Raw genomic sequence first — 60948 nt, 5'->3', positions numbered from 1 at the left:
TAACTCTGACAGCCACTACTGAAGACAATAGAGAAACTTTGCACCATCAAAGGATTTGGCCAATGTTTTGCTTGTTTGTTTGCTTTTCAACTAACAATAAACAAGTGGTACATAAGTAAAATACCTTATATTTTCTGGTTTGCAATTTCTATTGTATTACTTGAGATATCTGTGGATGTTCTTCTGATTTATCATCCTGCCTCTCAGAAGAATGATATCCCCTTTCCTCACAGAGTCGAATCTGCACTGTTTTCTGCATATAATCCTCCTGCAAACACTCTTACAGCCATCTGCATTGGCCAGTAGATGTCATTGTGTTTCCACCACAAGAGCACATCAAACATATTCATCTGGCTGCAAATGCATGTCCAGTCCTGCAAACAATGCTGTTGACTATTTAGGACTTTTTCTACCCTGCAGCAAAATATTTGTTAAAGATGCTTAGCCAGAAAAGAGTGAAAATTAAGTTCCAAACATTTGATGGCTGTGACTAACCAGCCAGAATACCCTTGGCCTCAGCTAATATAGTGCCAATGGTGTTATACAAACACAGCTTACTCAACAGGACACAAATCATTGTTAATAAACTATTACAAAAGATGCCAACAGAAGAGGACAGAAATAATGTCTCATGGATTAGCCAGCTTCTTTAAGTAACCAACTTACTTTGCTGTGAGGTAATCTGCTCTTCAATACTCAGAGACACAGGATTGAGGATTTATACTTCAGAACTTTTTAGACCTTCAAAGTGTAAAGAAAAGTGGCTGTAGCCTGTTATTTTCCAGCTATTTTATCCTGGACTATGTTAACAGCTTCCTAATTTGCATGATATAATAATATTTGTGATTTAATTAGAAAATTCCATTTGAGGTCAAAATATGGTAGCGATAGAGAAGCAAACACTTGGCAGTAATCCCAGAGGTAGGATTTTCCAGAAAGTCTGACATATTTTTTATCAGCAAAAACTCAAGAGACCTCGTTTTAGGTTTTATTTTTAACCATCGTTTCATAAACTTAATGAATGTAAATGGGCTTTGATACCTAAAAAGCTACATTCTCAATGACAGTTCATTTCCCAAGCTAAAGAAGCAGCACAAGATGAACGGAGGGTGAAGTCAGCTTGCGACATCTGTACTGGAAATGGCACATAGGGCCAAATTCCCCGCTGGCAGCAACCAGCAAGGCTCCGCTGGCTCTAACAACGCGGGAGACCCTTGACAGATTGAGCAGAGAACTGGCCTTTTGCAATGTGTTCTGAGTCCCAGGGGCCAGCCACAAAGCTGAGTGAAGTCAATGGAAATCTTTTGCTTGCTGGCAATGGGCTGTGGATGAAGCCATGAATCAGGTTTTCTGGAGGCTGGACGCAACACATCTGTCTTGGGGTGAGGCAGCTGAAAGGCGCAGGCTTGGATTTGAAAGGATGATCTCCATCTCATGAGTCTCTCTCTGCTCAAGCTTTACTAGCTAAGGAATAACCTAAGATGACACTGTGATAAATGACACTCTTTCCTTGCAATGCCTACAGGAGAGTGGCTCATTCTCTTGCTTGCTCATGGAAACGTCGAAACCCCTTTCTGGCCTGGGAGACTTTTGCACAGGGGGGAATCACAGACTGGTTTGGGTTGGAAGGGACCTTTAAAGATCATCACATCCAACCCCCTGCTGTGGGCAGGGGCATCTTTCACTAGATCAGGTTGCTCAAAGACCCATCCAACCTCAACTTGGAACATTTCCAATGATGGGGCATCCACAACTATGGATGGGAACTGTAGCTGTTTCCAAGTTTGGATGTGAGGCGTGTGCTGTACGTACAGAGACCCTGTAACTGAGGACCCTTTTGACTGTCTAGACCACCAAACCCTTCCCCTTGGACCAGCAGAAGGATGCCCAGTGGTGGCCCATAGGTACTACAGCAGTTTTCTCTGGGCTGTAAGATGCATGGGACATGTTTAAAGATCGCAGCAGCATCACCTGCTATTTTACAGATAAACTCACTTGCAAATACAGGAGCCATCCACAGTGCAGAACTTGTCTTTAATAATGTTCCAATGCCATCCCTTATAAAAAAATAATTGTGTGACAAAACATAAGCCTAACGCTATTCATGGGTCCAGCTACAGGTGACATACCCATTTCCCACACACCACTCCACGCTCACGTCACAAATCCTACTGCTGCTCGCTCTCCGAAGCACGCAGAGGAAACTCTGCATTACTCAACTGAGACTGGGCTCAGGCTGCTGAGCTCCCAGTGCTATGCTCCAGACTTTCACATTTACCTGGGATTTCTCATTGGAATAAGATAATTTAGAATTGGCCCCAGGTAACTTTTTTGATCCACATCAGCTGAGCTGTAAATATAAATAAGAAACATGCAGCACTGTCTCAAAAAGCTGTATGCCCAGCTCACTGCTTCGCCACCTGATTCCTCTCACTCCTGCTCCCTGTCCCACGCAGCCAGGGCTTGTTGGCACATTTAGCTAAGGATTTAACTGACTAAAAGGACATCAGGAACTTTTCTACTTCCAGGTGCACACTATTTCCAGGCAACCTACTATGTCATTACAGTGTGACACTGTCAAACATACACGAAATGTAAAGGAGAAGAAAATATAGCCCTGTTTTTCTGTCTGCCTTAAGGACATCCACACAGGTGGAGACAGTGGTGTGTACTCTGGTGGGACGGATGTGGGAGGCCAAAGAGCTGACTTTAATCTGGACTCCAGCAAGTCTCCTCTGTCTCATTTTTCCATCTCAAACAGGGGAGGTAATGGTATTCGTTATCTCGTTTCACCTGAGGAAAAATGTTATCAAGGTTAGTAAGGCACTTACATACTACAGAGACTGGAAAATTCCCACTCCTGCAAAAGATCATGAAGAAATGACTGACTCTACTTGTACCAAATGCAGTAGCTAAGGGAGAGGATCACTAATTTAAAAATGAGAATAAAAATACTGACCTATCTCACTTCCTAAGCATGCCTTGGATACCTCACCAACACAAATGTTCCAATTAAAAAAAAAAAAAAAATAGTGATTGATGATGTAATTAGGGCCTGTGTTAGAACACACTTCCAGAAGGGAGATGAAGACTTTCTGAATATTGTACATTTTGATAAATCCAAAGTTTGCTGTATTTGGAGCTGTCAATACCTTAATATTCCTTAATTTTTAATGTAATTGTTCATGAGCTTGCCTGCTCTTCCTTGCTTAGAGCAGATCCAAGATCCAAACATGGCAACAGTCAGGTGCAGGTGGAGGTTTTGCAGCAGGGCGCAGGGAAGCAGAGCCATCCTCTGCGGCAGCCAGGGAGACGGGTGTGATCCTGGGGTGGCTGCACTGCTGGCCTGCGTGGATGTCACTGCAAGAGCATCTCCAGTGGGATCAATTCCCCCTCACCACAGAGGCCTCCAAGAGGCACCGGGCTTAGACTTTTCACCCGGGATTCCTCTGCACACCCCGCTTGTGCAGCCATGAATCTATAAGGTATAGCACTGAGAGGTATAAAAAGAGATGTGTTGGGAGTTTGGGGTTTTTTTTTGTTTTTCTGCCATGGTATTTTTCTCCAGTTGCCTTTTTTTACCCCTTTGGGTGGAACTAGACTCTCCTAACTTTAACTGTTTAAAAGTCAGGCAGCCAGGCTACTTCACTTCTCCAGGTTCCCTCTGCAGTTGGGACCTCCACGTCCCAACAAAATCTCATCGTGTCTTAAGAGGCAGGTCTGACACTGATGGGTCAAACCACCTTTGGTTCCTTCTGCTGCCTGTGATGGAAGTTGAGGCACCTGGGCACCTTGCTGCCCAGCTCAGGCACTTGACTTCCAAGGGGCCGAAGACGATGGACTGACTCCTGACTCCTGGTGAGTGCTGTGCCCACCTTTGCTAGCCATAATGGCAGGCTGGGCACCCACCAGGCTCTGCATCCTCCAGCCTCGGGGCAGCTTTACCTACACCTTGACTCTCTTGGTCACTTTTAAAAGAAAGAAAATATCAAACTTTGCAGCAGCTGAAAATTTAAGCAAGAAAACCTCATCATGTTCATGCATAATAATTACTCTTCAGCAGGGTTATTTTGCATTCTAACTGTTCTTAGTATAGTATCATCACAAAACTCTCTTGGTGTGCTCAGTGTGGAAAGTCAGTTGAGATGCTATAATGATGTCGAAATGAAATGCTGTCAGCGCAAATCCATAAAATGACATAACGGTGTCAGAAATGAAAGGGAATCATATCAGAGTGTGTTCCAGCACCACTCAAAAATTTGTGTGAGGAAAGGGTGCCACAATTTGGGGACAATGTTTGTTATGACAGAAATGCTCAAACAGCTTAAAAGGGAAACTGCGTTTGCCAGCCACATCACTTTTTAATCCAACAGATTTATCAAGAAGTTCTGCTAATTTCCTCTATAAATATCTCTGTGAGCAGAACAGTGCTTTGTGTTGCAGAAAGTGGTTTTTAAGTAGTCGCAACTCCAGGTTTCTTCTGAAATGGAATGGGAAGGTTCATTGCATTGTTCGCTTAAATAAATGGTCATTTCTCTTTTGAGAGAAGGAAAAAGAAAACACCTCTTATCCAGTTATTCCCCCTTGAGGAAACCCACATCCCCATGTCTGTCACACCATCCTAAAAAAAGGACTCTCTAAGTATCACAGGTAAGACAAATCTATCCCTGTATCTATTTTTTGTGCTTTGTAATGGTTACAAGTGCCTAGAAATTCCCACACCCTTTGAGCAAGGATCTGTATTTTGTAGCTGTTAACTTCCCTACCATATAGCATCACACTCGGCAACAGAAACCGCGGCAGAAGAAGAAGAAGGAGGGATGGGGAGTTGGCTTCCCAGGTGGCCTATGTTCAGTGATCTGCCTGTGAGAGGTGGTGAGTGGTTGCCTCTGCTTTGCTTGCTGGTTTTTTGTCTTTCCTTCACCTATTAAACTGCCTTTATCTTGACCCATGAGTTTTCTTGCTTTTGCTCTTCCTATTTCTCCCACCATCCCACCGGGTGGGGGGAGTGAGTGAGTGGCAGCGTGGGTGCTTAACTGCTGGCCGGGGCCAACCCACCAGGGAGGTGAACTGGCCAGCACTGCTGAGTAAAACACAGACCTCCCAAGCTTCGGCAATACTTTGCATTTACCTGATGAAGTCTGCATCATAGGCTTTGCTAAGCTATCTCTTAACCAAAACTATTTCTAAATACTTCTGAAGTCCTCCTTAAAGCCAAGTGCTGCAGAGGACGTAGCAAAGGGTGAAAGAGCATGCTTCAAGGGCAAGCAGCCAGCCTCATCTGCTGCAGCACAGACACAAAACTTCAGCTGGTGGCCCCTATCCCTGCCCCGTCCAACGACGAAGCTAGAGCACATCAGAGGAAGCTGAAGTCTGGAGCACAAGTCTTATGAGGAGCGGCTGAGGGAACTGGGGTTGTTCAGTCTGGAGAAGAGGAGGCTGAGGGGAGACCTTATCGCTCTCTACAACTACCTGAAAGGGGGTTGCAGAGAGGTGGGTGTTGGTCTCTTCTCCCAAGTGACTAGCGACAGGACAAGAGGAAATGGCCTCAAGTTGTGCCAGGGGAGGTTCAGGCTGGATATTAGGAAAAACTTCTTCACTGAGAGAGTAGTGAAACATTGGAATAGGCTGCCCAGGGAGGTGGTAGAGTCACCCTCCCTGGAGGTATTCAAGGAGCGTGTGGATGTGGCATTGTGGCATGTAGCTTGATGGACATGGTGCTGTGTGGTGTTGGGTGGGTTGTGGCTTGTTGTTGTTGTGTGGTGGGTTTTGGTTTTTGTTTTTGTTTTTGGTTTTTTTTTTTCCCAGGTTGGACTTGATGATCTTACAGGTCTTTTCCAACCGTAGTGATTCTGTGATTCTGTGATTCTGAGAATCTGCCAAGGCTCGGCGCTGACCTGACTTTGCTTCTCGGGAAGCCCGTGATAAACCTCCTCTGGCACCAGTGAGAGCCGCCTGACTCCAAAATACTTTTGACTTGGTTTGCTGATGGTAATGAATTTGCCATGACTTTTACCATGGTGCCTGAGGCTTAATCACCTTCATTATTAAAAAGGAGCGGTATCGTTCCTGTTTGGAGCGCTCTGACTTCAGCTTCTCCTGGCTAAAATCTGGGACCACGCTATGTTTGTCCCACCCAGCCATAGTGCTTGGAGTGGCAGGCGTGCCGGGGGATGCTCTGGTTACCTAGCAGTTTCAAGAGTCAAACATTAAACTCATGGCGTACGCGCACACACACAGAGCAAAACTGCCTTTATCTGCTGGTTCTCAGTGGATCTCCTGGATTATATGCAGTTACAGTGCTAAACACTCAAACTGTATTACAGATGGTCTGGAAAGTACTCCTGACAAGTCAAATGAATACAGCTTGCAGTGCTTATACTAGCGTCCACAAGTATCCTAAATACTTGAGTTTGACAGTATGCTTAGCAGAAGCAATAGATCAGGTATGTAGCAACACAGCTGTCTCATGATGTCTCTCCTAGGAGAGAGTGACCCCTCCTCGAGACACAACCATTGCTCTCCACCTCAGCAATGGAAGCTGAGGGTGCTGGCCTAGACTTGAGACCTGGATTTTAGGTGGCTAAAATAAGGCAAGCTGCAAAGACCGTGTTAATGAAGCTTACTGACCAGACTGTGTCCAATGTTCATGGGTAGAGCCTTCAAACAAGACAAAAGAGGTTGCCTAAAATTTCAGCTGATGAGAATTTTTCTAAGTGTCAATCTGCTGTAGGGGCTTACGCTACATTTGCTGGTGCTTGATTTAAACAACAAAGTAGGTTCTGATTACTTTTTTTCAGCCAAAATTGTCTTTTAACAAAAACTGTAAATTTGGTTACTCAAAAATATTCCATTACTTGATTTGAGAGGTTTTTATCTTCAACTGTCCATACTGAAAAAAAAGTCAAAATAGTATGGAAGTCTAAAAAGCGATGTTTCACAACACATTTTCATTCTCTGATTGAAAAATTTATTTCATTTCCTTTATACAGAACCAAAGACCTTAAAGAAACACTTGAAGCTGAAGTAAAATATTTAATTTCAGGTCAAGAAAAATGTATGGTTTACATGACCTTAAAAATTGTCAGAATTTCTGATTTCTACAACATTCAGAATAATTATTGAGTGATCATTCAAAATAAGTTTTTAAAAGATCCATCAGAATTTCCACTGAAATAAAATCCTACCTAAGATGCCTGAACTTTCTGAAAAGTGGTTACCTCATATCAGCAATGGTTGAAAATTGGAAAGCAATATTGCTAATTTCAAGGGAAGGATATTTTTCTGCAATGATTTTGCAACTTATTTCTGCTATAGAAATGGTGGTAAGAAAAATTTCAATTTCATCTCTAAATAGATATTCAAGCAGATTAAAACTCCTCAGGAAATCTCTGAAGGTGCTGCTGGTTTCCACTAAATAACATTCTTCGGATATTTGCAATTTTGACAAAATATTTCCATTTGATTAGGAATAGCTCATTAGGCTTTCATTTGTGTAAAATATGCTCCACAAAGTAGTAAAGAAAGTGGAAAATCATGTTTCACATTATGGTAAAATGGGGATATGTTTTAAAGATGTTCAGTTAAAATTTGGATTTCTTCAAGGAAGGTTGAATATTCTTTTTTTCCCTGCATAAACAGGATTTTCACTCAAAGGAACTCTCCAAGATCTTCTGTACATTCATATATTTAAAAAGTAGGTCTATTACTATGTCAAATGTGTGTCACTGGAAAAAGCTATTGACTTTTCCATTCTATTGCTTTTATTTTCCACTACTCTTGTACATTGGAATACTCCAGGTGGGTACTGCGTGTGCTTCTGATTATGCTGTGTTACACAGCAGGGAAACCTCTTATCTCAGACTGGTTGCCTGGTTGAGAAAAAAACACATTTAAGGTAGTAAACACAGCTGTGGAAGAAGTATTTTCTATTTCCTTGCTGTTTGTTTTAATGTACTAAAATGACATAATTATGGAAGTTTGCAAAAATGCCAAAATGTAAAACACAATAATAATTTGGTCTGTGTGTTTCTATTGTTGTCTGTATGTCTTCAGATATAGTTTTAAACAGTCCAAGAAAATCTTTAGAAATGTCTTTTCTGCTTTACGCTCTGTTTTGCCCTGATAAATAAAATACAGAATTTCAGAGAAAAGGAATTTAAAAGTAATCTCGTGGTTACACTGCTATTAAGAAGTGTTCAAATCTTGTTCTTGCTATTTTTCATGCCAGCTTGGAACTTTTGGTTTGAAGATTTGTGTTTCTATTGTTTTCTTCTTGACTCTGTGCAAACACTTTAAAGATAGGAAATTTGCAGATCTGTGAAAAGAAAAAAAAAAAAAGAGGTTTTGTAAATCTAACCACCACAACTTCATTTGAAGAAAATGAAATCTGAACTCTGAAAGAGGACAATGCCTTTTATTTTTTTTTTTCCAGCTTGCAAAGAAATAGAGTAATGCAATCCCTTTTATTTCCTATTTAAATGAGGCTGAAGCGTTTTCATCTGTGGCGTGTAAAGCCTGCTTTACAAAGAATAAATTCGGAGCACACACATTGTAAGTACTTGCCAAGAGCACCGGGCTTATATTGGTGGAGCAAACAGCACTATAATATTACAATTATAAAAACAAAATGTGCAGAAATATGTGATTGTCACTTTTTTTTTAACACTGTTACCTTCTGAAGTCCCAGTGGGAAAAAATTAAATGTGAAGCCCTCAGTAAGGAGCTCTGCTCCATTTGAGCTGCAGCCATTCTCCACCACCCGTTATTTCACCAGAAGAAGACCCAGATTTTGACAGAGATACTCAGTCCAAATTCTGCCTGCAAACACCCGAAGCGATCTCCCCTGAAATCCTATGTAAAATAACACTAATGAAGTCCTGGCCACTTTGGTCTATGGAAGATTTTGTCTTTTATATCATGATGTGTAAACACACAAAGGGCTGCATAAAATTCTTTTGACTGTGGCTGGAAAGACTTGCACTGGCACCAGTGCGCCTTTGGATCACACTGTACCATCCTTTCACTCCATCCACAACTATTATTTCACTGCCCAGAATTGTTGTAACATGACTGCCTCCCTTCATAATCTCTGCATTTTATCTAGCTTCTTTTCCAAAGCCAGAGAGGATAATTGTCATCTCTTGTATAACACAGCAAAAAGGCCAAGGACAGGCTTTGGGGCAATGGCTTACTCTGCTCTCCAGTCCACCCATACCTTCTCCAGACTGTAACTACATTGAGGCAAAGTGCAACAGCAAGCATGGTGAGGATTTCTGATCTGCCTAAAATCAGTAACAAGCAACAGAGGAATAAAGGATTTCATGTCCAACTCGTCACAGCAGAACCCTCCAGCAAAGTGGGATGGAGAAGAAAGAGGGCAGGTGAGAGCCTCTAAAGCATGGATACCAAAATGAAGCTAGAAGGCAGAAGCTACAGCTCTGTGGTTCCAGGTATTGAACCAGGAGAGGGAGCGTGGGCACACAAAACATCTGTCTAACACCCACTGAAGCCAACCCAACGGGGACCCTTTCTATTGTTTTAGCAGGACCTGGATCATGTGGGTGGTTTGTATCAGGTGGGTTCCCCATGGAGATCAGGGAAAAGGAAGAGGCAGCCATGCACACCTTCTTGTAAAGAGCTCTAAGGTTAACTGCTGGTCCTTCAAGTGATGAAAAGTTCCAAGCCCAAATCCGGGCATCATCATGTGCCCACCATTTCCAGCAAAGAGGGATTCTGAAATCAGGGTGATGGCACATTAACCATGAGGACTTTATTTGGCAGTATGTGAGGAAAAAAAGTGGAATTTTTTATGAAACTGACAAAAAGATTGCTGAAAATAAATAGACTTGAAGGCCAGAAGGGACCACAGCAACCATTTGCTCTGATTTCCTGCACAGCACAAGCCATACAACCTAATTTGGTCATGTCTGCATCATCCGTTCAGCCTCTGCTTGATCCAAAGGTTTCACTTGGAAAGGGAGGCATCTTCATGAAAAAGTACAAGTCATGCAGAAGCCACCATAACCCTTTGGGTTTTTTCCCAAAGGTTAATTTACCCTTCTTGAAAGAAGAAGAAGAAAGAAAAAAAGATAAAACATATCCTATTTCTAATCCAAATGTATTTTCAGCTAAATACCTTCAATGAAAATTCTTTTCCTTCTGTAGGTATTCACCCAGGTGGTACTTTACTTCAAAATACATGCCTGTCTCAAAGTCTCTTAAGAAAAACACCTTATTTCTCATTCCCAAACCAAGGCATTTTCCTAATAACAAAAGAACCAGCAGGCTCACAGAAGCACAAATGATACAGCCCCAAGAGCTATTTTTCAGTCAGTGACTAGAGAACATCACGATGAAGAAATCTGAGCTGAAGAAGAAAATAACCTCCATTTTTCCAATAAATTAAGATCTTCACATGAATGTAAAATGAATCTTAAAGCAGAGCATCTTGATGCTTCTTGCAGAAGGGTCTCTTTCAAGGACAAAGATGTAATTCAAACAGGGAGACCAGAAAAAGAAGAAAAGTCTTTTCCTTTACACTTATGAATATGACGGTGACCTTGCAGAGCCCCTTGAAGAGACAGCACTGACAACGCAGTCAGTGACATCCAGCTTCCCTGCAGGGCTGCTCGCAGCTGCAGGCTGGACTGAGAAAGATGAAGGAGGCAAAGATTCCCCTGTGCTGCGTAGGAAACATTTAGGAGACCAAGTCTGGATTATGGCAGTGTACCCTTTAGTGAAGGACATAAAAGCTAAGGCAGAAGACGAAGTAAAATAATATAGCCCTGGAGCTGCAGTCATGGGGAAGTCTAGCATATATTTATTTTAAAAATAATAATAACAAGGCTAAGCTATAACTGAGGAACTGAACATGAAATGGGTTTTATGACAGAGGCAAGTTATTAAGTCCTTTTATAGATATTATCTACTGCTAGCTAGCGTGTATGATGTCGGTGCGTACATATTGATAAACTTAATAGGCGAGGCCAGACAGACCATGTAATATCAGTAATAAGGACAGAACCGTATGACAAGAGATGTGCTTTTGCTATTTTGATCTTTAACCTGCAAGGTGTCCTGGCCCCTTGTTGAATGTCACTTCTCGTATTCACTTCTCGAGCAGCCTAATTGCCGTGGTTCATTTCTGCATCAATTTGTATGGTTTAACGCTACCCGATTCGAGCTGATTGCATAGGCATGCTAACCTCGCACTAAACTTGGTGTTAGCTAAACGGGAGTTTTGGAGAGTTTGTCCTAACGCTGCCATCATCCACACATCCTTCAAGGTCTAAATTACAAAAGTTTGGCTGACCTCTGTAGGATAACAACATATTAGATCATTATCAAAAGAGCAAAAGGAAAATCGCAAGGTTAATTCCCAGGGTTTACGGGGGAAAATCTGCGTTGCACGAGGGTCCCCCGCGGGCGGGCGTCCTCAAGCCCCTCCACCAGCAGCCCTGCCCTGCCCTGCCCTGCTGAAAACACACCAAAGGGCTTGAAGTGCTACGCCTCAAATTCTTTGACCGGTCATCTTTTAACAGGGATGTCAGAGATCTGGGAAAGCACTCCTGCGGCACTGGGATGCAAAGGGATTTATCTCACATCTGAAGTCCCGCAGAGAGGCAGCGACCCTGCTCCTATCCGAGAGGCCGAGGAGTGAGTTATGGCTGAAGGAGATGTGACAGGCGGGAGAGAATAAGCAGGGTGAACAGCCCTACTGGAGATGAATCAACCCTCTTCCTTGAGGAGCAACTGCCTTTGGCTACTCGGAGCTAAAAGCTGCAGTAATAAATTTTAAGGCCTGAAAAGATCATTACAGTCATCCAGCCCAGCTGCCCACTCATCCAGGACGCTGGATTTCCTGAAGTTGTTCCCTCCTGCCCCTCCTGCTGCCACGGCCGAGGTCCTTTCCTCCTCTGCTCTTGGTCGGAGGCCCTTCCCCGCATGCTGGCACCACCACCGCTCCGCTCGGACTGCAGTGCCAGACCTCTGCAGTGCCCTCCCCACCGCACCGCAGCCCGGCAGCAAGGGTAGCTAGTGCAAATATTTTATTTTCTCGGAGAGTTTCTGGCAAAGAGAGCTTTCACACCCGGCTCTCCAGCAGCGCTGACTCATGCTCTGCATCAGAACAGCACCTCCAGCAGCAGTTTTGCCCATGAGGCTCCAGGTCCATGTTCAAATGTTTGTTGTGAAACCTCAGGCAACTGCCTGGGGAGCCATGATCCTGCAGCTCTCGCTGCTGACCCAAACTGCTGACCTGAAGATGGCTCCATCTGGCTTGCGTCTTGTCTTTCTTGGAAACCACCAGGCTTCACATCAGTCGAAGTTCCTACAGTTCCTGGAATAACAATGCCCAGCTACTCGGGGAGAAGGCAGGTAGGACAACTCAGCTGGGAGAAGTTGAGTTTTCTGATGGTGTTTCTCTGCTGGCCTCCACAACCTCAGAAAGAGGCTAGTGTTACACCGCGATAGAAGCACATGGGCTGGAAAGGGGAAGAAACCCACGGAGAGGCTTTTGCCTGAACACCCTGCCCATCCCAGAGCAGGTCTTCTTGTTTATAAAGATGGGTCACATCCATGCCGAGCCCTTGAATCAAAGAACAACAGGAGCTCCTCATCTGCCCCATGAGCTGATGTGGACGGAGCTCCAAAGGGGGAAGGGAACAGGTGAGTGCACTGAGTATTTCCCATTCTGGAGGGGCAGACCGTGGCTGGACTGTGACTGCCAGGCGATGCCCTGCCTTGGGAATGTTGTGATGCATCAAGAAACAACTAAGCAACCCCTCAGTGACCCTGGCAGGTACACCCCAAGACAGGAGAGAAGGGGGGCTGCAGGCAGGAGTCTTGCACCTCCAGGCAACGCTTAACATCATCTTGTCCCACACGTTTGGCTCAGTCTGCTACAGCTGACGCTAACAGGGAGCCCTGGCTCCTCCCTTCAATCACGTCAGTGCACTTTGGGGGAAATAGGTGCAAGTGTAAGCTCCTCATGTCAGCTCTTTGGCGAGTAAAAGAGACAGCCACAATTTGCCCTAAAAGGCAAATTCTAATTCTTAACGTTGTACGTCATGGTTTTTATGTGGAGTGCAATTTACAGGCCAGACAAGCAAGGCCAGCGGAGCCCAGGCTGCGGCCAACCCGGCAGTGAGTCCATCAGTCGTGGAAATGCCGAAGTGACAGGTTCGCTTCGTTAACTAGAGGCCCGGTGTTTCCTGGGCACAGGCAAGCAACTGGAAGAGAAAAGGCTGTTTTAGGGGTTGGAGACGACCAGAGCCTAGTGAACGCTTCAGGATGGAGGGCAAAAACAAAGCCTACCCCACTGCTTGAGAAACCAGGCAGGCTTCGATCCCGAGGTCACATGTGCACCCTTTCATGAACACGAATAGTGACCTTCACAGGAACACAAAACCTCCGTTTCTTTTGGAGGAACATAAGTTCTCCAAAGCAGAGCATATCATGCCTAGGTGGAGAAATGCCCATTTTCCTCTCCCTGAACCAGCTGCACCTGGAGCCGGAGGCTCTGCAGCAAGCTACTGAAATCTGAGCAAAAAGTCCTAGACTCTTTCTCTGGGTTTTCTGTTGGGTTTATTTCTCCTCCCCTGCTCCCAATCGTTTTTTTCCAAAATCCTTTCCTGCATTTTTCCCTTTTATCCCTGCCCTGTGAACAGCCTTCTGGGTAGTTCGCTAGCCCTCTCCACTGGATTCCCCCTAGCTTTTGCCCATACTGAACATGACAAGATTTGTACTTGGAAGCAGATGTAATTTTTTTTTGCCCAGCCTCAGGTGAGAATACAAGGACTTTCAGTCCCTTTGCCTCTTCATTCTGAAAACGCTCCCCTAGGTAAACAAGCCCTAAGCCTAAGACGATGCACTGGGGCGCCAGGAAAGCCCTCGGTTATTGAAGTTGTTTGGAAATCACCATTTTCTGATGCTGTAAAACAAGAGTTAATCCATGTTTCCACTGTGGAGGGCTGTTTGGGTTTTTTTTTTTTTTAAAGAAAGGAAAAAAATTCCTTTCATTCTTTGCCAGCAATTTCCATGGAAATAGAGTTTCCAGCAAAAACACGGTGTCCAAACGAGAATATTTTATCCAGAAAGTGAAAGATTTTCTCTGAACAATTGCAAGATTTCATCCAAAAGCCTGAGAGGCTTCACCCGAAATATTTCGCTCGTTGGCTGGAAACAAAGCACGGCCGAGCGAGAGAGGACGGGGGACCCTCTGCAAACCACCCCCCCCCCCGGCCTCCGGGCAGGCCTAGCGCGGAGGATTCGGCCCGCGGAGATGCTCCCGAGCCAGGACCGGGGCAGGTCGGGGCGGCCGGCAGGCACCGGCCGGGACCCAGCGCCCCGCCCCGCCGTGGGGCTCGGCCGGGGGCCCCAGCGCTGCCTCCGCGGCAGCTCCCCGGCGCGGCCGGGCGGGCGGGAACAATCGCCGCGTTGTCCGGCCGCGGCCGCCGGCCCGGCGGCTCCCGCGCCCCGGTCCCCGTGCCCTGCGGGGACAGCGCTGGCGGGGCCGCCCGGCTCCGCGGCCGCCGCCGCCGCTCAGTCTGGCCCCGGCGGGGGCGGGGGCGGCGCGGGGGGGGAAGCGGGCGGCGCGCAGGTAGTGCGGCGGCGCTGCGCCCCGCGCGGCCACGCCGTGGCGCTCTTGTCACGGGCACGGCCGCCGCGCGCCTCCGACGTGTCCGCGGCCGCGGCGCCCCCGCGCCCTGCGCCCCGCGCCCGGCGGCGACCGCGGGGCCTGCCCTCGGCGGACCGGCGGGGTTTGCGCCCGAAAGGGCCGCGGCTGGACGCGGAGGCCCCGGGCAGCCGCTCAGGCGGGGCGGCGGGCATGTGCCGGCAAACAATGAGCGTATTGTGAAATAGAAAACAGACTCCGGCTCCCTCTGAAGGGCTCGCTCCCCACCGGATGTGTTAAATAAAAACCGCTGGGGGAAAAAACCAGCAGAAAGTCAAGAAAATCGGGTTCGGGCTGGGCAGGACGGGGGGCAGGAAACCCGCAAACAGGCGGATTTGTACGCCCTCAGCTCGGTAATCCTCGCACGGACTGCAACGGCGGCGGGTGCCTTCAAAAAAGATCGGCTTGGGGGTTTTGCGGTTGTATCTGGTGGATTGCTGGCGTTTATTTTTTTCCTTTTAATACCGAAACTTTTTTTTTCTTTCCCTGTCTTGCCTCTGAGTAAAACAAGAGCAAACTTTCTCTGCTGCAGGAAACCGATCCAGATTTCCCCGGTGAGCTGCAAAAACAGCTCGTCAGGACGGCTTGGCCGGGACCCGCCGCGGCTGCGGACGCTGCCGGGGCTGGGTGCGATAGGAGCGCCCGGGTCCTCTCCTCGTTTTCTCCCTTCAAACGGCACCTTCCTGCCTGGACGTGTTGAAGTGCAGTGCCCTGGAATTTATGACACAAATGGGCTTCCCCCACTCTCTCCCCCTCCTCATCTGTTTAAAATCTCTACCGTCCCTTCCAACTGGATGCAAATTGGGAGCTTTAATAAACTTATTTCCCCCCTCCCCGGTCGTAAACGTATATCCCTCTCCGGTTCCTCTCTTTAGAAAAAAAAATAAAGGGGAGGAGAGAAATTTCCAATGGATTTAAGTAAGCGATTCATATCATGAAATGCTGAGGGATTTGTTTAATGTGATTTTATATGAGCTGTGGACATTTCCAAAGCAAACAATAAGTTCAAGTACAACATGCATGGTTGTGTTACAAGTGTTACCCAGCTGGCTAGGAGATCTTCGGTGAGCAAACAGGCTAAATCTGGAGAGTAAACAACTTCAGAAAAATCTACAACTCCAGGTCACTGAAAACAGCCTTTTATTTGTTTTCCTTAGTGTCTCGTAAAAATCTGATCTTTTTTTTTTTTTTTTTTTTTTTTTGCAACGCTGCTGTAAAATTACCGGGGATGGGCATCACCAGCCCGTGGCTCGCCCCGGCCCGGCCGCGGAGCCCATCGCCTGGGACCTGGGCGCGCAGAGGGGCGCGGAAGACCGGGTGCTGGCGAAGGAGGGTGCTGCTGGTCGGGGTGCTGCGGGGCGGCGACACCCCCGCACAGCACCAGCCGCGTCTGGGAGGCTGTCACCCGGGAAGTGGGCTCTTGCGACGGCCTCCAGGTGGAGAAGCCCCGCGGCGGCCTCGCAGTGGTCCTGCCCACGCGTGAGGGTGATTCGAGCTCCCCTCGCGACGGGCATCTGACCCCGGGCCGGAGCCGGACCAGATGGTGAGCATCGCCACGGGGCGGTGAGGAGCGGCCACGCGTGGGGCCGAGCGGCCACGGGCGCCGCCGCTGCCGGGGGGGCCGGGGGCTCTCCGCCCACGGGCATCGTGCCACAGCCGGGTCGCCTTTCCGAAACCCGCGGGGCGGGTGCCCCTAGGCCGTCTGGTGCCACCGGTGCCCCCGGCAGCTCCCCCGCACCCCCACGGCAGGGCGTCCTGCCGGGAGACTCCCGCCTGGCTCCGGGCCGTGCTAGGGTCTTCGACGCAGGAAATGATGTAACTAAACTTCAAGATTTTTGGGGCGTAATGTGATTTACTTATTTAACGCGGAGGTCCCGGACGGCGTCCCCCCGCAGAGGGAGGACGATCCGAGTGAAACAACCCCGGTTCCACACTAATGGTTACCGCCACCAGATCAGAAATCGCGTTTTGGGAACGGGGAGCGCCCGGTGCGTTGTTCCCAAGCCATCAACGTAGCCAAGAGGGACCGGACGGCAAATCCGAGCGGCGTGGCTCCGGCCTTCCCGCGGGGCGCTGCGGGCTGGAGGTGCGGGGGCACCGGGCTGCGCGCCCGCGGGGCGGCGGGGCCGGCCGAGCCCCCGCGCCGGCTGCAGCGGGGGGGAGCCGGAAACCTCCCGATCGCGACGCTCGGGCTGGGAGATCGCTGTTGGTATTCACTTTAAAAGAGCTTGAATGGGACTTTCCCCCCCCCCCCTTTTTTTTCTTTTCTTTTTTTTTTTTTTTAAGCCAAAGCTTTGTTGTGCTAAACTAGTTGGACGAGTTAGGGTGTCGCTGCTCCCGATTGCTCTGGCCAATGGAACCCGATCCACCCTGCTGTGCGTAAGAGCGCAATTAAGGATTTAACCAAGCCTATGCTGCGCCCCAGCCAGCAGTCTGCCGGAGACAGACACAGCGCCGCAGCCTCCTCCCCCAGACATGTCTGCTTAGACCCGAGCAGCCCCAGCAGCCAGCCCCAGCCAGCCGCCGGCTCCGAGCTATGACAGGAGTATTTGACAGAAGGGTCCCCAACATCAGATCCGGCGACTTCCAGACTCCTTTCCAGACGGCCGCAGCCATGCACCACCCGTCCCAGGAATCTCCCACTTTACCCGAGTCCTCGGCTACGGATTCCGACTACTACAGCCCGGCGGGGGGAGCCCCGCACGGCTACTGCTCGCCTACCTCGGCTTCCTACGGAAAAGCGCTCAACCCTTACCAGTATCAGTACCACGGCATGAACGGATCTGCTGGGAACTATCCTGCCAAAGCCTATGCAGACTACAGCTACGCCAGCCCCTACCACCAGTACAGCGGGGCTTACAACCGCGTACAGAGCTCCGCCAGCCAGCCAGGTGAGAGCCGGGGGCCGGGGGCTTGCGGGGAGCTTCCGCGGCCGTGGGGAGGCTGGGAGAGCGCGCCCCGGCAGAGCCCTGCCCCGCGGACCGCGAGGATGCAGCTTTCCCTGAACCACGGGGAGAAAGAAAGTAAAAAAATAAACGGGGGAAGGGGGGCAGGAAGGAAAATTAAAGAAAGGAACAAAAAAAATAAAGGAGGAGAGCTGGGTCGAGTTTTCCTGACCAGCCCGCACGGTCTAAACCACAAATCCTAGGACTAGTGCTTTAGAGAAGCAAACGTCGGTCAGCTGCTCCCGGGTCCCCACGGCTGCCTCCCTCCTCCTTCCCCCCGCAGGAAGAGGAGGAAAAATAGCCGAGCCTTGTTGCGTGTCTCAAACTCAGGTTCGCGGTGGCAAAGAAAGTTTCCTTCCCCCTGTGCCGGAGGGGCGGGGGAGGAGACTGGGAGGGGGAGCCCAGCCGTGGCGGGGCTGCGAAGCCGGGAGGGTTTTTTACCAGAAAGCGCCGCGGTTTTAGCGCTTTCCATTGACTTCTTTGTAAGTTGTAATGGAGAAGAAAAAAAAAGAAAAAGAAGGGGACAGGGGGAAAAAATCAAGCAAGCCCGTAACCGAGCCAAGCGACTGGGGCTTGCCTGGCACGAGTGCGGCCGCGGCGGCGCTTGGGGACACGCTCCCGGCGGCGGGGGGAAGGCGCGGGCGTGCGGGGGAAGCGGTCTCCGCTCCGGGCCGGCCTCGTCCCAGCTGGGCAACAATAATCCTCCTAATTCCCGCGGCGGGCGCGCATGCCCCGCGCTCCCGCCCGCGCCGCGCTGCGCGCCCGGCGCCGCCGCCCTCTGCGGAGGATGCCCGCGGCGGGCGCGGGAGGCGGAGGAGGGCCGCGGGTGGCCGAGGCCCGGCGCGGAGGGAGCGGGGCCCCACCGCCTCACCGCGGGGAGCCGGCGGGGATGCGCGGGGCCGCCGCCCGGCGGCGGGAGCCCCGGGGGGAGCCGCGGGGGCCCGTCGGGCCGGCGCCGCTGCCCTGCCCGGCCCGGCCCGCGGGCGGGACGCCGCCGCCGCCGGCGCAGGCTGCGCGGAGCGGAGCCGTGTCCCGTGCCTTAACGTCTGCGTCTGTGTCTCTCTCCCGCCCTTGCGCCCGTGCAGAGAAGGAGGTGGTGGAGCCCGAGGTGAGGATGGTGAACGGCAAACCAAAGAAAGTGCGCAAACCCCGGACTATTTATTCCAGCTTTCAGCTGGCGGCGTTGCAGAGGAGGTTTCAGAAGACCCAGTACCTCGCCCTGCCCGAGCGGGCCGAGCTGGCCGCTTCCCTGGGGCTCACGCAGACACAGGTACCGCGCTCGGCTCGGTTCGGCTCGGCTCGGCTCCGCTAGGCCTGACCCGGTACGGCAGGGCTCGGCCTGGCCCAGCCCGGCACGGCACGGCTCGGCCCGGCGGGGTGCAGAGCTCCGGGCGCCCCCCGGCGCGGCGGGAAGGGCCGGATCGGGCCCCGCGGAGGGGCCGGGAGAGCGGCGGAGAGCGGATCTCTCGCAGCCGCAGAGCGCCGGCGTGCCAGGTGGGCATTAACGGTGTCGGTTTCCCTCCCCCCTCCCTCTTTCCTCCCCTCTCCTCTCCTCCCGCCCCCCTCCCAGGTGAAAATTTGGTTTCAGAATAAAAGATCCAAGATCAAGAAGATCATGAAGAACGGGGAGATGCCTCCGGAGCACAGCCCCAGCTCCAGCGACCCCATGGCCTGCAACTCTCCACAGTCGCCTGCGGTTTGGGAACCTCAGGGCTCGTCCCGCACCCTCAGCCACCATGCCCACGCACACGCTCACCCTCCAAACTCCAACCCGTCCCCTGCATCCAGCTACCTGGAGAGCTCCGCTTCCTGGTACCCCGCTGCCAACTCCATCAACTCCCACCTCCAACCCCACGGCTCCCTACAGCACCCGTTAGCGCTGGCCTCTGGGACAATTTATTAGAGTCTAACCCCCTTTTTTTTTTTTTTCCTGCTCCTTGGACTCCTGTGTTTTACTGTTAAGGAATAATAACGAAAGGAATGCGTACGGGGGATTTTTAAAAGGGAAACGAAACAAACAAAAAGATTAAAATGTGTAAAGCTTGTGCATGTAACTTATTGCATTTCAAAGGAAACCCTTTTTTATACAATACGGACATTTTTTGGCTCAGCTGTGGACACTATCAATGGTGCCTTGAAATCTATGACCTCAACTTTTCCAGAGACTTTTTTTCAATGTTATTTTAACCCTGTAAATAATTGTAGATAGAGGAATTAAACTGTATATTCTGAATAAAATAAAATTATTTCGACCACGAGAAACGTTTCCAAATTACCCCTTCTTCCATTAATAAGAGGAGACAAAAAAATAGTAATGCCAATTGGCTTGCAGAAAGCAAGCGAGGAAAGAGGGACTTTGAGGGGCCCGATCCTGGACGCTCACATTCTGTCGCCGTGCCGTGCCACCGCAGCCCGGGCGTGTTGGCAGGATCTGACCCTTATAGGTCCCCACGGGCGAGCCGGGGGGCGGCGATGCTCCGTCCCCCCTGGAAAAGGGGCTTTTGCAAGACCGCGTACACCTTACCGCACAGTGATTTAAAGCGAAGGCAAAGCTGCCCATCCTAACGCTAGAAAGCGAATCTCTCGCCTTAAGCCGCCCTGAATCCTTTCCTGAGAGCAATTAGCGTCGAGAGCTGCACACTCCACAGCCCATCAGTCGCCCGTGTGCGCTCGGCTAATTATACAAATTACGTTTCCGTCAAAGGGAGCCACTAAATATGAGAAAAGGATAAAATGAGGGCCCCGCTCCCCTTGCTCCTGGTAAAAGCCTGCGGCGGCTCCGGCTGAAGGAGGGACTTTGCGGAGGTACCTTTGGGGGTTTTTATCTCTATCTACACGACCTAGGGAAAAAGCTGGGCGGTGGAGCCATCACTAGCGCTTCCCGGGCAGCGGGGAGGGGATGGGGGCACGGTTTCAGCCAGGCGGCCGGAGCGCTGCCCACGGGCGCGGAGCACCAGCGCGGCGGCACGCACCGAGCGTGGGCCCCTCTCCCAGCGGAAACCCCGGGTTTTCCCCGGCAGCAACCGGCCCGCCGGGGCCCCCACGGCGGCACACGCTCCCGCGGTGGCCCCCCCTCTCCCCAGACCTCGGGGGGGGGGAGCGGAGCGGGGCGCCGCGCCGGGAATTCACGGCAGTGCAGGGTAGGGCGGCAGCAATGGATGTGACAAAGGCACGGCTTGAAGGATCCCCGAGATAAAAAATTACCCCCTGTCACCCGAGGATGGCGGGGAGAGCACTGGCAGGGCCGGAGAGGAGGCCTGAAAAGGCACGCTCCTGCCCTGGGGCGCACTTACCTGTCTCTATTCTTCCTCCCCGCTACCTCCCCCTCCTTTCTTCTCCCTCCGCTCCTGCCTGCCATGTTGTGTGCGTGTGCGTGAGTATGAGTGCGTGTGTGTGTGAGTGTGCGTGTTTTCTCCCCAAAGAAAGAAGCCCGGGGTTGCTGTTTTGTAACAGGTTTGGGGGCTGGTAAATGGCTTGCAGTACAATAGACCAGTTTGTTCGGTGAAGCTGCTCCCTGCACGCCGGGGAGGGGTGCGTGGGTGCCGGAGACAGGGCGGCGGGGGCCGCCGCTGGCTGCCCACCCCTGCCCGCTGCGGGCGGGCGCTGCCGGCTAGCGGGCCGCCCCGCCGCCGGTGCCCCGCCGCTCCCCGCGTCCTCTCAGCGGCTCTGGGGACCGGCTCCTGCTCATTTCACTCGCAAGGTTTCCGGGACTTCCCGCGACTCTGGGGCTGCTGAAACGCTCGGCTTTGTCTCTTCTGCTAACTTCCACCCCGTGCAAAAAAAAGCCCGACCTTTCCATTTTCTTCCGTTCTTTTCCTCGTTTGGCTCTAGCCAAGCATTAATATCTTTTTTCAACCTGCAGTAAGAGATCCTTCCCTCCCGAGGTCCCTTTCCTTTGCAGCGAGTCTTGGACACAAGAGGTGGAAGTCTATTTCCCAGGTCGGTCCACCCACCCTTTTCTTTGAGGCGCTGCCGCGGGGCTGTTTGGTCACGGCATCCTGCAGGGGCCGGGAGGGCTCGGGCGGACAGCGCAGGAACAGCTCCGGGGAGGCGGGGTGCCGGCAGGCAGGATGCCGGGCAGGGATGGGAATTGACACTGCCGGCGCTAGCCGGGCAGCCTGGGCCCTGGCACCGCTCCCCGAGGCAGCTCGGCTCGGTTTCCATGCCGGTCCCTCTCCCTGCGTAACTTCTCTTCCTCCCAGCTCGGGGTGGTATTGGGCAGTTCGGGGAGAGTCTGGCACCTCTTCCCGAGAGAGGGTAGCCAGGCCCGGTTAGGAAATGCCCCTCGCCGGGGCTCCCTGTCGCCGTGGCCACGGCCCCGATGCACACCCAGGGTCTACAGCCGCCAGCCCCTGGGTGAGAGCCCCGGGCCAAGGGGATGCTCCTGTCCTCACTGTCCCCCCTGTCCCCGTACACACAGGCAGGCACACCCCGGCGCCTCTCCCCGCCCGGGCGCACCACCGGGGCTCCGGCGGTGGCCGGAGGGAGCCTGGATTGTCCGGGCCTCCCCTCTTGCCTCCCCGGGAAAGGGATGGGATGAACTGTCCTTTGTCTGACGCTGGGTTTGGGCTCGGCGGATTGCTGGCTCGGGGCTTTTTTTTTTTTTTTTTTTTTTTCCTCCCCCCCCTTTTTCTCTTCCCCCTCCCTTCTCTTTTCCTGGCGGCCACTTCCATGTGGAGCCGGGGCAGCTCGGGGAGCCGAGAGGAGCCACATTCCTGTGGGTGCCGAGCGGCTCCAGGGCTGAGCCACAGGGCCTGACACACACACAGGCTCACAGACACACACAGAGACACACACACACAGGCACACAGACGCACCGACGCGGAGCAGCCTGCAGCCTCAGCTGCCCCAGATCGAGAGCTCCTGACACTGCCTGCACCCCTGGGGCTCTCCCACCCACAGTAGATCCACCCCCCCACTGCGCTCGCCCCCGGGATGGGGCGCACACCCACAACACGCACACCCAGACGCACACAGCTGACTGCCCGCCGCCCCCACCTACAGACACCGGGGGAGCACCTTCCCCCGTCCCCCCAAAAAGCCCCCCGCTGGTCCCTGCCCGGGCATCTCCGCATCGCTCGGCGGGAAAGAGCTTCCATCCCGGGGGAGCGCTGCCCCCTCGCCAAACGACTCGGTTTCCCTCCCCCTCCTCCCTGGGGAAAAAAACCTCACCCCCTCCAACCTGTCACCGCGTCAAGGCACCCGCTCGTCAGGCGTTCCTCTCTCCCTCTCGCTCCCCTCCATCTCCCCCATAAATTCATTCCCCCGCGGCGCGCGCTGCCTGCGCGGGCCTCCGGGCGCTGCCCGCTCCGCCGCCGGCAGCGCTGCATCCCAAACGTGCACCGCACATGTGGCATCGATTAAAGATTTCTACCACGCAATTTTGCGACTGACAGACTTTAGGTGGTTCGGTTGTGGATTACGGAAAGGAGATCTATTGCTTCAGGAAAGTCGGGGGTGGGGTGGGGGAGAAGCCCCTCTTCTTGCTTTCCGTCATTTGAGCGGTTGCCTGCAGTAACGCAATAACCTGTTTTATAGGTCAGACGAGAGCCGTGGAAATAGGAACCGCGGAGTTTACATTAAGCCTCCGTTTCTCTCTCTTATTTTTAGGGAGATTCTGTATTACACCAATTAAATGTTTCTGCTCTTTGTTCGGCGGTGCGTCTATTTGCACGCGGTTTGGGAGGATAAGCAACGGTTTACCTGCCAGGAATACAGACCCGATAAATCCCGACATGCACCCACGCCCCGGGTGTCTGTGTGAACACCCTCCACGGACACGACCTTGAAGGCCGCGGGAGAAACTCCCAGGCCCCCTGGGCTCCTTATTTCCCTTTAGGTGAGGGCCCGGGGAGCGGGGCCCGGCCAGAAGCTGCGACTGATTCAGCACTTGGCAAGGAGGAGCCTGGGGAAGGCTCCTCGCTCTCCCCCCGCTGCTGCCTGCCCCTCGGCAGTCCCGGAGAGGTTGCCTAAACCTCAGCCTGGGCTTTGCAGCAGGGATCAGCGAGCCTCGCCGGGCCGGATCCTGACCTGGCTCCGTGCTCTGCAGCGGCATCGTCTGCCTGAATGCGGAGCTGGCCCTCCAGCCCAGGGATTCTTTACGGTCTCCTCGATATGCATCATATAACGCCTTTTATAGGGCTTTCACCTCGCGGTATCCGCTGAGCTTTCCTTTCCTTTTCTTCGCGTTATTTTTATTAATTCCCGTGGAGAAAAGCGCGCAGAGGAAGGCTGCGGGCTGCCAGGCGCGGCTGCAGCCGGGGGAGGCCAGCAAGGGCCGGCACCCCTCCCGCCCGGGGGGGCCAGACCCGGCCGCTGCCCCCCCCCCGCCCCGCAGCCGGACCCTGCCGGTACCTGCCGACAGGGCAGCAAGCGCGCTTTGATGATTTGGCCCATTAAAAATGGAAGCGGGTTTGCGTATTTCGTATCCAGGGTTAATAAAAGCTCATCAGGAGTCGAAAGCGAACTAGCCCAATGAGTTAACCTCGCTAGCTGCAGGTAGTCCTGTTAGCCAGGCTCTTTCGTTTAATTAATTACAATTGAGTCGGTTCTGTGCTAATTTCCTTAAGGACCCCTGACGACTGGTCCAGCGGGTGCGTAGGAGCGCAAAAGGCCGCGGGCTCCGCAGCCTCCCGCGGCGGGTGCCCGACCCGGGCGTCCCGCACCCCGCACCCGCGCTCTCCCCCGCCCCGTTACGAGGCTCCCGAGGCTTCGTGCCCGAAAGTGACGTTCAGTCGTCTGAGAGGAGGCACACGAGAAGGGCGAGCCCGCTTTTGGGGTGGGTGGGGAGCGCGGGGGTCCTTCGGGTACCGGGGAGAGACCGCCGGGAGGAGCCGAGCCGAGCCGAGCCGAGCCGAGCCGAGCCGAGCCGAGCCGAGCCGAGCGGACTGATGCCGGCGAGAGCCCGAAGCGCCAGCCCCTGCCTGTGCACATCAGGCTCGCACTCGTTGGGATTTGGACGCGTAACGCTGCAGACCACTGATTTGCTATTTTCTTAATTCCCGCTCTTCTCATTCCCTATGAATCAAACAGTCTTTTGTCCTTCAGAGTTTGATTTGATCGCTACTGTTCACATTTCACTTTTGTATTTTCCTCTCCCTATACCATTACTCATTGAGTGCCCCGTGAAATTACAATCGTACATTTTCAACTCAGCAACCCATTTGCAGTGCAAAAATAGGGTCTAAATAATGGCTGAATTAGCCCTACTGGACAGTTTCAGATGTAACACTCTGTAATAATTATATTGCAGGCTGGATTAGGATGCTATTATCATAATCTGGACGTTTACAATTATCTGTAATTTGCAAAGATGCGCCAGGTCTTGATTACAGCAGTTTTTTTTTATCAAGCTAACCATCACTAAACAGTGACAGTAATAACAGCTAATTTTGCTGGCAATATAAGAGGTGCTGGGGTGTGCAAACAATTTCACACCTGGATGTGCTCACTCAACCAAGAATATAGAGAAAGAGCTTCTGCCCTGAGACTCAGAAAAATATTCTCCACCGCTTCTGTTCAGTGTAGATTTCTAGACCCCGATCCTTGCTTAGCAGATTTTCACAGGGGGTAAGTTTGGGGGCTCGCTTGGGTTTGGGGTCGGTTTGTGACTGCTTGGCGCCTTCCCCTTCGAGGCGCGCTCCGTCCTTGCTCGTTCCCCCACTTCGGCGGTCACTCTCGCCACGGCGGTTTCCCGCACGCGGCCGGATCCCGGCAGCTCCGCACCCCCTTTCCCCCCCGGTGCCGCCGGGGGCGGCGGGCGGCGCGGGGCGGGGGGGGTTGGGGGGGGGGGGGGCGGAGGGGCGGCGCGGGGCTCGGCAGGCAGCGGAGGAACCGTGCGAGCCCCGGGGCCGGCCCCGGTCGCCCGGCCCCGCAGCGGGGCGGCGACAGCGCGCCTTTCCGCGGCTCTCCGCGGCGCGCAATCCGGGCGGCCCCGGGACGGCGGAGCGCGGCGGCGGGCGGGCGGGCGGGCGGGCAGGCGGTGGCGGAGCCGGCGCTGGCAGCCCGGCGACGGCAGGTTTGGCGGCTGGCGTGGGGAGCTGCTGCCGCTCCATCCATAGATGACGCTGTTTCACGAGAGTCTCCCGGGGCGGCAGCCGCGCGAGTGGGAGCCGGCGCTGCCGCTGCTGCCATTCGCTCCCAGCCTGCTCTCCCGAAGGCCTGCCTCTCCCGCCTTCTCCCGCTGCGTTCAGCTAGTCGGGATTTTTTACTGTTATCATTTGCTTGCTTGCTTGTTGGCTGGGCTCGATTTAAGCCTGTCCGAGAAACCACTCGTGGGGCAGGAGGGCACGGCGCACCGAGAGGCTTTCCGCGCCGGTACCCACGCTGGCACCGGTGAGGCGCGCAGGCGAGGACGAGCCCCCCGAAAGCCCACGGGAAACGGCGAGCCCCCCTCTGCCACCCCCCCCGGGCCCTCCAGCGGGGCGGGAGGGCCGCCCGCCGCCGTCCCCCCTCGGGGGCTGCAGCGAAAGGGTTAAGGCGGCTGCGGGGGCCGTGGGGGCCGGGACCCGCCGGGCTGGGCTCGGCCGGGCCGGGCCGGGCTCCCCGGGCTGCGGGGCTCGCTCACCTGGGCATCCGCCGCCCTTCTGCGGGGCGAGGGTGAGCTCGCACGGGGGCCGGCCTGGGGGGTGCAAAGCAGGGTCTTCTGAAAGACGCACACACACACAAATGCTGTTGGTTTAAATGTATGGTAGCTTTCTCTCCCGTGTCATTTGAATAATTCAGTGAGCCCCACTACCAGCTGTACTTCTGAAGCCTCTTCCATTCTTTTCAGCATTATAATTTTGGTTAATTTTCAATTTTAGGCCCTACGTCTCTGCAATTTGTGTATGAATAACAGAATAATTTTCCTCTTTTGTTTCGCCTTTCCTGTTCCTGAATCTAAATAAAGATGGCTTTTTAGTATTAAAAGTGGAAGAAAATTACAGGTAATTATCTTTGACGGTAAAAACGCTGTAATCAGCGGGCTACATGAAAAATTACTCTAATTATGGCTGCATTTAAGAGAATGGAAAAAAACCTTCTTGTGGATAAAAACCTTAAATTGTCCCCAATGTCTGCTTCAAATTGGATGGCACTGCAGCTGGAGGCTTTGTTCAGAATTGATCCTGGGGAGCTCTGAACCCAAAGTTTCACAGTGGGAAGGGGAAAAAAAGAAAAGAAAACATTTTTCCTAATGTAACAATACGAATGGTAGAAAATGACAAGACTGATCGGTTTTAAACCACTCTGAAGACTGACTGAGCGTGGAAGTTGCTCAAAAAAAAACAAAAAAACACCCCCCAAAAAACTGGTATATTGGTAAGTAGTCTTTGCTTTGTGTCTAATTATAGTGACTGTCCTTTTGCACGACTGTATGTAGCTGTCATTATATGGAGCACTCTGAGGATCTCTATTGACTTCTGATAAATGGCTCAGTGGTTTCAAGGTTCATAATTTGAAGGATGCCCAGGTCTCTAGCCATTAATTCTCTCAGTATGGGGCACCCAGCTTGGACGAGGAAAGGGCTTTTCATTGTCAGTAGTTGCTGTGCTTTCCACAAGCTGGTGAGGCTGGAGCTGGCTGGACAGCGTGTTGTGTGCCTGGGCACCGCTCAGGGCTCTGCAAAGCATTCCTCAGCTTGCATTGTCTGCTCTTTAAAAACAAAGGAGGGCGCCTCCTTTCTTAATAATTTGGAGTTTCCAACCTCTGGGAAGAAAGGCAGGGCTCTGAGCTTTGCCTCGGCGAGAAAGCTCAGCTCAGCTGAGCCGCGGAGCCGTGAAATCGCAGCAGAAACGGCCGGGTGATGAGAAACTTCTTCTAGGCTTATCTTTGCGCTCTCGATATCTCCTGTCTTGGTCGTAGCCTTAAAACTAAGCAAACCACCGGCTCCCCCCCCCCCCCCCCCCATCTTTTCTCTCTTTGCTCGCAGATAGGTGTTCAGTGCGCGGTGTCTGTGCGCGCAGGCAAGCGGGGGGACAGCGACGGCTGCCGGGGCTGAACTCGGGGGGCAGGTCGGGGGAGGTGGGGATCCGCTAAGGCGGAGAGAAATAGGAGCCAGGCGGGCGTTTTGTGGCTTTTACTCTATATATGAAAGAAGACAAAACCATACAAAGTATATATACAACTAAAATTCAACAATATATACAGAAAGGTTGCTCGGGGGAAAGGTCCCTCTCGCTCAGTGGGTGAGACTGCCGTGGGGCAGCGCTGAGCCTCCCCTCCCCAGACCGCGGCGGCGGGTGTTGCCGCGGATCCCTCGCTCTCTCTTTCCTGCTCGTCTCCGGGAGTCTGTCCGGCTGTGTGCGGGTCTGTGCGGGTGCGGGGCTCGTCGCGGGAGAGACGGCGGTTTCTTCTGAGCCGCAGCCCGTTGCATTTTGAGAAAGCATGCAGGTTTTGCTTCGTGGTAATGTTCTAATCTTACAGTGTATTTTCATTTTTCAACCAGTTCTCCTTTCCCCCCCTCTTCTTTTTATTTTTTTTTTTAATCCCTTCTTCTCTCTTTTATTTTTTCTTTCCCCAATCCGGATTTGGTGAATAAAAATGAAGGAGCTTGGACTAGTCTCTCTTTCATCATGTAATGTCTTTAGCTCATTAAACAAGTAAAAACGGCCACTATGGTAGATTCAGGTTCTTCTTGTGGGCAAAGTCTGTAAAAAGTTTGTTTTGACGTATACTCCACAGAGAAAGAGGCTGGTGCCTTGGAGTCCAAAGGAAAATATCCTAAAGAGAAGTGTCTTCTGTGCGCCAGAATGAAAATTGTGTCTTTCTGTTCAAGATCAATCGCTGAGGTTACTTAAAAAAAATAAAATAAAATAAAGCCACTCTGTCTCTTTGCCGCATCTACAAGTTCACACAGAGCCTGTTAGCTGGCACGGCTTGGCAAAGCAGGGGAACTTTTTGCCATGTCGAGACGAGGCGTTCTTGGGAGATTATTTCTCTTGGACAATTCACATCATTTGTGGTCTCTGCATTGTGTCTTGATGTGGAGAAGAATACCAGTGAGAATAGCCAGGCATGTAGCTGTTGGGAGGCATATTGACTCCCTTGGCAGAAGCTGAAACGTCCCAGACTGGAGGCAGAGCCGGAGAGCGAGGGGAGAGGGCGGCGGAGCCGGGCAGAGGGTCGCTCTCGTGGGGGTTGCTGCCCTGCTTCAGCAGCTTCTTGAATTTGGAGCGCTTGTTCTGAAACCAGATCTTCACCTGTAAACCAAAACGCAGCAGGTATTAGGCTGCCGTCAGCACCCAGGGCACGGCAGGGGAGACCCCGGGGGCCGTGGGTTTGCTCTGGAGAAGGTCTTGAGAGCCCACACCGGTCGGGTGTGGCGTTGGGGATGGGGAAGGAGGGGTAGCTACGGCTGCTCTCGGGCTCTGGGTGTAACTGGGGAGAACAGGAAAGGCAGAGCGGGGCTGGAAAGCGAGAGGGATGCAGGTTTTAACCTGGAACCTTGTTTTCCCTGGGCAGGCCAGACTGATCGAGCTGAAACAGAGTGCACGCTCTGAGCTTTCCTGCTTTAACGCCTCATTCAGAATTTTGGAGGTCATTTGATCATTTGGGCAAACTGTTGTCAAACATGGGCAATCATATGATTTTGTGCCAGGAGACAGGAGCCAATAGACAAAGGGCATCTTACAAGGAAATCGCGCATCCGAAAACCTGCACGATCAAGCGGTCCTTGCTGATGTGACGGGGGAGGAGGCACAATGGAACCAGGACTGTGGCTTTATTTTAAAAGTTGTTTCCAAAGAAAGGAAATTCTCTTTTCTCAGAGAGTAATTGGCCATCAGGATTTCTTTGGGTCTCATCCTGCTCCTAATCCAGCAGAACTCCCGAGGATGGAGCCTGCACTTGACGAGGTGTGCAAGGATTGGGCCCACTCTGGCAGATCAGAATTATTATAGACATGATAGATAGATGTAAGACATATATCTACACACATTTCTCAAAAAAAAAAAAAAAAAAAAAAGCCCAAAGAAAACAACTCCCACATGTGTATTTGACCTTGCAAACTTCGCAGATGTTACGTTAGGGCATAAGCAGGGGTGCTTGTCTAGCTGCATGCTCAGGATCGGGCTCCTAAATCTATGCGTGCGAGAGAGAAAGTGAGACAGCAAAGCAGAGATAGAGTGTGCATGCTAAGGATACTAAAATCTCATCTGTAAAACCATCAGGTCTATTCCCATGATTAATGTTTGCTGAGTATTTTAAAATCGCTGGCTGGAAGCGACTGTTATCAGTGACAATGATAAAATCCTGAAGTTATTTGTTAAGCTCATAAATTCACATGATTACATTTTACCCGAATTGATCCCATCTATCCATGCACTTCTCCGCAAACCCCAGCCTGGGAAGCCTGTAATGCCTCATGTGTCTTTCAAGCTTAAATTAGCAGAATGGCACAGCTACTCCAACCACACTTAACTATGGCTTAACCTGCTATAATTTTGTACACGGCTGTCTTTGATCTTCAGATCTATTATCACCTTTCGTACATATTGCCCAAGGGTAACCACTGCATTTGCGTTAGTCATCCAGGGTGAATTAACTATTGATTTTACAGGTATTTCCTAACGTGTTCCTGCTTCCTCTCTACCTGTATGTTGCTACGAGGCGGCTTTGCTTTTAGCTCTACCTCAGGCCCAGAGACTCCTTGCCTTTGTTTTGTTCTCCTTTTCACAGCCGGGCAACCGCGTCTCGGTGCTGGAATTATCCGAAAATACAGGCGATTTTAAAATGTTACGTGTGGCATCAAAAGGGAGCGTTTGCTCGCCGGACGGCTGAGGGAAGGGCGCATTCAGCTCCTGCGGTAGACAGGTCTCTCTGTCGCGCATTAGATAAGTCCTGTCACACACAGATGGGGGACCGTGTGCGTTACCTTCTCTACCCTTCCCGTACAGAGGCCGAAACGCCTAAGGAGCATCGTACTTTGCTTGGCCTTTATTGCTCGCGCAGGATTTCAGCGATTTGGGATTCCCAGTTATTACCTGTGTCTGGGTAAGTCCTAATGAAGCTGCCAGTTCAGCTCTCTCTGGAAGTGCCAGGTACTGAGTCTGCTGAAAGCGGTGGTTTAAAGCCTGGAGTTGTAGACTAGAGTAAATGGTTCGAGGCTTCCGAATCTTTTTCCCTTTTCCATTGAACCTGATTTCACCGTTTTCAATCACTGTGGTTTTTTGCTGATCTGCAAGCAAAACAACGCAGCTGAAACATCACCCTCCTCAGCTACTTAACGCGGGCGTTCTGGCTGCCACGGCTCCTAAAAACCCAGCCGCCTGCCCCGCCGCCGGTTCAACACCGCCGCGTACAGACGGGCTGCGGCTCCCCGGGGGCACGCTGCGAGGCGCGCTGCAGCTTGGAGCTACCGGGAGGAAAAACAACTGTCCGGGCATGGTGGGCACGCCGCCTTCCCCCGGGGGGGGCGGGGGGGGAAGGGAATAACACTAACAAAAATCGAAGTAGGGTGCAGCGCTGGCGTCGTGAAGGGATGCCTGGTTCCAGGGCCATCCAGGTTTCACCCAGCTAAGTGACTTCGCGTCGCCAGTTTGGTGGTCAGTGAACCACCAGTCCGAGACTTTTAACAATGCTTTTCTCCCCCCGCCCCCCCCGCCGTGCCCCTCCGGATGGATACGTACGAATGAGCGGCTCCCTGCAAAAAAAATACATAAATCAGACGGCCCCCGCGCGGAATGCGACCCGCTCGCCTGGAAACTTTCGCTCCTCAGGTGTTAGCAGGAATTTTGTCTAAAGCCGGTCCCGCCGTAACAAAGGAGCGCCGAGCGCGGTCCCCTGCCCGCCGGCCGCGGCGCGAACGGGGAGGCGCCGGTGCTCAGCGCCGCGGTACCGCCGGCAGCCGCCGGCGAGGGGGAGCGCGGCGGCCCCGCCGCCGGGTACCGGAGCGGTAGGCCCGCGGAGGGGCTGCAAGAACAAGAAGCGCCCCCCCCCTCCCCGCCGCCCCGCGCACGCCCGGGCCGGCATCTCCCTCGGCAGGAGCGGGGAGCACGGCGGGGATCGTTATGCAGATGGCCGGGGGTGGCCGGGGAGAGGCCCGGGGATGGAGGGAGGGGGGGAGAAGCTGGCAGCGGGTTAGGGGAGCGGTGCCGGCTCACCTGCGTCGTCCGCCCGCGTCTGGCTGGCCGCGCTGCTGTTGTGGTAGGACTGGAGGTACGGGCTGTGCTGCGAGTGGCTCACGTAGGGGTAGGCGGCCAGCGAGCGGTGGTTGTAGGAGCCGGCGCTGCCGGAGTAGGGCGAGCTGTGGTGGTGATGCTGGTGGTGCGGGTGCGAGCCGGCGGCGGAGTGCAGGCAGTGCAGCGGGTAGTGGGCGCCGGCCATGGCCGGCGAGCTCTGCTGGGAGTGGGGCGGCGGCGGCGGCTGCGGCGGCGGCGGCTGCTGCTGCCCGAACTCCATGAAGGCGGATTTGGAGGAGTCTTGCGCGTCCAGCCCGTCAGCCATCGTAGTCATGGTCATCATCAAAGTTTGGGAGGGAGAGCGCGGCGCTCCCCGGCTCGCCCCCCGCGCTCTGCCTCCTCTCTGCCCAGCCACCGCCGCTCCCCTTACCCGCCGCGGCACCGCTGGAGAGGCGGCGGTGATTTAATTTAATTTCTTTTCTTTTTTTTTTTTCCTCTTTTCCGCCTTTTTTTTTTTCTTCCCCCCCCCCCCTCCTCTCCGAGGAGCCGTTGTGCGAGGGGCCTCGTTCTCTGAGGGAGGGGAGGAAGGGGAGGGCGGTGTGCGGAGGGGGAGGGCGGGCTACTCCCGGCGCTTTTTTACGCCGCTCTTTTCCTTCATCCCCCCGGCGCGTGGGGTGGGTGGTTTTTTTTTTGGGGGGGGGGGGTGGGAGGCCGGGCGCGGGGGTTTTTAAGGTGGGAGCCGGGAAAGTTGGGGCTCCGGCGCTTCGACTTGAAGGGCAGGGACGCGCACAAGTCGAATGGTTCGTCTCCGGAGGGCAGCGCCTCCCTCATTGGTCACTCAACCCCCTGACGTCACCGCCCCGCCGCGCCGGCAGCGCGCGCGCTGCCCGCCCCCCCTCCCCCATTTTCCCCACCCGCGCGCGGAGCGCGGAGCGTGCCTTGCGCGCTCCGCGCCCCGCGCGCGGGGGGGGGGGGGGGGGAAGGGAGCGCCTGCTCCCATCCCCCCTCGTGCCCCCCCCCCCAATCACGCATCCACCACCACCACACGAACCCCTCCATTTCCCCCCCACCCCCCCGCGCGGTATTTTCACTGCGGCGAAGAGACGCGCAGCGCATTTTTCCCCGCTGAAAGCAGCGGCGGCGGCGGCAGCAGCTCCCGTAATCGCTTTCAAATATATGCAAATGGCTAGGTGCGGTTGGCGGTTTTGGCAAAAGCTTGATTAGGATATAAACGACCCAAGGAAAAAAAAAAGTGCGTGCGCCCTAAATTTGTCTTTAGATTACAATTCCAGTTGATTTTATTTTATTGTCAACATTGTTAATGATAAAAATAGAGTCGTTTTACAGTTATTTTTACTTTCTGGAAGGAGGCAATTAGACTTCTAATCAGGAATACACAAAAATCTCCCATGATTAACTGCAGTACTTTGTTCAAATTGCTGCTATAAAATTCAGAACAATTTGCCTGTAATGATTATGGACTGGGTTTATTTTGGGAGGTGGAATAAAAGTGGATATAGCATAAATTATCCTCTAATTATACACCAGTGTCGCCTCAATTATCCTCTTATCAAAATGGTTGTCTAACTGCCGCATTTAGTTTCAATTCTCTCCTTTTTTCTATAAAAAGAACTTCATACCTTGTTATTATTAATCCATTTATTATTTGCAAGGGGATTTATATCCGAACATCCAGGTGGTATTGCCACTTCTCTTTCAAAGATGGACTGGGGAAAGACATTAAGTTTGATCCAGCACGGCGGAGGATCTCTCTCTCTCCCCTCTCCTCTCTCTCCTCTCTCTCTCTCTCACTCCCTCTCGCTTTTTTTCCCCCCTTACCCTTCCTTAAATCTCCTCGCGTCCAGCTAAGCATGAACTCCAGAGACAGACCCCACCGGAGAGGACTGAGGTAGGAAGGACCCGGCGGAACTCGCTAAGCCTGGAGAAATCCCAAAGTTGCTCTCGATGGGGAAACGGGCTGGAGGCTTCGGGCTTTGAAAACCAACACCGGCACCAGCTGCCGCCGCTTGCAAAACCCCGCACAGCCCAGAGACATCCCCAGACCGAGCAGGGGTCCTGCCACTGCCTCTCCCAGCGACATTGCCTGGGGACTGGTTTCTAGATTTTGCAGATTTTTTTTTTTTTTTTTCTCGAAGCATCGCTTTTGGAAATATTTAGAAGGGGTTTATTTTTCACCCTGGGATTCGCCCCCCCCCCCCCCTTCCTTTTCTTCATTTGTTTTTGGGGTTTGCTTCTCCACGGCCCGGTCATTAGCTCTGGGAAGACGGGGGGGTGCGAGCCCCCTGTTTGCATACCGCACCGTCCATGGGGGTGGGGGGAAAGGGGGATGCGAAGCGATGCTCGATCGGTGGCAGAGCACAACCCGTAGTCCCTCGGCGCTTGTATTTCAGCTGGCTGACTTCAGGGGGATGTCTTTTATCCTGGGCGGCTGGGATGTTTTGTGCCCCCTTACCCACCCTCTCGTCGTTGTTTCACTTCTTGAGCCCTTGGAGTCGGTTCAGTAACTCTGAATGCAGTTGTAAGTGTCTTGCTTGTTCTCCTGCTTTTAACAAGAGTTCCACTTTAACACGCGAAAGGGTAACCCGATCCAGGCGTTTACAAATCTACAATGAATAAAAATATAGAGGAAGGGGAAGAGAAGGGAAAGAATTCCTACTGGGACTCTTTATTCATAGGTGTAGGTAATGTACTCAATAGGAACAGGTACTTTTGGCAGTTTTATTGCTTTATACCCTCCAGCTTGCTGTTAACACCATGAAGGCGTTTTTTTCGCAGGTGCACATACTAGCATTTTCTCCAGCAGCAAGAGCATGCATAACAAAAGGTGTCAGAAAATGGGCTGGGGGGTGTTTGCAACACGGTGCTTTCTTATTTCGAAATAACTCCTGCCGCATGATGGATGCTAACCCCGGAATGAGGGAAAGCTGGGCAGGAGAGGAGCCCGGTTTGGGATGATACCTAGATGCCGCCTTAGCGAAAGGAATAAGGCGTCTGAGTCTGGCAACGTGAAACAAAAAGGAGAAGAAAAGGCAGGGAGAGGCTGCGGGAGCTGCTCCCTTCGATAGGCAGCAAACGGAGTTGTATGTTCGTCCCTCGCTCAGCTTAGCTGAGGGACGAACTGCGGTGGGGTGAGCGGGTGTCGCACCCGTGGGACAGGCAGCCGCTCCGGGTGCGGGCCGGGGGGAGCGGCTGTGCTGTGGGGGTGCGGGAGCCCCCGCCGAGCCGTCGGTGGGCGCCGGCGGGAGGGAAGCGCTGGGCACCCAGCGCTGCTCTTCCCCGCGGTGCTCAGACATCCTGATCTGTCGTCAGGACAGTTGACGCCATCCAGCCTCACGCCGATAATTTTCCCCAATTTAATTAGGCAAATCTCTCGGTATGGAGCTGCCGGTGATTGGTCGATGTTAATGACTCTGCTGCAAGGAGTCACACTGCTTGTCAATATTTATTGTTTTCTTTTCTTTTTCTCCACGCCCCCATCCCCCTATTCCCCGTGGCCTCTGGCATGAAGGATCCGCGCTTGTGGGGAATGGGAGCGCGGCGGGGCCGGGGCACGGCGAGTGGCGGTGGCGGGCTGGGCGGCGCGGCATGGCACGGCACGGCACGGCACGGCACGGCTCCGCTGCCTGCCCGAAGGAGCTGCCCCGCGCCCCGTTGCCCTGCCGCCCTGCCCTCCCTGCCGTTACCCGCACTGGGGGGCGGAGGGCAAAGGGAGCCGGGAGTCGGGTGTCGGTGGGGCACTAGTGACGCGAGCCGTGCCCTGGTAGAGAGGGCAGCTGTAAGGGTATTTTTTCTCCGAGGGGCAGGCAGGCCCCGGACCCGCGCTCGGGCGGCGGGGCGGGGGGTGCCGGAGCGGCCGGGAGGTCCCTGCCCGCCGGGAGCCGGCGCTGCCGGGCACCGGCCCTCCCCTGAATCAATAGCTCTGGACGCACCGGAGCGCTGGGGTGCTCATTTCCAGGGTGGGTGACTCATGAAAACGGGGGGGAGCGGACACCCCGCACCTCCTAGTCCCCGCGCACTGAAGTGCCTCCGCAAGCGAAGAGGCAGCAGTCACGAGTGGGGCACGGAGCTGCGGGGGCGGAAGCCCACGGGTGGAGCTGCCCGGCCTCGACCGAGCTCCCAGGGAGCTGCGCAGGGCCGGGCGGGCCAGCAGCCGGGCCGCTTGGGGCAAGGTGCGAGTTCGGGGGCGGCGGGGGACTGCCCTGGGGCGGGAGCCCCCGCACCGCCGCCTGGGAGCACCCGTCCCTCCCCGGGGAAAGGCAGCAGGAGCTCATCGCCTGCAACCCCCCTGCCTGCCTTCTCCGCTCCTTCCGCGGCCAAACCCGAGCCCCCGGAGAGGGAGGCTGCAGCCCCGGCCGAGGGCCATGGGGATGCGCCCTGCGCGTTGCTCCGCGCCCTGCCCGCGCATCCCCGGCCGGGCTTCTCCTCCCCTCACCCCGCTGTTTAATCTTCCCTGGGGATGCGCTCCGCAAGTAACCCTCGCTCGCCTGGAGTGCAGGGAGGCCTTTGCACCTCGAGCGGGATTAGGGCTAGTCCCTCTCCTCCCCCAGGCTGGCTGAGAGCCGCGGGGGCAGCGTGGCCTTCTCTCCTCCCCCCCCCCCCCCCCCCCCCCCCGCCCCGGTGCTCCCCCGCTCCGCTGCCGCTGTGACGGGCGGAGAGCGTGGCACCGCGAACCGGGCTCCCTGTGCCCCAGGACTGGGTGACTTTGTGCTACCGGTCCTCCGTGTCACCTTAAACCGCGTCGCTTTAATGATGTTTGCGGGTAGTACTTTCAAAAGACCAAAGCATGTGTGCGTGGTTTAAAGTCACATTTCCGAGTCGAAAGATGTCACACAACAGACACAACAGTTAGAAAGAGCTGACGAACAACAGGAAACGGGGTTCTATTTTTAGGGTATAATAGGAAGTTAATATAAGAGGCCAGAGGCTTCCTATATGCCTCCGAGCACCTTCTGTTCCATTCATTCATTCATTCATTCATGCGTTCAACAATAACAACAGGGGAAAACAAACATTCCCGTTCCATTTCTCATCCCCTCCTTCCCGGGAAGTCCTGCTCTGGTTTTGCACGGGTGGGCTCTGCGAGCGGAGTCCCTCTTTCGGGTTGTTTATCTGGTTTGTTGGTTTGTTGGGAGGGGGTGTGATAGCTGATGCCGTTCGTCAGGCGAGGTTCCCCCGAGATGCTCTCACTGGGGGGTTCCTGCCCGCAGAAGGAGTGCGCAGAGGCTGAGGGCTGCTCTCTGGGAGTATATATCCCCCCTCCCCAATTCACACCACAGTCCGGGAGAGTGTTTTCTGTCCCACCCCGACCAGGGTGGCTGGGAAAGTCCGAGAGAAGCTCATTTCAAGAATTATGTTAGTGCGCGTGTTTTCCCGCGGGAAGTCCATGTACACGCATGAAGCTGATCTTGCAACAGGATTTTTAAAAGGGACAGAGAAATGCTGGGGGGGGTGGGGGGGTGGAAAAGGTTAGTGCGGGATCCCTCGGTTTTTTTAGCGACAGAAAGGAATGCGCAAAGCAATCGAAAGGCGCTCGGGAGAGAGTGGGGTCTCCTGCAGAGTGCTGGTGGGGAAATCTCGAGAGAAGTGGAAAGTCGGAGAATATTCCCGCTGGCGACGATACGCTCCAGATAGATTTTTGCGGAGAGGCTCCCTCCGCAGAGGCACGGGGCTCTCCGCGCCTGGAGCGCGGCTTCGGCGGCCACCAAAGCTGCGCCCCCGCCCCGCGCGGCCGTGGCGCTCCGCGGGTGTCCGCGGCCGCACGACGCGGCTGTGCAAGGCGGCTGCCCGGCCCTGCTCGGCTGGACAGCCGCCGTCCTGCGCTGGCAGCGCGGCTCTGCCCGCCTTATTTACAGCTCCCAGAGAGGCTACAACAAAGTACCTCGCCTTGCATCTGCCGATGGCAATTTTTCCCCGGTCTCTCAAGGCTGTTTACCCCAAAACACATGGCCTCCTTTCTTTCTGCCAGCATGCCATATTACCATCGTCTTAATAGCAGCTGAGTGGTGAGCAAAGGCTCCCGCAAAAGGAGGTCACCTCCTCAAGCTGGAAGCGAGCTATTTTAAGGAGAGACTGGGGAATTTGAGCGCTGCCAGTGCGAGAGCAAGAGCGGAGCGGAGGCTCCTCTGGATTTCAACCCACTAACGTTATAACAGACAGGCAGGCGTCAATGGCTTTCCATACCGCGAGTGTGAAGGAAGTGGCAGGGAGGAGGAGGGGGGGTAAACCCCAGCCCAGCCCCGCAGATGGATCACACACGCCGCTCTCTATGTTGTAGCGTGGGTCAAAATAATAGGAGTCAGAAGGGGAAAGATCCAGAGGGAACCAGCCACTGTCTCTTGTACAGATTTGTAGCGAAGCCTTCGCTGTAATTAAAACCTTACAGCCAGATCCATTCAATGTGTGGCTCTGCAGAGGGTCGGGGGTTGGGGCTTTTTGTTTGGGTAATGTTTTGTCGTGTTGTTGTCGTTGGTTGTGTTCCCTGATGGGGGGGTGGGGGGGGAGTGGATATCTGCTTTAAAATGGAATTAGGCTTCAGGCGAGTAGCTGCCCGGCTGGGGGACGGGAACCCCGCGGAGGGCCTGCCCGCCCGCCTCTCCCCGCAGCTGGCCAGGTGTGCATCCACGTCGCCTTCACCGAAACCCCGGGCACAGGTCTCTCCCGCTCTGCCCACGCGGCAAGCCTGGCCCCGGCATGCGGGATCCACGTAAAGAGTCTGAGCGGGTGGGTTTGCCTCCTTCTCCCCTCCGCTGGGAGCCTTAGGTGGGAGCGGCGTGCAGGGACCTTCCCCTACGTGGGTCAGGGGGAGCCTCCCCGAATGCAGCCGTAGGTTTGCAGACCTCCGCCTGTGAGGCTTTTACTTGGCAGGCGTCCCCGCCTGCTCGGGTGCTGCTGAAACAGAGATGTTGGTTTTAGCGGGGACTTTTGTTGTTTTGTTTTCTTTTCAAATGAAAGAAAAAACAACAACAATTAAAAAAACCCTTCTTCTGGCAGAAGAAGAAGACGCCATCCAATTAAAAAAAAAACAACACAAAAAACCACCGCTCTTAAGTGCCCATCTTGGAAGGGCTCAGAGGCGAATGGAAACCCGAGGCTCTTTTCATTCAGCAGAGAGGCTGCAATTTCTCCTGCGGTAGCGGCCAGTTTCTCCCCCGAGCCAAGCGCCGCGCCGAGCCCTCCCCAGCCCAGCCGCGACGGGTCGACCGCGGCTCCCCGCCTCCCCACGGCCACTCGGGTCCTGTCCCGGTGACACCCGCGGGTAACGTCTCACCCCGGCTGCGCTCCGGAAGCCTCTGACTCCGGCGAGTGAAAGCAGAGGCTTTAATTGCGGCAAACGAGCGCGATGTCCTCTCTCTTCAGTCTGTTTCGCCTTCGTTTATTTTTAGTACACTTCAAATGCCTACACATTTCCCTTGTTGAGATCAGTGCAATTATTTACTCTACCTTTAGGGATGCATTTATCCAAGCATTGAATGGAAATGTAGTAAACACTGCGCAAAGTCAGTGCAGTTATTGAGGTTTATTTAATAGGAAAAGAAGTCAATATCTCGGCTTTACTTGTTTCTTCAGGCGGGCTCGTTATCTAGACTAGATTGCAAGGAGAGTTCTCCACTCATTCCCGTGTAATGAGATTGCTTTATATGTTTATCTCGTATCTGTATCTAGCTACAGCCTCTTTTGTCAGGGTCTCAACGGACTATAAAAACAAATCTAAAAGTTAATTTAGAAAGGTAATCCTGAGGGATGCATTATCTGATCTCTCTACAGAAACTCAGCTAGGCGAGGTCCTGTGTCTGAGGGCGTAAAGAGAAACAGACAAACAGAGCATCGCCTCCAGCAACGCGAATTCCGCCCGCATCCACCGTCCGGAGCGGGAAAGCTCTTGACGCCGAGCGCGATTTCACTGGTGGAGGGAAACGGCTTCGCCCGATTAACTGGTCCCAGTTTGACCACGACGCTACCCTCCACCGCCGCCAAGAATTATTTTTATTTTTCGCGAGTGGAGATCGTCACCTTTCTCCACCTGTTTGCCCTGACCCTTCCTCCCCCCCCCCCCCCGCCCCCCCCCGCCCCCCCCCGCGCACCCTTCGCAGGGAGTAAATGCAGGAGGAAGGGACGGGGTGGGGGAGGCGGCGAGAGCACGTTAGATATCTGCAGCGTGAGACGCGGGAGGCATCCCGGGGTTCTGACAGCTGGATCTGAAACAAATCAGATCTGGATTAACTTGCCTGTTTTGTGAATTGTCTGAATTTGAGCAAGCAGCCCTCACCCACTCCGCTTCTGGCAGGTTTTGTTACACGTGCCTCTATAAATATATTCTCCCAACCCTCTTTCCTCGTTGGAGCTCTCTGTTCAACAAAACAGAAACCAGAACGAGGAGAAGCGATTTTCTTTTTTAGATGAAGACATTTATAAGTAACCTAATTTCGTATCGTGGAAGTAAATTTCATGCTAGGATATATTTTGCACAACGTGTAATCTTTTAGAGCCGGAAGACATTTAATTAAAGCCATATTCGGAGAAGTACAGCTTAAAAGCAGTCATACGACCACATACCTCATTCATATTCAGGATCCGTCCGCGAATTCATATTGTTTTAATGTGGGACATCGCCTTTACGGCATAACTCTGCGAGGCCTGGGCAGCATGAGAGATAACACAAAGGAGGGTAGACAAGGAAGAGCACAGGGTGCTTTACCAGGCGGAGAGGTGTCTGTTTAACCTAAAGACCGCCGCTTTCTGCTTCCCAGCTCCCGACTTTCGATCGGAGGAACTCCCAGCGGTGCACATGCGGTAGCTGGGGGCCGGGGAGAGAGGGAAAAGCCCGCCGAGGATGGGCCGGGGTTAAGCATCCCGAGCTGGGTGCTCCCGCTTCATTTCCGCACGCTGCTGCCCACTTCACGTCGCCTTGGGAAACGCGGGCGTGGGGGCAAGGTTTGACCACGTCCCGTGCAATCCTCCCGGGAGAAGGTCGGGGGTCCCTTGGCAGCCCCATTCCCTAGCACTGCAGGCTGGTCTGGAAGCGGGCACGCAGACCCACACACCGTATGGCTAAAAGGGGACCTCTGAAGAAAGGGGGGATGGCGCCCTGCCGGCACCCTTCCCCGGCGCCCGTGAAATGATCGCACCCATGCCGTTTGAACGGAAAACATGCTTTCTGTTCAAGTTTTTGTCCCATCTCCTGCTCGACTGCTTGATTACTCAGAGGAAGATCAGGGACCCCCCAGGAAGTGGGGGTGCAGGAGGGGAACAGCCTCGCCCCGAGGCGAGCGCGGAGCTCCCGCCCGGCGCTCAGCTCGCCGTCCCACGGTCTGCGGGGCTCGGGTGCCGCCTGCCCCTGGTCCTTCCCGGCTCCGCCGGCGGGGCACTCGCTCTTTCGTTGAAATAACTCGTAAAAACTGCCCTGAATTCGGTGCGAGTCGGATCGGGCCCCTCCCGCACGAATTCTCTCTACGGTAACTTCTGTCCCAGCGGCTGCTTGCTCCCTCCAGCCTTTCCCCCGCAGCCCCGCGGCCGCCGGTGCGAGAGGCTGGTGCTCGGGGCGCCGGGGGACTTGTGCGCCCCGGGGTCCTGTCAGCAAGCGCTTTTATTTTCTCCTTCTCGAAAGGGAGGGCAAAATACTTCCAAAGGCGCGGGGAAAAGCGAAGCGAAATACACCGAAAACAAATTTCCCTCCCCCCAAAAATCCCCCCCCATCCAGCCCGAGGCAAAATAAACGCGCGGCAAAAACAGCCCCCCCCCACCTCCGCGCCCGCCCTGCCTCGCGTTGAACTCTGCTTCGTTTCAGAGGGGGGGAAATTCAGCGGCCAAATCAAATCAGAAAGGTTCTGGTTAGTTTCCTTGTAGTGGTAATTAAAAGTATTAATTGGTTGTGTCGACAGCTTAAAAAGACAGGTGTTGCTAAAAAAGCCTCATTAATCTTCCAGTCATTACTAAGCGGCGGTGGGAACCGGGCTGGGAGAAGGAGCCGATTGTTTACAAGGGTCTTTCAAGGTTTAAGAATGGAGATTATAATAATACCACTACTAATCGGACGACTTTCTCCATTCCTTTGAAAAATGAAAATAAATCAAATGGTCTCTGCCCGCAGCACTCAGATGGAATAGGGCAAGGAGTCTTTCATGGACTTCGCCGCCTTTAAAATAAACTTTAAAGGGTTCACTTAATTTTATATGCACATATACGGATAAAAAAATGAGGACAATGATTCATGCTTCGTGTCTTCGGATTTTTTTTCGTCAGGTGGCCTGTGGCCCGTGGATAAAACAAGTTTTATACAAGTTTTCAGGACACTGATCTAAACTTCAAAGGTTCTCAGTAAACGGGGTCGGGAGTGGTTGTGCTGCCTCCTCCACCCTGCAAAGCACGAGTCAGTGGCATTGTAGCCCGTGTGTGCGAGAAGGAGGACAGGAGGAAAATCAGGCCCCCGGCATGAGACTCGACCCCGGCTTTTTAAATGGGTGATTTGGGTTTGTTTGTTTCTGGAGGGCTGCTTGGCCGTGCCCGGCGAGCAGACCACCATGAGAGGCCGAGCAAGCTTCCCCAAGGGAAGCAGAGCTGCTGGTACGGCGTGCCCCCGTCCCTCCGCGCACGTCGAGGGCACGGGCAGCGGCACGGAAGGCCCTCCCTCCGGCAGCCCCGGGGAGCCCACGGCCGCCCGCTGAAGGAGGCACCCAGGGCTCCGGCCGGGAGGGGAAACCCACGCCCCGCTGCCACCAGACGCCTCGGGGCCGGGCACCCTCCCTTCGCTCCGGGCAGCGCTGCCGGGCCGTGGGCCGGGACTCCTCCGACGGCCTCCCCTGGGCGGTCCTGCCTCCTCCCGCGCTCGCTTCTCGCAGCGGGGGTTGGCGCGGAGGGGGCCGCTCGGCGGGGGCCCGGCGGCCTCTCCTCACGGCCGTTACCGCCGCCCGCGCGGCACGTGACCGCGGCGCGGGGCGTGCGCGTGGCTGTGGACCTCAACCGCCCTAACGGCCGCGCGCGAGGGGCGGCTGCGGCGGGCGGGGGCGAAGCGCCTCGGCGATCCCCGCGGCTGCCCCTGCCCGCCCGGGGGGCGCGGTGCTTCCCGCCCCCCGCGCTTCGGGGCCCTCCGCCGCCCGCCGGGTCCCCGGCCTGCAGCCTGCCCGCCGAGGCGTTACGTCTCCACGCTAAGAAAAGCCCCGAGACGGTGAAGCACCCTATGAAGTCATCCCGCCCGGCGGGTTAATTTTAGCCCTCCCGGTCGGGCTGTTCCCATCCGCCAACCGGCACAGGTGCCGGGGTGCGGGCGCCCGGCGGCGGCGGCGGCCCTCGCTCCTTCCCTCCTCTCCCAGCCCGTCGGGTAAGCGGGAGGGGGCCGGTGCTGCCTCCCCGCCGCTCGGGCGGTGGCGGGTTCTGCCGTCCCCTGCCTCTCCCCGGCCTGTGACACCTCACGGTGTGTCCGTCTCCTACTGCCTTGCCGCCCCTGGTCCTTGGACACGGCAGGCGGGGGGTTCTGGCCACAGCGCCCTACAGTGTGATCCCCCCTCACCAAAATAGTCTCTGAACGTTGAAGATCCGCTCGGACGGACTATGCCTGCAGCTTTATTTGTCACCAAGGGTCCTTTCCCAGCGAGAGAGCAGCGGCTCCCCGGCGCTAGCACCCAGCGTGAACGCACCAGCCCTGGGGAGTGCGTTTGCGGGGGTGTTGCTGGGGCGAGGAGCGGGAGCCCGGCGGCGGTTCCGGCACAGGGTGCACCCACAGAGCCCCGCGACCCCCGCGAAGCACCCCGTTCCCAGAGCAGCCTTGCCCGACGGGCTTCTTGCGAGTCCTGGGGCTTAACCCCCTGCGGGCGGAACCGCCAAGACAGCACATGCACAGCCTCTTCCTCCTGCGCATCAGTAAGCGCCCCCCTTGCTCTAAAACAACAAAACACAGACTTACCTGAAGTGGGCTTTATTTTCGCAACAAGGGATATTCCCTGCGTTACACACATGAACACGCACACAAACACACATATTAACCAATAGAAAAGCAAGATACGAGGGTTTGATGCTCTGCTGTGACATGAATAATTGTTGCGTCGTGTAACTTCCTACATCTTGGTTTTAATTTGCAGTGAACCAAACAAAGATATTTGCAATTTTTAAATAAGCACTCTATGTAATAAATGGGAACATTGTGCATGAATGCTGTTTCTTCCCCTTTTCTTTAGAAGACGTTATTAGCTCTGACAGCATGCAGCTCAGGTTTGGAGGAGAGGATTTTGTAAAGGGATGACAGACAGGAAGGGCAGCAATCATGGGCTTCTTGGGCTAAAGCTTTTTTTCTTTTTTATCAGAATGTTCTGTTCGATGCCATTTATCCTTGATGATAGAAAATTGCTCTGTTGCCAGGACGCTGCTGCTGAAATAGGGGGCAGGAGCCACATTTCCATTTTGCAGCTTGAAAGCTATTCAAATGAATTTGCAGAAAGGGGGAAAAATCTAGAGATAAACAAATGAGAATAAATCGAGTTCCCCTTTCCTCTCCTTTCTTTCTCCCTCTCTTTCTTCCTTTCGCTTTTTTTGGGGGTGTGTATGTGTGAGGGAACTATTCATTTTCTACATAAGGATTTCGGTTCACCAGTGTTTGCAGTACCTGGGAAGTGCTCTAAATCAGGGAACACTTATTTTGCTGCTGTTCCAGCCACTGAACATATAAACATATTAGAGAAATTCACGTGTGTGTGCAGACATGCAGCCACCTACGATTTCCTTACGTGTGTGTGTACATAGAGGCAGACGCAGAATGCGGTGCTGCGTGTTCCTCTGCGTGCCAGGCGGAGAGGACGCCGCAGACACGCACCATCCCCTTTCAGCAAGTGTGATTGCTCCCAACGTTCACGTGTTGATTCTGGTGAAATACCTCGTCGTTTCACAACAATTAAAATCTGAAATGCTTAAGCCGTAGCGCTGTCCTTCCATCATAACTAACTGAGTGGGAAATCTTCATTTTCCCTCTCAGCCCGTTTAGATATTTCCGGAGTCCCAAGGAGAAGTAATAACGCATCTGGCTGTAATCCAGCACGTAGCCCAAGGGCTAATTTTTAATCATTATTTTTAAATTAAGCATTGAATAAAATAAAGGCAGAAACATTATTTATAAATCGGAATGAATATAATGACAAGTAATTATGCTCTTCCTTCTCTGGTGATTCAAGGCTCAGGGCAGCTCCTCAGTTCAAACCCAAATAAATGAAACGTGTGAAGCCTGTTAAACACTTCCATTGCATTTACTTGTTCCGTCTGTGGGCTGCTGCTGTGTCAGGCTGGAAATACTGGACATACCTCGACCAGGGCTGCAAAAGCTCTCAGAGGTCTGAGAGCCCGGTTACCACAAAGTAACTTCCAATGAACTTCACTTCTCCGAGCAAAAGTTGGTGCCAGTGAGTCACGGGGCTTAGAAGATTATGCAGCGTCCCCTTAGACTTAGGACTTTAAGCGACCATAATATATTTGACGACATTCTAAATTTGATCAGACTGGATTTTTTTCACTATGTCATTTCAACAGAGTTTTACCTCTTATTAATCTGTAATTAGCACGTTGGTTTCAAGCATGATGTATTTTAAAGTGGCACATTGTTAGATGTGGTTCCCTTCTGCAAGGAAGAGGGAGGTGGAAAAGAAGCAAGCAGGACAGAGAAAGAAAAAGGAGGATTGATTTATTGGCCTTGGCCAACAGCTTTTCTGTAAACGCCCAAGCAGTCAGGCATGCGAGTTTAACATTGATTTTTAAATCTCCCTTCAGCCGAAAAGATCAGCGCGCAAATAATAATAAAGTCTAATCACTGCTGCTATCTGATTAGGCTAAACGCGGGGATCCGAGGGTCCAGCCGTGCCCAGCTCTTCCACCCGCCAAGGGAAGCGGCCCCGCCAGCCGGCTCCGCGCCGCCCCGGCCGGCAGCGCCGCGCCCCCCTTGCCGCGGGGGCGGCGTGGGGGCGCTGCGGCCTGGCCGCGGGCGGGACGGCCGGGAGCCCCGCGGGCGGCGGGCTGGATCCCCTGGTCCGCCTGGGCCGCAGCCCCGCTCCGGGGGCCGGGGCAGCGCGGGGCCCCCCGCGGGGGGGGGGGGCTGCAGCCCAGGGAGGAAGATGCGAGCGGAGCCGGGCGGCTGCCGGGGGATCCGCGGCCTCCCTTCCCCGCTTCCCCCGCCGCGCTCCGGAGGCGGCCCGGCCCCCGGCGGGGGCGCGGCGGCCGGAGGCGGGCCCCAGGCGGCGGCGCGGAGCCGGCCCGCTCGCCCCGCCGCCAGGCTGCCGGGGAAGCGGGCGGGAGCGGCTGCAGGGCCCCCGGGAGCGGCGCACCTGGGGGGACTTCCCGGGCCCCGCGGGCCTGGCGCCTGGCGGGCTGCGGAAGGCCGCCACGCCGGGGAAAGTGCCACCTCCCCCGCCCGCGGCGGCGGCCGGGCTGCGCCGCCCGGCCTCAACGCGGCCCCGGCGGCCACGCTGGGCCTCCTGCGGCCGGCCCTGGCCCTGGCCCTGGCCCTGCCCCAGGGGGCCGTGCGGGGCCCGGCCCGGTCCGTCTGGCCCGCCCGCAGCGGTTGGCCACCTTTGGCTGAAGCCTCCTCGGGTCTCTGCAACCCGCCTGTCTACCGTGGGGCCCCCGACTTTTGTCGTGCCCGGTGCAAGCGGCGGGGAACGACACGGGTCCCGCTCCGATGCCTGATGGGCAATCCCCGCGGAAATCGCGTCACCCCGGCCCGGCAGGTGCCACCGGGGAAATGAGCGCCCTGCAGGGGAGCTCCCTCGGAGGAGTCCGGGCTTCCCTTGCCAGGTGCCTCTCTGGCAATAGAAAGGGATAAATTACGATTTGAGAGGCGAGATTAAAGCCGCTTCGGCCCCGTCTCCTGCTATGATCTGGGAGATGAGAGCCTCCGTCTGGGCTTCCCACCCCCCATCCTTAATACGGTGACTTGACTTGGGCTCAAGGAAGCCAGCTCCTGCGCGTTGAAGTGACTGTAGAAGTCAAACCAAGTATCTGTAGTACCCACTGCGGTTCAGGTGCTAGCGTATTTTCAGGCAGCAGATGATTAGAGTCGTAACGATTATTTGGCGGTCTTTTGTTTAAGAAAACATTAGGCCTAGATGAGTCCACGTTTGCTTGCAAGATAGTGGCTACTTTGTTTGGTGGGCTAGAAGAGCAAAGATAACTAGACCCGGGTATAAAGTTTCAAAGGCACAAGGCTGAACAAAGAAACATTTAAGAGGAGAGGTGACAAAAGCCACGGAACTGCCAGCAAATGCCAGAACAACCAAAAAAAAAACCCACCCCAACTTTGTCAGTACTGTACTTGTAATGTGAACCAGATTGCCACAGAAAACAAAATGGGTCATAGGCGAGGGAGCAACCTTGGCTGCAGTCTGCCCCTTTTTGTCAGCAATTCCCTTGATGGTATGTAGCATGCCATGCTGCTGCAGTCCTAGCCTGCCACCTCCCTTTCTCCTTTTCTCCTCACATGTCTGTACAGGACGTTACTGGCACGGCCAAGGGAAAGAACCTATTGATATAACAGCAGGGCATTTCACAGCCTGCCACCTCCACCGTCCAGGGCAGAGATGGGTCGCTCAATCTATTTCTTGCCATGCAGACCTGACGGTTTTGTCTTTCGTCAGGATTGTCCAGCACAGCACATGATATTATTCTTTGCTCCTCTAATAAGTCAAGCTCACACTATCTTTGTCCTGTGGAAAAAGCGTATGTGGCCATGTAATTAAAGCATGTCTAATCATGAGCTCACATAAGGAACTGAATTTGGGTTGCATATGTAACCTCACGTCTGGCACTTTCTACCTTTTGAGTGACTAACTTCACAATCTTTTGTTCTTTTAGCTGCAAGGTATATGTGTGTGAGAAAGATCTTTATGTAAACCAAAGCAAAATAAGCAAGCATGACATTTTTATAAAGTTTTTTTGACATGGGGGTTGTCCATAGTTTGGGTTTGTGCCATGAGAGCAGAAGTGTGTCTGCTATTTGAATTCTGGCACAGTACCTAAAAAAATCTCTTCTCTCCAATTTGGGTTCAAACACAGCCAAAGTCTCATGAGAATGGCTGGAGACACAGCCTGGTTATCACTTGATCTCTGGCGCCTTCTCTTCCCCACAAGAGAATTAGAATGCCTCTTTTCTGATTATGCTCATTTAAGAGATTAGGTGTTGGAAAATTAAAGAGATAAACATTTGAATATGCATGTGTCTCCTTATTACCGCTTTCAAATGGCTAGGTTTTAATGGTACATTTCATCAGGAAACCGTCGACTTCAGTTTAAAACCGTAAGGTTTTTGCTGTCTAACAATCTTTTTAACAGACTTACATTGTTCCTGCAAGGGGTAAGAAATCCATGAAATCTATAGTTTACAGATCCCACAAACTATGTGAGGGTTCTGTCAGTGAGAAAACTACAGACCTGTTTGGTTCTCCAAAGTAATGCTGGCTTGAACAAGCTAGTTTTTAGTATCTCAACAGGTTTTTTTGCCTTTTCAAGTCCCAAGAAATTCTAGGTTCAGGCCGATTAGATCTAATACTAGTACATTAGTTTATTGCAGCTCCTTCTGGGTATGTTTGTGGCTTCCTTTGGGCATCTTCTTCCCTAAGCAGCAGGAATGGTTGGGAGATCGACTCTTAGCCTGGTATGGCATCAGGTTAAGGGCAGGGCATGTGCATTCAGCCTTGTGAGCTTGAAGGACATTCTGGATCCATCAAATGTACGGTTTTTACTTCTCCTTGAACCAGATTCATAAGGTCACCTTTGCAGGAGGCCTGTTGTGTGAATTTGCCATTGTTACACAAACGGTAAATCTTCTGGTCTGTAAATGTATCTGTTTTATACTGTGGGATTCCAGAGAACTTTCTAAGGTGCTTTTACAGCCACCCATCACCTAACTTTCCAAACACAGCTCTGTGGTAATCAGCTGTATGCAAAGACTGATTTTTCACAGTCAAGTCATGTATGGCTCAGATGGACCTTAAGCAAGGTCAGACAACAAAGAAAATTTCATCCATCGTGGAAAGTAGTCAGATTGTCTGCCTCTAGACAGTCCAAGGTCATGCCAGTGTTTCCTAAGTATTTAAAAACTGTGGAGTTAATGAAAATTAACCTGGGGTTTGTAATGAAAACATTTTTTCTCTGAGTTACTCAGTAACTCAGTAAATTAAGTGATTTTTCCTAGCCTGTTAATGAAGAACTCCCCCCAACCACCACATGAAAATGACTTGAACAATTTTAATCACATTTTATAGAAAAAAGCATATGGGTACATTTTGCAAAGGTCGATTGCAACATGGAACAGAGTTACTGTACCAGCTACACAAAAGTGAAAGCTCCTCATACTTGAGGTTAAAAACCTGAAGATTTTTATCACTTGACTTAAACGGAAGATTCCTCTGCTGAAGCCAGTAGGAAAAACTTATGTTGTCTGTACGGGTATTTCCACGTGCTTCCAGATGACTGAGCAGTTCCTACCCCACAGCTGAATGTTCCCACCCCCTGGTGAAGACACATTTGCTCACCATCCACAGTGTCCTTTTCTGTTGTAAATGTGAAGGAAAGTGTAAGCTGGCTTTGCTTAAGCCAAACACTGTTGACTATTGGAGGATAAATTACATCTGTTCATTCTACAGATACTGTAAATTAGATACAAATTGTAATAATTGTGCTTAATTGCTACTTAATTACTGATTAAAAGAAACCTTTTTATTTTTCTTTATTACAATCCCATGCATGGTTTTTTTTTTCAAGGATGTTTAATCAGGCAGACTTTCTGAAGAACAGCCACAAATAATATTTTAGTGGAAGGATTAGAAAGATAGTATTCCATACAACGTTTTGAATAAGAGCATTTGAGTATGACCTAAACTTCAATACAGTTGGATCATTTTTGTCCAAGCGTTGCCAAAAAAGTGTGCAGCTTTTCAGAACAAAGATCTTTTAGATGTCTAGACCATGCTAGTACACTAAATTGGTGATGGATTTTTCCCCCCTGTTTCATAGCCCTTTTTTAAGTAGACAAACTTGCAGGCAGCGATGAGGGAAAAGAGAAAAACTTTTTAAATATACCTGGGATTTTTACTCTTCACAGTAAAGTCCTTACATCAATGAACCAAGAGGAAGAGGTGGAGGAATCTTTTTGTGCTCCGTTGTAGAGTAAGGAAGACAGATGGAGATGTTGTAGAGACACAAAATGATAGTCTGGTAGAATTCAAAGAAAAGCCAGGTGAGTCATTAATCAAGACCATCCCTAGATATTTGGCTGAAGGGCAACATCAGGGTTGACCCTACATTTATGTCTTTGAGAACAGCTCATGGATATCAAAACAATTTTGACTGTGTAGCAAGTGCTGGTTTGGGCCAGTTCTTCTATATGTGTGAATTGACTATCCTTTTTGAAGTCAGTGCAGATATGTTGGTAACAACTGCTGAGATCTGACCCTAGGTATTTACAATCTAAAGAAATCCTATTTTGTAGATATGAAGTCTATTTAAAATAATTTTCCAAGCATTAGAGAGACCAACTGCTGCTAGCAGTTTAGAGGGTTGGGGTAATTATGCCCATGCACTGCACAATATAAAGCACTATGACTACTATATGGATTGTTTGGGGGGGGTGGGTGGATCGTCATTTGGAAAGGAAAAATAATCACCTATTCTCTTCTCTCTTTGCTTATTACAAAGCCCATTGAAGTCAACGGGAGTATTGCCATTGATTTGTGTGGGCTTTCGTCAGGCACTGTATATGCTACTGCAAACTGGAGGGGGAAAAGGAGTACGGTTAAAGGGAAGAGAGGCAAGAGGGAGGGAGTTAAGCACGGGAAAAGAATAGAGCCCTTTGTCTATTAATTAGGGTTTACATGGCTTGTGGAAAGCAGCGTTCCTCTAACACTGGATCCCTCTGCCCCGCTATTTCATTTTTACATTTCCCGTGTTAGTTGCTTTTCAGATCAATATAATGCTAATAAACTATGCACTGCGTAGCAGTAACCATAGCACTCCCCCACTCAGATGCATAGGAAAGGAAAGCATTGAATTGAACAAGCTTCTCTGGGGTCAAAAATGCTTTTTATTTCTGCAGCTGATGCCCATTCCCCCTGAAACGTGTTGTCTGGCAGCAACACCTACATGTATCACAAGAACTTTTCTGAGTTACTCAACAGTATCTAATAGTTTGTTGTCTTTGGAGAGACAGGACCTGGTGGAACCGTGGAGTTTTCGTGATGAAGCCCTGCCAACATGCCTCAGCTGAAGCTAGAAGGGCTCACTGGACAGTCCCAGTTCATTCCCATGTCCATTTTCTCCTGGTTACACCCACCAGAAGACAGTGACAATTGGTCGCAATTAGAGAGGAAAAGTGCCATTGTATTTGACACTAGGCTGGACTCCGGAGATGTTGTTCAGTCACTGGGTGTGTCTCAAACTGCTGGGTGACCTCGGGGAAGCCATTTGGGACTCAGACTTATGATCAGTTTATGACAATTTAACAAGCTATTGTGTCTCAGCTGAACAGCAGTGACTGTCCTTATGTGCACTCTTACCCAGGGCAAACACAAGTATAGTTATACGAGCAAATTAAACCAGTACAACCAACTCTGCTGCCATGAGGTTTTATCCCTGATAAGGCAAAAAATCTGGTTTAAAATATGGGGATTTTTTTTTTTCTTTTTTGCTGGCCTGTTTTTAACATTCACCAGTTCTCCATTGCAGGTCATTCTGCAGGAATAGTTTTTTTGGTAGCAATGTTGGGCATACAATGGCAGTGCTGATTTAGCCTGTAGTGAAAGAGGTCTAGTTACTTTGCCCTTACTGTGTAGTAAGAGGATGCACATGGATACAGCAATCAACTTGTGCTTGGAGATATTGTAATGTGGTTGTGAGTCTGACCTATTGGATCCAAACCAGCAAAGCACCTAAACATCTCTATGGATCAGAGCATTTGTTCCCCATGTAAAATGGGAGGAACAAATATTTCCTTTATCCCCCCCCATTCTCTGTCCAGATTGTAAGCTGTAGAGTGGAGATGCTTTCACTCTGTGTTGGTACAGAGTCCAACATAATGATGGACTGATCTTATCTGGCGTCTGCGTACAAGTAAAAATAAATCCCAAGAGTAATAAAGGTATGCTTATCTGTCAGTGGAGAAAAGTAGAAGGCAGCAATCAACCTCTGGGTTCATAAGCTTTGCTGTCTGCCAATTAGCTCTGACCTCAGAGTATTAATAAAGTTATATCCTGAGCCCCCTTTCACTAGGTAATTTCCCTCAGCAGGACTTTTTATTATTATCTTAAGTGCTATTTTTATAAAGTAATGACTTTGGTAGAGAAACAGTATCTTAGTAGTACAGTAACATGTGAGTTATTATTTCACACCACACACACACACACTTCCTACTCTTAGGGCAATGTTTTAGTCCAATTTTTGATCTCTTTTGGTGGACAGACAAAATAACACATGTGTATTTGTCTGAGTTAAGGGTGATGTACGACCTACTTGAGAGCACTGAAGAAGGATGAAGTAAAAAAAAGAGCTCGTGGAGCTGAAGACAGGTATCTGCTACCACAAAGACGAGTCTGCCCCTCAGGGGCTGCAAGATTATGTCTCAGAGAATGAGGAAGATAGAGCCCAGGCACCACTGAGTTGTGAGAATAAACCGCTTCTTGCAGAAGAGGCTGTACATAGATTTAATTTCATGTCTGTAAGTCTGCTGAATTGTTATGCATTCGCTCTAGAGAAATTATTCTTTGCTCAGCTGGTTTGCACTCAAAAGCTAAGTATTTACAGTTTGTTCTTAGGTGCTGAGTAATGACAGCTGTGTGTTGGTTTGTATAATTATGATCCCATTTTACCATGACAGTAAATATTGCAGTTAAAAGGAATGTGCAAAGAGAGGGATCTGGATGGGTCACAGTCAGGCTGCCACCCAACTCCTCTAACAAGGGCTTCACACCAGCATGTTCCAGGTCTCTGAAATGATTTCTCTTCTAATGTAATAGCTACTAGCTAGCAATTAAATATCCGTCTATAGAAAATGAGTCCAGCTGGCTCTGCTTCCTCTCCCTTGAGAAACTCTTCAAGGTTCTAGGTTCCCACAGCCAGGCTTCCATGGCTTCAAAGGCATAATTTGGCACATGCCCACTGGGCATGCGTTTGTCAAAGTATACACACAAAATTTCACTCTTGAAGATTTGTGCCTCAGGAAAGCTTCCACTCTGAGGTGAAATTACTTCTTTCCAAATGCCATACTTGAACTATGTAAGCATACACCCTTTAACATAATAAGAGTGACTTCCAAATGCAAAGACATAGCCTCTGATTTACAGCAAGCATACCCACCACAGATTACCTCTCAAGATATCTGAAGGCAGAGTATTATAGCAAGAGCTATTTACCCTAGATTCTGCCTCATTACAAATCATCCTTTTACATTATGCTGGAGGAACAATAAAACAACCTCCTATTACTCCTTACAGAATGGCAGACAGATCAAAATGCTCTCATTTCTTACTGCTACTCATTCAGACAACCATGGTGCTCAAGTCTAACCCCCTAAAGAAGCCACACTTTTTTGAGACAACACAAGTACTCTTTTTTTTCCCACCACACGCAACTTTTTATGAGGCAGGAATACTGAATGACAAGTAGTCCTCCTTCATGGAAAGAAGCCACGCGAGGTTTGTTCATCAGGTGAGACACCTAAGCAGCCTGCCCAGTGGCTCTCTTCTCTGAGAGCTTCTTCTATTCTCGTAAGCTCACTCCATTTGACAGTGTCATTTCTGACACGCACAAGAAAGGTTACATGAGTAACCACAGATGCCTTTGAGAAATATTTGACAATGCACCATGTCCCAATACACAAGAACTAGTGTTTGTGTCATTTGACTTCTGCTGTCCTGAAGTAGTGTGTTTAGACTGACTAGTTGTCTAGACTCCCACTTCAGTCAATGGACAAAGACGGGCTGTACTGTTTTTCTTTGTTAGGTGTGGTGGGTTGACCCTGGCTGGACTCCAGGTGCCCACCAAAGCTGCTCCATCACTCCCCTTCCTCAGCTGCACAGGGGAGAGAAAATACAAAATGCTCGTGGGTCGAGATAAGGACAGGGAGATCACTCACCGTTACAATCATGGGCAAAACAGACGTGACTTGGGGAAATTAGTTTAATTTATTACCAATCAAAATCAAAGTAGGTTAATGAGAAATAAAACCAAATCTTAAAAACACCTTCCCCCACCCCTCCCTACTTCCCAGGCTCAACTTCACTCCTGATTTTCTCTACCTCCTCTTCCTGAATGGCGCAGGGGGATGGGGAATGGGGGTTGCGGTTAGTTCCTCACACGTTGTTTCTGCCACTCTTTCCTCCTCACATTCTTCCCCTTCTCCAGTGTGGAGTCCCTCCCACAGGAGACAGTTCTCCACGAACTTCTCCAACGTGGGTCCTTCCCACGGGCTGCAGTTCTTCATGAACTTCTCCAACGTGGGTCCTTCCCATGGGCTGCAGTTCTTCACAAACTGCTCCAGTGTGGGTCCTTTCCACAGGATGCAGTCCCTCAGGAACAGACTGCTCCAGCGTGGGTCCCCTGCGGGGTCACAAGTCCTGACAACAAACCTGCTCCAGCGTGGGCTCCTCTCTCCATGGGTCCACAGGTCCTGCCAGGAGCCTGCTTCAGCACAGGCTTCCCGTGGGGTCACAGCCTCCTTCAGGCATCCTCCTGCTCCGGCTTGGGGTCCTCCATGGGCTGCAGGTGGATATCTGCTCCACCGTGGACCTCCATGGGCTGCGGGGGCACAGCCTGCCTCACCATGGTCTTCACCACGGGCTGCAGGGGAATCTCTGGTCTGGTGCCTCCTCCCCTCCTTCTTCACTGACCTTGGTGTCTGCAGAGTTCTTTCTCTGACATATTCTCACTCCTCTCTTCTCCGGCTGCCGTTGCGCAGTTGGTTTTTTCCCCCTTCTTAAATATGTTATTCCAGAGGAGGTGAGTTCCACAGCGGTGTCTTTCTGTGAGAACAGTCTTTCCAGACTCAATACGTAGGTGCTTGGGCCTCATCCTCAAAGCTAGCTTAGACAGCTAAGCCCTAATTAGGTGTCTAAGGTCCCATCCCTTCCTTCCCCTGAAACAATCAATGAGACTGGATTTTATGTACCTCTGGAATAACTTTGGTCTCACTGAACCTGAACCTCTTGTCCTGCAGAGCACTAGTATCTTCTCAGGCTCATTCCTGAGGGCTGGTTTAAGCTTCAGGAGAGTTTCTTTTAGTGAAAAATGGCTAGTGTCAGTGTTACTATCTGTTAAAGCATTTTGCATTTGCAATAATTTCTGTACATGTGGCTTTTGATTAATTATAGCGTAATGAATTTAATTCATTACAACAAGATTTAATTAATTACAACATCCTTAGCCTTTTCAGGACAGTGTAGGCTTGTCTGTAGTCTTCCCTTTAGTCTGTTTCGTTACCTATAATATTCCTTCCTTTGACACAGATGGCCACAAATCAGAGCTTGTTCTGGTTAGGAAGCTAAAGCATTGATGGAGTCAGGCCTTTCTTGGATGCAGTTCTACCTATTTACAAAGAACGTGCAAACTCCCCTTTCTCTGTCTGCAGATGCAATCAAACTACCAAAGACAGTATCTTTGCTTATAGCAACACATTTTTTTTGTTCAGTACCCCTGATAAGCTCACCCTTTAGGCATTTATGCCTAGACAGTTTCCTTTCAGCTGCTGTGTTCAGAGCTTATTTCTCTCCCTGTTTCAGCTAGCTTGTTTTCTTTTACATGCATACACACAAATACACCCTTACCCAAAGCAATAACCAGCAGTACCACCTGCCCACATTATTCAAGATTTAGGGTGTACTTTTGCCTTGTCTCAGAAACCTGTATGACCTCATCAAAGGACTTACTTGGCTCTGTTATCTCAAAGGAAGGGTGGTGGTTACTTCGATCAGGTTCAATGACTCTTCTCCCAATCTTCAATAATAATACATCATGTTCACCCTGCTTTTGCCCTTACAGGGTTTTCTACTTGCTTATCTTTCATTTATCCCTGTATTCCTTTATTTGGCATCAAAATACAGAATGGAGGTTCTGGGCCTAGATTCCCCTCTCACTGACACATTTCCACTATCTTCTGTCTCCACAGATCCTAGACAGTGGAGATACTTTTGATGCACATCTATAAATGAAAGAAGAGATAGAGCCTTGGTTTTTCATTACTTTTGTCAGCTCCTGCTAGTTTTTTGTTTTGGGTGGGTTTTTTTTTGTTTTGTTTTATTTTTTATTTCTCTGACACCAACTTTTTTTAGTTGACGTTTAAAGAGAGCTGATAACTTTAAGCAGCACTAAGGGAGAAGACAGAGCTATCTGAGGACTGCAAGGAAATTACATCTAAATTAAGAGAATAGAAGTTAAAGCCAGGTTTTTGTCTATCAAACAATCATCTCTGGAATTAGGCAAAAAATGCTGTCCCAGTTAGGAAGATATTAACTGCTAAAGCTTTTAGCTGTTTCCCCTGTCAAACAACATCTGATGTCCAACAGCCACGCTGACAAGGATTCACTTATGTCGTAGACTTTCTTTGGGGAGAAATAAAAAGAAACATATGGGTCAGTATGACCCACCCCTTCATTACAACTGTGGAAATGCATTTTTTTTACAACAGAATAACATCTCTGTGATACCTTGGTTGTCAAAAACCATAATTATAGTCATTGTTTATGCATTAGGGAAACCTCATCCTAAATCTGGCACCATATGGGGGTGAAAAGAGCAGCTGCTGACATTTCAGGATAATCATTATGATCTAGCTGCAGATATGACTCAGCATGATAAGCCTGACAACAAGAAGGAAAAAAAAGCAAAGCGGCACGGGCAGGTTTCACGTGTCACTTCAAGGCACCAGCCCAAATGCATTTCCAAGGGGAAACACTTTCAACACACACAGAATGGGACAGCTCCTTACGAGCTCCACACAGAAAGCCTGGACAGGGCTCCAGATCAACATAACCAAAAGGGTTGTTGATGCTTGTGTGTGTTGTAATCCACGGGAGAAAAATAATTAATAACTGGCTAGGAAGAGTTTTGGAATATTGTTTTTTCGCCTCATTTTTGCGAACAATGAAACTATGCCAAGCAAAACTATGCAAGCAGCCCCACCTCTCTGTTTTCAACCCCTCTCTGAAGAACTAGCTCATCACTTTTCAGTGAGTTTGGAGTTCAGCAGATTCCTTTTGATCAGAAAATAACAAGAGATATTTGGCTTCTTCCATGCAGCCCCACTGGTATTATTCAGCATCCCTGAATTCTTTCATCAGGCCACTTACCGTCTCTGCTTTTCAATCTACCCATTCCCTTCCTACGATGTCAGCAGAAAATTTCACTGTTGATCACCTTCTGAATGTTTTACTCTCTGGACCTTTCTTTGCCCCTCTGTTCTTGGAGTGTTGATTTCCTAAGGCAGGGATGCTCTTTTTTGCATACATCTGAAACATGGATATGCATTCATTGTCATGGATGAATCATTGTGACAGAAAGACACTACTCACAACTTCAGGAAAATGCTAGACTGTTGCTCCATAGGTCCAAAGGTTAAGTACTAGTGCATTAGATCTGGCAACAAATAATAGTTGTGTTTACTTCATAAATATGTACTCCACATACCTTGTGTCAATCTCAGCCTTTCAGTCTGGAAGATTGTGTCATTTTAAGGAAGATTTCATATGCTCTAACCTCTGACTTGATGAGAGTCATATCCATTAGAAAACCAAAATGCAAGTGTTTCTTTCACAAAATGCTCATTTTGGCAATAGATGAGGAGGTTCAAGCAGCACCTGTCTCAAGGCCGAGATTCACTCATAATTTTATGACAGGACTGTTCACATCACCCATTCGTCATGTAATGGGGACATGCCTGAATTAGGATGGATGCAATTCCTGGTTTGTAGTGGTGTAGAGGCCACAGGGCCTTGGACAACAATGATGCTAAGACCAAGTTTCTGGACACCTTTTTGCCGATGTAGCAGCTGGCAATTCATTGCCTCCCTGTGACTGAGGGCCTCGGTGAAGGATGTGACAGCAAAGTGTGGCTATTGGTTGGATAAGTTATTCTTGCTTTTGCAAGTTGGCCTGGATGCCATAGGTCGGGTATTTCTCCTTTATTCTAAAAAAAAAAGGTCATATATAAAATCAATAGAATAATAAATCGAGGCCCCCAGGTGATTTGTAGGTAGATGCTAAGTTTTTCAAAACACTGCAGGGAATTTAGATGTGTGTCACAACCTCTCCTGTTCCGTTTTGAAAGAAAGTCTCTACTGTTTTGGCTATTTTTGTAGATTCTTGCACAGCTCAAATATTCTGTTTGCTTCTAATATTATGTAATTTCTCAGATACATATTAGGAGCCTGAATCCCCAAATTCCTGTCATGCCAATTCGAAAAGATACTGTTTACCAGCTAATAAATACATTTCAATAATTTTCCTGCCTACTTTTGGCTGTGTAGGAGGGAAATGAAACTAAAGAGTATATGACCTGTGCTCTTATTGTAGACAACTGAATATTTATGTGTTTATAATGGGTACATGTTCAAGGTTCAGCATTGCTATCTGTACCTATTATTACTGTTGTGTTATCATCATTATTATTTTCACTGTGGTAGAGATCCCCCTAAACATCAATGTCCCTTTGTATTAGAGTCTGCATGAAGAAAATGAGAGGCCCTGCTCCCATGCTAATCACCTCTGCTCATGCTTCAGCCGCACAAGCATTTTACTTATGAAGTAGCCTCTGAATGTACAGTGTTGGACATCAGGGATGGAAAATACCTATCAGCTGAACTAGCTCTGTCATAACGTTCACCTGGTTCTTCAGAGAATATCACTATGGCTACATCTTTACGGATGCATGGCTACACCTGTTTTTGTATAATTTGGCTTGTTTACATACTCTATTGATTGCTTTGCTGCTGACTCTTTAATAATTTGGACATTTTGTCTAATGCATTCTTGCATAACATTGAGATCTTGTCTCTGTAAAGTCTAAGTATCACGTGACTTGATTTTTTGGAGCGACTTCTCTGCAGTTCAGGACAAGGGATGTGGTTGATTGGTGCTGAAAGTTGAGAGCTGTATGGATATGGAGACTTTTCATGCTGTGTGGTGTGTTGCAATGAGCTGGTGCTTCACTGTTCTTCTGGAGAACCTGCTCTCTTGTGATGTTAACAGTTTTGGTGCGGAACTACAACAAATGTCATTTTTCTTGCAGAGAAGCAATATGTGATTCTAATTTAACATGGACCCTCTAGATAATTCCTCTCTTATTATTTGGAAACCAATGCATTTACTTCACAGTAAGATGACATACATCGTGCAGTCAAATGACCATTGCTTACTGGAAAGGCCATTTAGATAAAGCTGTGGCCTATGTTGTAGCACTGTTAACTTGGGACATAAACACATTTTTGACTGAGGTGTCAAGAATAACTGCTGAGTTGCATTGTCTGTTCATGAGTTTTATTGCTTCATATTTTTCTTGATCTTTAGTGTGATCTAGTATGAAGAATGGGAAAAATTACAATGCATTGGTTAAAAACCCCATGTTTTTATAACACAGGCAAGATCTTGCATTGTGGCTGGATAACATATTCTGTCAGACCAGTGAAACTGATGTGAATAACACGTAAGATTTTTGCTCGCCTTCAACAACACTGACAAAACTGTTGCAGTATTTTAACTGAACCTTCATTCTCAGTGTGCTCTTGACTGCAGGTCTCCACAGCCTACAGTGGGAGAACTGTGTTCATGGCAGCCACGGTTAGAAGAGACAGCTGCTTTTCCAGCTGAGATGTTGCAATCATCATTTAGATGCCAAAGCAGAAAAAGTTTTTTTAAAACAACAATGGTAGCAAAAACTGTCCTTCTAACAAATGTATGGTATTATTCCTCAATTCATTTTTAAGACATTATGTTTCTCTTCCTACTTAACAGTATACAGAAGGAAACAATAAAACTTGCATCACAGATCTGAAGAGTAGTGTTTGGGCTGTGCCCTCATGCTGGTCTAGAGGAAAATAAGGAGCAGGAGGCTAAGCCAAGAACATGCGTGGAGACTGGCACCATGAAAATACTCCAAATTCCTGGTCCGATCCCCTCTGTGTTTTGTATGCCCATTCTAGGCAATGTGACAATGTGTTTGCTTACTGGTTATATCACCACTGGAGACAGAATGTCCTCTGGGGCTCCTCCAATAGGAGGATGATTTGTTGGTTTAGCAATCATTAACTCATCCCTATTTTTTTTAAAGCAAATTAAAGTCGGCAGTAAAGTGGGCTCATGCTGCTCAGTGGCAGCTCCTTGGCAGCGCCGTTGTGCTCTCTGGTTAGGTCCCCTATGCCAACCAACACATGGACTTCAGCAATTGTTTGGAGTGCTTCAGCTGGCTTGTAATCAGACATATCTTCCCAGAGTTGTACTGGCAGGTAACTGAAAGACCTCTCAGAAAACATCTACGGTTTTCACTCAAACCATGAATGCATATATTAGCTAAGTTATTTACAACTGGAAGTAAGCAGCTGGACACCATGTATGCATGTATGTAATCATCTAGTAAAACAAGAATTTAAGGTTACTGAGCAGTTAGAACCAGAGACTGTATTTACGTACATGCAAATACTTTCAGTTTAGGATGAGGTCACTAGTGTCCACTGATTTCTGAGGCATTAATGGGAAGGTATCTGTAACATTCAAAAGGCTGCTGACAACATCAATCGAAACCTATTATGTGACACGTTATTTGCTTGGAGATCTGCGGTATTAAGATACCATGTGGTTGGAATCAGATAATTTTAATTGTTATCATATGTAATTGTCAGTCACATAATTGTGTCTGACCAATCTTTAACATTGTTTGTTTTTCAGACTTCTTTCCTGAGGCCCGAGATCTTTGTGGATTACTTCAGTGGTCCTTTTCATATCAAAAGAAAAACTAAAGTTTTCAGAGAATGGGCATTGCAGTGATCCTACATCTAAACAATAGAGTGTCTGATGTTAAAATAACATTGTAATCTGACTTTCTGAAAAATTTCAGAGCTCATTATAAAATGATATTTAGCTGTAAAAGCAGCAATGGAACGTTTTGTTCTGACCATGCAAAAGCAAATAGACAGATTATGCTTTTAGTCACATTGTTTTGAATGGATTTACTCTCCAGTTTTGCTAATGTAACTGGCTCAGCAAG

At 51.2% G+C, this 60948-nt stretch overlaps 2 protein-coding genes across 2 annotated transcripts; one reads left to right on the top strand and one right to left on the bottom strand.

The window, feature by feature from the left end:
* The first annotated feature begins 17213 nt into the window (after positions 1-17213).
* DLX5 (distal-less homeobox 5) lies at positions 17214-19525 on the top strand. Its single transcript, XM_059819010.1, has 3 exons — positions 17214-17568; positions 18708-18892; positions 19193-19525. The coding sequence occupies exons 1-3, from the start codon at positions 17214-17216 to the stop codon at positions 19523-19525; spliced, it is 873 nt and encodes a 290-aa protein (XP_059674993.1).
* A 9025-nt stretch (positions 19526-28550) lies between these two features.
* DLX6 (distal-less homeobox 6) lies at positions 28551-32064 on the bottom strand. The gene is made up of 3 exons (XM_059819009.1): positions 31704-32064; positions 30585-30778; positions 28551-28802 (listed from the first exon to the last, which is right to left on the bottom strand). Exons 1-3 carry the CDS (start codon positions 32062-32064, stop codon positions 28551-28553), a joined length of 807 nt encoding a protein of 268 aa, XP_059674992.1.
* Positions 32065-60948: the final 28884 nt, after the last annotated feature.

This window comes from Gavia stellata, chromosome 6 (assembly GCF_030936135.1).
Source record: "Gavia stellata isolate bGavSte3 chromosome 6, bGavSte3.hap2, whole genome shotgun sequence".
Taxonomy (NCBI): Eukaryota; Metazoa; Chordata; class Aves; order Gaviiformes; family Gaviidae; genus Gavia; species Gavia stellata.
The sequence above is the reverse complement of the archived record's forward strand: the minus strand, read 5'-3'. Positions and strand labels throughout refer to the sequence as shown.

Excerpts from the sequence above, each read along its gene's own strand:
- DLX5 (XM_059819010.1), top strand. The coding sequence starts at position 17,214 with ATGACAGGAGTATTTGACAGAAGGGTCCCCAACATCAGATCCGGCGAC. Across the intron at positions 17,569-18,707 it reads GAGCTCCGCCAGCCAGCCAG|AGAAGGAGGTGGTGGAGCCC; the intron begins GTGAGAGCCGGG and ends GCGCCCGTGCAG. Across the intron at positions 18,893-19,192 it reads TGGGGCTCACGCAGACACAG|GTGAAAATTTGGTTTCAGAA; the intron begins GTACCGCGCTCG and ends CCCCCCTCCCAG.
- DLX6 (XM_059819009.1), bottom strand. The coding sequence starts at position 32,064 with ATGATGACCATGACTACGATGGCTGACGGGCTGGACGCGCAAGACTCC. Across the intron at positions 30,779-31,703 it reads GACGCGGGCGGACGACGCAG|ATCAGCAAAAAACCACAGTG; the intron begins GTGAGCCGGCAC and ends TTTTGCTTGCAG. Across the intron at positions 28,803-30,584 it reads TAGGACTTACCCAGACACAG|GTGAAGATCTGGTTTCAGAA; the intron begins GTAATAACTGGG and ends TTTGGTTTACAG.